We start from the raw sequence: 72089 nt of genomic DNA, 5'->3' as shown, positions 1-72089 counted from the left end.
GGCTTCTTCCTTCTGGACCACCTTTCTTCAGTGCTTCAGTCACGTCTTGATGACTGGATTCCATTAAAAGGTATTTTTTAATCAAGTAACAGTGCAATATAGAAAGAAAATCTTACAATTATAATAGCAATTGGGAACAAGTTGAACTGAGCTACCCCTCAAGACCAGTGCAAGGGGCACTGGGCTACTTCTGAGCTGAATATGCTCAAAATGCAGTTCTTCTCAGTTGGTTTGACCCCTCTAGTTCTAACAGATAACTTCTCTTCACCCTGGATGCAGGTGGTAGAGCGTAAGCTGGCTTCATACGAGCTCTCTCCACTATTCTTAACATCATCAGGTTATGACCAAGCTACATAATTAATCATTCAAAGAATAAGGGGCATGGAGTTCCAGATTGAAGTTAACAGGCTGCCCCAACATGATAGAATTTGCATAAATAGGATAGGAACCAGCTAGTTATTTGCTAAATCTAACTTTCCCTAAGCTGCACTTCTTCAAGGCAGGTATAGTAAATAGCTGAGTGTATCTGCCCATGTCTTCAGCAAAGGATCGTTACCTTGTCGTGGTGCTGGAGCTTGAGCACCTCAATGATGCCATGAGCTAAACCGTGAAGGGCCACCCAAGACGGGAAGGTCATGACAGAGAGGTCAGACTAAATGCGATCCCTGGGGAAGGTAATGGCAACCCACCCCAGTATTCTTGTCGTGAAAACTAAATGGATCAGTACAACCAGAGATATATCGGTATACCATCGGAAGATGAGACCCCCAGGTCGGAAGATGGTCAAAATGCTACTGGGGAGGAACAGAGGATGAGCTCAACTAGCCCCAGACGTGATGACGCAGCTAGCTCAAAGCCGAAAGGACGGCTAGCGGCCGACGGTGCTGGTGGTGAACGGCGAATCCGATGTTCTAAGGATCAACACGCCATTGGAACCTGGAATGTAAGATCTATGAGCCAGGGCAAATTGGATGTGGTTATTGGTGAGATGTCAAGGTTAAAGATAGACATTCTGGGCGTCAGTGAACTGAAATGGACTGGAATGGGCCACTTCACATCAAATGACCACCAGATCTACTACTGTGGACAAGAGGACCACAGAAGAAATGGAGTAGCCTTCATAATTAATAGTAAAGTGGCTAAAGCAGTCCTTGGATACAATCCAAAAAATGACAGAATGATCTCAATTCGAATTCAGGGCAAGCCATCTAACATCACAGTGATCCAAATATACGCCTCAACCACAAATGCTGAAGAAGCTGAAGTAGAGCAGTTCTATGAGGATCTGCAGCACCTACTGGACAACACGCCTAAAAGAGATGTTATTTTCATCACAGGAGACTGGAATGCTAAGGTGGGCAGTCAAATGACACCTCGAATTACAGGTAAGTATGGCCTGGGAGAACAAAATGAAGTAGGACATAGGCTGATAGAACTTTGCCAAGACAATTCACTCTGCATAACAAACACTCTCTTCCAACAACCTAAGAGACGGCTTTATACATGGACTTCACCAGATGGACAACACCGAAATCAGATTGATTACATCCTTTGCAGCCAAAGGTGGCAGACATCTGTACAGTCGGTAAAAACAAGGCCTGGAGCTGACTGTAGTTCAGATCACGAACTTCTTCTTGCACAATTTAGGATCAGACTAAAGAGATTAGGGAAGACCCACAGATCAGCTAGATATGAGCTCACTCATATTCCTAAGGAATATGCAGTGGAGGTGAAGAATAGATTTAAGGGACTGGATTTAGTAGATAGGGTCCCGGAAGAACTCTGGACAGAAGTTGGCAGCATTGTTCAGGAGGCAGCAACAAAATACATCCCAAAGAAAGAGAAAACCAGAAGGCAAAATGGCTGTCTGCTGAGACACTAGAAGTAGCCCAAGAAAGAAGGAAAGCAAAAGGCAACAGTGATAGGGGGAGATATGCCCAATTAAATGCAAAATTCCAGAGGTTAGCCAGAAGAGATGAGGAATTATTTTTAGACAAGCAATGTGCGGAAGTGGAAGAAGACAATAGAATAGGAAGGACAAGAGACCTCTTCCAGAAAATTAGAAACATTGGAGGTAAATTCCAGGCAAAAATGGGCATGATCAAAAACAAAGATGGCAAGGACCTAACAGAAGAAGAAGAGATCAAGAAAAGGTGGCAAGAATATGCAGAAGACCTGTATAGGAAGGATAACAATATCGGGGATAGCTTTGACGGTGTGGTCAGTGAGCTAGAGCCAGACATCCTGAAGAGTGAGGTTGAGTGGGCCTTAAGAAGCATTGCTAATAACAAGGCAGCAGGAGACGACGGCATCCCAGCTGAACTGTTCAAAATCTTGCAAGATGATGCTGTCAAGGTAATGCATGCTATATGCCAGCAAATTTGGAAAACACAAGAATGGCCATCAGATTGGAAAAAATCAACTTATATCCCCATACCAAAAAAGGGAAACACTAAAGACTGTTCAAACTATCGAACAGTGGCACTCATTTCACATGCCAGTAAGGTAATGCTCAAGATCCTGCAAGGTAGACTTCAGCAGTTCATGGAGCGAGAATTGCCAGATGTACAAGCTGGGTTTAGAAAAGGCAGAGGAACTAGAGACCAAATTGCCAATATCCGCTGGATAATGGAAAAAGCCAGGGAGTTTCAGAAAAACATCTATTTCTGTTTTATTGACTATTCTAAAGCCTTTGACTGTGTGGACCATAACAAATTGTGGCAAGTTCTTAGTGGTATGGGGATACCAAGTCATCTTGTCTGCCTCCTGAGGAATCTGTATAACGACCAAGTAGCAACAGTAAGAACAGACCACGGAACAACGGACTGGTTTAAGATTGGGAAAGGAGTACGGCAGGGCTGGATACTCTCACCCTACCTATTCAACTTGTACGCAGAACACATCATGCAACAAGCTGGCCTTGAGGAATCCAAGGCTGGAGTTAAAATCTCTGGAAGAAACATTAACAATCTCAGATATGCAGATGATACCACTCTGATGGCTGAAAGCGAAGAGGAACTGAGGAGCCTTATGATGAAGGTGAAAGAAGAAAGTGCAAAAGCTGGTTTGCAGCTAAACCTCAAAAAAACCAAGATTATGGCAACCAGCTTGATTGATGACTGGCAAATAGAGGGAGAAAATGTAGAAGCAGTGAAAGACTTTGTATTTCTAGGTGCGAAGATTACTGCAGATGCTGACTGCAGTCAGGAAATCAGAAGGCACTTCATCCTTGGGAGAAGAGCAATGACCAATCTCGATAAAATAGTTAACAGCAGAGACATCACACTGACAACAAAGGTCCGCATAGTTAAAGCAATGGTGTTCCCCGTAGTAACATATGGCTGCGAGAGCTGGACCATAGGGAAGGCTGAGAGAAGGAAGATCGATGCTTTTGAACTGTGGTGTTGGAGGAAAATTCTGAGAGTGCCTTGGACTGCAAGAAGATCAAACCAGTCCATCCTCCAGGAAATAAAGCCAGACTGCTCACTTGAGGGAACGATATTAAAGGCAAAACTGAAATACTTTGGCCACATAATGAGAAGACAGGACACCCTGGAGAAGATGCTGATGCTAGGGAGAGTGGAGGGCAAAAGGAAGAGGGGCCGACCAAGGGCAAGGTGGATGGATGATATTCTAGAGGTGACGGACTCGTCCCTGGGGGAGCTGGGGGTGTCGACAACCGACAGGAAGCTCTGGCGTGGGCTGGTCCATGAAGTCACGAAGCGTCGGAAGCGACTAAACGAATAAACAACAACAACATCTGCCCATGTGGTGATGAGGAAGTTGAAACCATCTCACACATACTATGACGCTGTAATTTTTATAGGGACATCAGGTCAATCTACATTTTGCCCCAATAGATAAATTCCCTGGGAGTCCAGATAATTTTTATGTGAACCATCCTTTCAGGATCTAAAACCACACATTATACGTGCACCAGCTAAATTTTGTGTTGCCGCAGTGAAAGTAAGACAAACCCAGTTAAAGCAGTAATCACTTTTGTTTTAAATATTACTTTTAAATTGATATATCTTAATTAATAAATTGTATGGGGATATACTGTATATTTTTTATTTTATACTTATTAATGTTTTAGATTTACATTACCTGGGTAGCACATGTGTCAATATAGTAATAGAGGAGTGAATGCTATATTATTATGTGATTTATTTTGTTAGTCAATGGTATATTATTCTATTTGTTTCACTCTCAGACCTCAAGGGATTTGGCCTGAAATCCCAATTCAATTTTGACAGTGAGGATAGGGCAATCAGCACTCACCATGTTAGAGTTGTGCCCGGATTGTACCACCTGCCCTGCAGCGCCGGTTAAGACAGGTGGAAATCGTTTCCCGCCAACTGTTCCAAAGCGTCTAATTCGTCTCCCGGGGTGTAGATATCGTCACCCACAGTAGCCAGTGCCCCCATCAACCGACGAGGAGGGTTGATCGGCTTCTTGGTTGTCTTTTGAGGCACTTTTGCGGAACGATCCGGTGCCTTAGCTTTGGGGCAGTCGACAGCGTGGTGACCTGGTTTTCCACAGGTGATGCATTGCCCCCGGACAAAGCGGCGTTGCTTCTCTGCATCCCATCTAGAGGTCGACGGAAGAACCGGAGCTCGGGTAGTGGTGATAGGCTTGTCTTCTTTGGTGGCCATCATAAAAGTGCGCTGGGCATGTTCTGCTTTACCAGCGAGGCAAATCCAATCATGCAAAGAGTTGGGATCATCCCGCCCAAGTGCCCAGCGCAAGACCTCGCGATTGAGGCCATCCTTAAAGCGATCAATCAAGGTGGCTTCAGACCATTCGGGAACTTTACCCGCCAAAACTTTGAATTCAAGCGCAGAGTCAGCCACAGGCTTCTGCCCCTGAACCAGTTCTTTAAGCGCATCCTTAGCTCTTTCTTTAGCCAAGGGATCTTCAAAGTAGCGCTTCAGTGCAGCCAAAAAGGCATCGAATGTGGCCAGGGCTGGCGCCCCAATTTCCGACAGTTGGACATACCAGTTGGACCCCTGCCTTTTAATTTTGTGGCCACCGCAGCTATCTTCTCTTCTTCCGAAGGGAAGAGGTGGCCATGCCATCTCATGAAACTGGTGGCATTGGTGAGAAAGAAGGACAGGTTAGCGGGGTCACCATCAAACTTCACCGGGAAGTCCCGGGGGGTTCCCCCAACCTGCTGGACCCCACCTGATTGCTGTCTCAGAGCCACCCCTATGGGAGTGGATCCACGCAGACCCGCTGGAAAGTCCCATGGTGGGGTTCTCCCTCCAGTAGCCTGTGAGGGGGAAGGTGGGAGGCTAGGCGGCCTCATTGCCCCGGGACCTCGGACAATTCTTACTAGGTCCCCAAAGGCAGCCGACATGGAGTGTAAGACGTGTTCCATGGATTCGATCTTGAATTCCAGGACCCTAATTCTGTCAGGTGTGGCGGAGTCCTCCAGCGCTGGTCCCTCCGGCGGTGGGCTCCCTGACATATCTGGGTGCAACCCAACCGGAGTGTCGGGCCAGCGGAGCTTCCATGTGGAGCAGGACGGGACGGGACAGGGGTCCACCAGGGCATCCCATAAAAATTGTTCCTGTCCCGCCACGTCATCCGGCGGGGATTTCTTCGATCCCGCGGTAGAGTAGGAGTCCCCCGACTGAGGTGTTGCTTAGGTGGGGACAGGGCTTGGGTCCCTGCTCGGGAACGCCGACTCTGGGATTTGTTCCGTCTGTTCCTCGAACTCCGTAGGATCCTTTCCCCCTTCAGCCATCACTAATTCCCCTTTCACAAGAAAATTTTCCGGTAAAGAGTAGCGAGGTTGGTTTGAAAAATGATTCTCAGCTTTATGTGATGATTGCCTTAATTCAAATAAAACTCTCAGACTCAAAATGGCAATTCAGGGTCTGGGTTTATTTAGAAAAGAGTGCAAACAGGTAAAAAGCTGAGAATGAGAAAAGCGCGCCTAAACTCAAACTAAATAGCGTCTTTGCAAACAGCAGCCCAGCCCCTCCCTCACATACAGTTCACCCCACATTCCCAGGTGCCCCTAACGAGCTCTGCTGATCAACGGGCAGAGACCTTGACATTTCAGAGATAGCCTAAACACATTCCTCCTGGCACAGATCAGCACGTCTTTAGTACAAGGCTCGCAGCAGCACCCTCCCAGCCAGGACATGTATCAGCACCTTGGCAAGTGAACCGTTACGATGTAGAAACACCGGAACGGTGAACGTGACAGCTGACTATGTAGCTGTTAAGTCAGTTGGACCATCAATGTACAGCCAAGGACCTACCTTGACTGATCTCAAAAAGTCAAATAGGGTCAGGCATAGTTAGTAGATAGATGGGAGATGGGAGAGCACCAGAAGGAAGTAGCAATTATTTATTTATTGTTGCTAAGAAAACACCAGCAACAACTTGAAAGAAGCTGGGAAGGAAGAACTGCATCACACTGTTAGTTCATATTCAGCTTGTGATCCAGCAAGACACAAAGATCCTCTTCATACGTACTGCTACCTGGTATGGTCCCCATTCTTACGCTACACTCACGCATTTGATTTCCCTACCCAAATGCAGAAAGGCAAAGAATAAAGACTTAGCCTTGCAAGGGAATCTACAAGCAAGAGAAAGGGCTATGTCAACCTCAACAATGACCTTTCCTGAACTGGTGAGATCTGGTGACAGATATCCATGCCTTGGTTCTAACCAATCTTGATTACTATTCTATGTGCTATGTGGCTTCCCTTGAAACATGTCCAGGAATTGGAAGTGGTGCAAAATACAGTGCCCAACTTTTTAACTGGAACAAGATGGAGTGACAACATGATACCTATACTCAAAGGATTGCACTGGCTGCCAGTTGCCCACTGTGCATAATTTAAGGGGCAATTGTTGACTTTTAAGGGCTTACAGCCTGACTGTTGAGGGATTGTTGTAACTCCTACAATGATCCTGCCCAGTTACACACTGGGGAAGGAGGCCCTTCTGAAGATGCCCTTGCTCCCCAGTGTTTGGTGCTCAGGCCAAGAGTGCTCTCCCCAAGGAAGAAAAGGGCAAAACCACATTTCTTTCATCAAACATTGAACTTTAATTGAGGTTTATTTTTATGGTCTGGTTTTATATTTCAATTGTTGTAATCTAAAAAGGTAAAGGTTTCCCTTGACATTAAGTCCAGTCGTGTCCAACTCTAGGGGGTGGTGCTCATCTCCATTTCAAAGCCGAAGAGCCAGCATTTGTCCATAGACACTTCCGTGGTCATGTGGCCGGCATGACTACATGGAATGCCGTTACCTGCCTGCCAAAGCGGTACCTATTAATCTACTCACATTTGCATGTTTTCGAACTGCTAGGTTGGCAGGAGCTGGGACTAGCAACAGGAGCTCACCCCATCACGCGGATTCGAACCGCCAACCTTCCAATTGGCAAGCTCAGAGGTTTAATCCGCAGCGCCACCGCGTCCCCTTTGTAACCTACCTTTTCATAAATTATAGTTTAATGCTATACTTTCCTTAAGAATAGTATTAAGATACTCTTGTATTCCTGAATATCTTCTGGAAGAAGTATTCAATAATTTATTATGATTATGATTTTTCTTAATATCACTGCACATATTTTACAATACTGTGCATCTTAATTTATTTGATTTAGACACCCCATGATTCCAATCAACTCTGGGCAGTGCACATAAAATCAACAACATAAAAGAGCATACAGTAATTACAAGAGAATAAAAGACTACGCAACAAAAACTGATGGTGGATCCAGCAATCACATCCAGGCACAATCCAGCAGGGGCCCCATCTGCCCTAGCTCAAGGCCTGGAAGGAAAGCCAGGTCTCTGAGACTTTCCAGAAGGCTGCCGGGACGGGAGCCATGCAGATATCAGGGGGCGTCTCATTCCAGAGGACAGATGCCACATCCTGGTTCCCGACAGAGGCCATTGTTTAATTGAAGTTTGTCTAATAACGAATATTATGGTCTAAATTCATGATTCTATTTTAGAATATTATCATCCTGCCTGCAGGAAGTAATGGCTTTAAAACAAGGATTAAGCAAAGCAAATAGCTATTTAAGTAACTATTCTGAATTACATTTCTCCAGAATGTGTAAACTAGACAATAGAAAATATTTTTTTTTGGTGTGCTGTTTCCTCTTATATTAGTAATGGGAATTTACAAAATACTGAGTTATCTTACTCATGATAAAACTGTCGTTAATGACTCATTACTCATAAAAGTGAAAGTTGCTAATGGGAATAAGTGGGCTTAAAGATTGGTTATTTTTTATTCCTATTTCCTTCCTTCTCTGTGGCTTATATGAAGGCTGTGAGTTACTTTCAGGTGCTCACAAAGCAGAGACCCTTTCAGAAAATGTAAGTACCCTGCAATGCTCTTTTTTTAGGGTTTATGTTTTTGCCTATTTCTAGGCAGGTCAGTGATTTTGTCAGTAATGAGTAAAAAAAAGTGACTCTCCATTCTTAGAGGTCTTTAAATATGTCTCTATATTTATCACAATCCTGTACTATATAATTACTTATAATTTTCTCCTTTCTGTTAAATTACACTTAAATTTACATGTTATAAATTGTATTCTAGAAAGAACTATTCACTGGGAGCTAGCTGCATACTTTTAAGCTTGGTGATTTCAGTGTCTGATATCCAAAATGAATAATATCCAGGAACAAAGGATTTCATTCTTCATCTTTCACAAATATACTGTAGAAGCAAACACATTCATGAATATAATTAGTGCCATAAATTACAACTTGAGGTATTTTATAATATACAATATGATGTGATATATAATAATAATCTGAAAAAAATGACAAGATTACATTGCCTGTATTAGCTTTTCCCTGATGGTGGGTTTTGCAGCTGGGGAATTCTAAGGTAACGTGTCAGGTTCTCATAGATTAGATGCTCTTATTTATGATGGAATTGTAATACAAGAAAAAAACATTGGAAGATTTGAGATGGAAATCAAAAGTTCGGTTGCTTCTAGAACAAATAGGTCTTTTTGATCATTTAGAGCTTAAAAATTACTTTCAACAAACTAAGTAACCTCTACAAAACAATCACAAAGAAAATAAACTGGAGATCCCTGTCAGTTTTTCTATATAAATGAACAAAAGTTTGCTTTAATAAAATAATTCATATCAAACATATATCTTTTTGATAGTAATGACAGACTTCAAAATATATAGCATCACAGAATTTTAATTAATTTTGTTTTATTTAATCAATATACAGCATATGGCTGCCCAACCTACAATTTGTGACTCTGTGCAGCTTGCAAAGTAGTGCTGTCACATCAGCATAGTACAGAGTGTCCATAACTACCTGTGCCACAACATTCTGGGTCAGTTGCAGCTTCCTAATTGTCTTCAAGGGCTACCCATGTAGACCACGGTGTACTATACCAAACAAGAAGTCACTAAGGCAGGAGCAACCATGACTGGGGCATCCCAACCCAGGAACAGGTGCAATTGGCACCCAAATGGACTCATGCAAAGGCTCTCCTGCTATGGCTGCCACCTGTTCTTCAGACAAGAGCCATGAATCCAAGAGGACCTCCCAATTGCATACCAGTTCTGTCTGGAGAAGTTCACCCACCCAGAACTAAAGATGGAAGGTCAGCAGATCCGGGATGCCTAAAACCCACTGCCACCTGGGTTAAGCTGAAGCTTGTTCTTCCCCTTCCAGGCACTTCCCCATGGACTGCAGACACCTTGGCTACATCACTGGGCGGGCCGGTAGTTGAGAGGCACTGTCAGCATCCTGCTGTGAGCCAGCAGTCAAAGCTAAATGGGAGCAGAGCTAGTGTGGAATCCAAGGAACCCCTTAAAGCAGGGCTCTGGCATTAGGCCTCTCTCCCCACTGTCCCACAGGAGCTGACCCTGGAGGAGGGAAGAGAACCCCTGCAACACTGTGCCCCCACTACCCCCACCCCAGACCCACCAATGGTCATCTGCAAGCACAGTCAGTGCTGCATGATAGTCTGAAACAGGATCCATCTCTGGGCTCCCAGCGCAGTGGCCGCAGGCTCCCCCATTTTCCTCACAGATGGCTCCTTTTCCTTCCTCCCCTCCCACTGATGCTTTTTCCTTTTCCTCTCAATTGCTGTTTCTTTAACTGGTTCCTTTTCTTCTTATGCACGTGATGGCCAGGTGATGTGCGAGATGTGCTGGGAAGGTAAAAATATCTGGAGGGGGTCAGTTTTTCTAATACAACAGTTCAATAAAATATTTTTATGGAATGGGTATCTTCATTAGAGCAGTGATCCATAGAATGCACAGCATCACGGAATGTCCGATTTGTTTTTCTGAAGGAGGGAATGGCCACTGCCCTGCATTTCTGTGGGGTTTACAAGTGTAAAAGGCAGAATAGGAGAGGCAGTTAGGAGCAGAGGGTGGCCAGCCCAGCAAGCCAAGATGAATAAGCCCCATTCATTTCCACAAGGGAGATGAAATGACAAATACCATGGTGGACACTGAATTCTCTCAATTTAAAAACCCTGAGGAGGTGAAACGGGAAGAGCCCCATTGGGTGCCTCACGAACTGCTTTCCTCTCCTTTTCCTTTGTGGGGGGCTGCTTTGGATACCCCATTCTGACCCACAAGGGACAAGGGCAAAGTGTCGTTTGAATGCCACTTCTCTGAGTGAGGGCACCTGTTAATATCTTTCTCCCCTGCTAAGCAAGTGAGTTATAGCCCTATTTTTTTTCTGAACCTCCTGGTTGAGAAGTTCAATCTATAAGTCTTTAGCAGTTATTCTTGTTTTAACATGTTTAATAAAGCATCAATCAACATTAATACAGCCAGTTATTCTATTGAAGCAGAGTCATTCAACCGCCCAGAGTCCCTCCTTAGGGGGGAGATGGGAGGTGGTAAAATTTGACCAACCAACCAACCAACAACCTGGATTCCTGCACTGAGCAGGGGGTTGGGCTCATTGGCTTAAATGGCCCACTGCCACCCAGTATTTGATGTTTGGGTGACCCCAGGCAAGATGGCACTTGGTTCATATGCCGTTTGAGATGCTAAAATATGGCCACCTTAAATTAGGCCTGGTAGCTACCCAAGAGATGTTACACAACATGATCCCCTGTAGCCCCCACTGAAAACTCAGGCACCTACATTCTAGATTGTCTTCAAGGTAGCACCACACAGAACACACACAATAATTTGAAGACCTGGCTCTGCCACTGGGCTTGGGGCAGGGAGGAGAATAGTGATACTTGGGGTTTGCTAGTGCCTTGAAGTGCCCCTCCTACGGAATGACTAAATGAAACCACAGCCATCTGGATTTTCTTATATTGGGTAGCTCTGTGAAATTGTTTTATAGTGTGTTTTATATTGAAATTTTATTATATATTTATTGTTTTATACTGTAAACCGCCCAGAGTCCCTCTGGTCGGAGGAGATGGGCAGTGACAAATTTGATAAATAAATAAATAAATAATCAAATCAATGAAGATGAGAGCATGGATCGTGGAGTCTAGGCTAGACCAGGGCAGGAAGCACCAGCCAAAACTGGGTATCAAGTTCTCTTAGCACTGAGGTCGCCCGAGTTGCTTATGACAGTTTTGAATAATGGTGAGAAAGTTATTGCAGGGCTCTTTCCGTCTTCAACCCTCTGTGCTAATCCATTCTCTCAGGTTCAAGAGTATTCACAGAGGTTTGGTGAAGTCTATGAGACACGGGGTAGGATTGGATGCTGGTTTGGAGAATGGTGAATTATCATTCTGCCGTTATCACGACTGGCTCTGTAGTCATTCCTGTCCGATTGCATTGTGACTTTAGTGCCACTCAGTGGTAGCAACGGGCTAATTAACAGATTTAATAGTTCTGTTTATTATTATCCCCTGCCATAGCATGGGAATAACACTAGGAAGAAGTTCTGTTTATTATTTATTGGTTTTTGAATGAGCACTCTAATTTTATTAATATGAAGTAAGCCACCTAGAATTGGAAAAGTAGATGGCATTTAAATTTTGGCAAATAAAAAACTAAATAAAATTGATCCCTCAATCTTACTCCTACACCTATTATTATAGAATTTTGCAAGCATCTGCTCATTTTCATGCAAATTGCATGCACTCTCCCCTGCCCCCCAAACTTATTAATATCTAAAACCTTGTGATTAGAATTTTTAAAAAATCCTTGGGTGTCCAGATTGGTTTCTGACGCCATCTTTTTTCCCCCAGCCAATCTGTTTTTGTTTTGGGGGGAGTTTGAGCCCCAAAAGATCTGCACCTGTTATAGATTCATGAAGCTTGCACACGTTTTGTTTGAACTTTGTTTGAACAATGCAAGAGGTTTTTTAAAAATATCCCGGAGAAAGCAGAGCCCTTCCCTTTGGAAACCCTGAAGGCACACCTTCTACAATTCTCCAGCTGCAGCTCCCAGAGTTTTTCTGAAGGTTTGCTGGTTTCTTTACTGCAGCTTTCTCTGTTTCTATGACTAACTGCTCACAGAAGTCATTAGAAGGTACAGATGTATTTTTAAAGAACCCACCCAACATATAAGTACTGCTTTTACACAACCCTTCGCAAACCTATTAGTCTGAAACTTTACAGGTATGATTCTGTAAGAATTGACAGCCTTGCTGGCAAATTTAATCAGATCTCAAAATCACAGGAATCACAGCCTTTCCTTTAGTTGTTACCTTATGTTTAGTAAATATATCATATTATTTATTATTCCTGAACCCTTTGCCCACTTGTATTAAATAGAATACTTACAGCTGTTTCCATAAGGAAGGCTGAGCGAAGGAAGATCGATGCTTTGGAACTGGGGTGTTGGAGGAAAATTCTGAGAGTGCCTTGGACTGCAAGAAGATCAAACCAGTCCATCCTCCAGGAAATAAAGCCAGACTGCTCACTGGAGGGAATGATATTAAAGGCAAAACTGAAATACTTTGGCCACATAATGAGAAGACAGGACACCCTGGAGAAGATGCTGATGCTAGGGAGAGTGGGGGGCAAAAGGAAGAGGGGCCGACCAAGGGCAAGGTGGATGGATGATATTCTAGAGGGGACGGACCCGTCCCTGGGGGAGCTGGGGGTGGCAACGACCAACAGGAAGCTCTGGCGTGGGCTGGTCCATGAAGTCACGAAGAGTCGGAAGCGACTGAACAAATAAACAACAACAGCTGTTTACAATAATATTTATAAGTATTACTATTCTAATAGTAACAAACAGCGAGAGAGAAGCCCTGAATCAGTCCAAGGCAAGTGGGGCAGAATCCAGACTTGTGGTTTGTTGATCCTCACCGAGGCTGTGGGCCAAAGGGCCTCTCTGTGCAGGCTGAGGGAGAGACAGCTAACTTGGATGCAGGCGCCTGTCTTTATCAATAGCAAGGCTCCAGGCCTTTGCTTTGGACCAAACTGGCAAATCCAGAATACACCTCAGTAATCTGATCAGGCTATAGAGACTGATAAGCGATGAAGACAGTATTTGTATTTTGTCCAGCTTAATAAGTTTGGAACACATTAATGCCATAACTTTCTTGACCTGGCTTTTCCCAAGCCTCTGCTTAGTTAGAGCTCAAAAGCAAAATGGGGATTTAGAATCCTGATATTTCAAAAGGCAGGCTTTGCAGTATCTGCTGTTAGAAGTACTCCAAAAATACTGATTCTCTGAATTGACAAGAGAAGGGGTGCATGATTTCTCTGCATAACATTATTTTACACTAATAAAAGTTCTCTGCCAAAGCCCTTATAAGAATTACTGATAGCCAGAATGGGTGGAATGATCCTGATTTCAAAACTGCCTTGATCTTCGAAGTGGACTCTGTGAATGTAGCAGATTATTTCCATTTTCTCTAAACTGAAAGCCAAAAGCTAATAACTTTCCAAAATTTTTCATCCCTTGATGCTGATCATATCAGTGGTAATATTTTTGTGGGGTGGGGGATGTTAGCTGTTTATGAGCAGACTCGAAGAATACACTTATATTGCTACTTAATTTTAAGGAAATTCAATTAAAATGCTTTCCATGTCATCAACAGATAACAAAATGGACGCAGTGAAGACTAAACAGGAGAGAACAGAAGAGAAAGATAGCCCTGCAGTAAGGATGAAAGTGGCAAGTGTACTTTTTCTTTGTTTTGAAATCTTTAAACAATAGACTTGATTTGGAAACAGAGAATTGCATCAACTGTTATGTGATTTAAGCTCAAATATTTTGCAATGGGCTGACCACAGAGCAGTTAGAGTTTTAAGTATCACTTAAAGGGGCACTGCAGTGATGTAACTTCTTCTGTCCTGCCAATAAAGTTAGCTAAGACTGGAAGCCAGCGGAGCTGGGAAACTAATGCCTGAGAAAACATTTAACAACTGCTGCCATTACAGTTGGCTGGATCAGCCCAATAGCTCTGAGCCAGAATTTGCAACGCCTGAATCCCACAGCTGAATTCCAGTTTATTCCGGCTCACTGTCACCTCTGATTTCCTGGGTTTGTGTTTTCCTTAGCATACTACTGTTTGGGGATCTTAACTTAGCTCGTTAGCAAGTAATTATATTTTATTAATAGGCTATTGTTATTCCTTTTCTATATTATTTTATTCTCTTTTTGTATCTTACAGACTGCACTTAAACTCTTTTTATGCACTTTACCTTTTCCTTTGGTTCTTAATTTCCTTGGCAGTTTTTAATTTTAGATTTGTGTAAAGCATTGATCAATGACCATAAGAAACTTCAAGTTCAGCTTGATCACTTTTAGCTGACGTGCCAACTTCCACTTTCTTGACCAACCCGTCCCACCCAGTCTGGCAGGGAAGGCATGTTATGGACCCCGTCTGCTGAAGAATTTTGGCTGGCAGGGCTGAAGAGGAGAGCCTTTCCTGCCATTGCCCCCGCCCTGTGGAACATCTTGCCCCCGGAGGTGAGGTTGGTTCCAGAGGAGCGTCAAGACCTGGCTCTGCCAACTAGCTTCGGGGTCCAAGAGTGGTACACAGCCCTGGGGGTGGTTGGTGGCTTAAGGACGCTCTCTCCACCTTTTAGTTTCCCTCTTTTATTGTCTATCTTTTGTATTTTTTGTATTCTTATAATGGTTTTTTATGCCTTTTTAATTTGTAAGCTGCCCAGAGTCACTTTTATAGTGAGTTGGGTAGTGTACCAATTTAATAAATAAACAAAGCCTTCCCTATTTCTTTGTATCAAGTCCAGGTTAGCTGAATTTCCCTTCACCCTCTGAAGAGGAAATTGCCAGCAAGAGAAGTCAGGCATTTCCCAGGAGCATCATGTTTGGCTGAGACACGATGTCCCTCCTACCAGGCGCCTCTTTGAGAGAACTGCCATCGTCCGCGCCCTCGTGCTTCCCACCACTGCTCTCCTCCGCTGGCCGGCCAGGCGTCTTGGGAGCCTTGCTGCTTCTGTCAGTTCCTGCTCCATCCGTTGAGCCCTAAGCCCAATTCTCTCTCAGCAGGCAAAGTGGCCACTTGCGACTCCAATCTGACCTTTTCCTGAAGCACCACCACAAGCCTGCACTTGTTTCAAGCACATAGTTCATTTTCAGACAGGATTCCCTTTCCGTTCCGTTTCTTCCTGTTCTTTTCATGCTTTCAGACTAGCTGACTTGGAGAGAATATATATAAAGGATTCCTCTGCTTTCACTTGATCCCTCCGTGGAATCTGGCCGCCTTAACATTCCTCCTACACTCTATGCTTACTGGGCAGGAAGCAGTCTGAACTGACAAGAAACATCTGTCGGCAGAGGGGGCAGACAGTCCCTTACCACCCACAGCTTTTCTGGTTACTCCTCTCTTCCTTGCCTTATCTTCCTGCTGAATTCCACTAGCAAGCTCTAGCTAATTCTCCCTGTTCAATGGAAGCAAGCCTTGCTCTCAGGAGCCTCACTTTATATATACATACGTTGACCCCCATTTGCCATTAATGCCACTCTTATTGCATGGAGGTATCCCGGTAGAAGGATTCGCTGCCCCATTTTTATATGACACTTCCTAAATAATTTGGTTTTGTCAGCAAACTCGCCTACCTTACAGTCCACTTCCGGTGTCAGATCCTTGACGCGGCGCAGCTCCTACCCCCCCCCCCCCACCCCGTGTGCCAGGAGCACAGAGAGGCCCCTGGCCGAATTTATGTCGGAGGTGGAAGGCGAGGGAAGCACTTTCCCTTGTAAAAATGCACCGGGCATCGCTAGGTAGCAGGAGTGGGATTTTGAACTTACACCCCAGTTTTGGGGAGTCTGAAGAACAAGCGGCAGTTGGAAGCTCTTATGGTCTCACTTTAAACTGGGGGATTTTGGATCACTGAGCAGCGATGGAGAAGCCGCGTGCAAACACCTTCTCACGCTGGAGCAGGACAAGGCTCCGCTGGGGCGGCGGCGGCAGCCCCGAGCTTGCCTTTTCTCGGCTCCGCGCCGATGGGCCCTCGGCGACCGCGCCGGCTCCCCGGGAGCGGAGGCCCGCGTCCTCCGCCTGGGCTCCGAGCCGCGCTCCTTCTTGTAGCCGGCGGCGGCTGGCTCCGGGCTCCACCTTTACGGCGCCCCGCCCGCGCGCCGGGGGAACAGGTAGCGGGGCCGGCGGCCGCGGGCGCCCACGCGCGCAGTCCGAGGCCGGAGGACTCCGTCGAACATGGCCAACCTGGTGCCCCTCATCGCAGCGCGGGGCCGGCGGGGGAGACGCGTGAGTAGCGCCGCGCGGCCCGCGGGGAAGAGGGCCATCTTGCTCGGCGCTCCACGTGGCTCGGCTGCAGCCGCGCAACCTCTTCCTCGGAAGTAACCCCTCCAGGGCTCGCTCCCAGGGGAGCGGCGCCCGACGGCGATCGCCTTTCCGTAGGAAGGCAGCCGGGAGCCCCGCGCCCGCTGCGGCGACGCCGTGGGAGCCTCCGGTGCAGGTGCGCCGCGGCCCCCCTCCCCCGCTGACCCGCGGGCTCCCGCCTTCCCCTGCGAGAGGCCGGGGTCTCTGCAGCGCCGGGAGGGAGGGGAGCGCGCTCGGGTCCGGGGCGTCCGCTTTCCCGCCCTTTCGGGAACGGCGGGGTTGATCCCGGGGACGACGGGGAGGCCCCCCGATCTGGCCGCCCCGCGGCGAGCCCGCAGCAGCCTTGGGCAGAGTCCGCGGAGCGCCCCTCTTGCGCGCGGGAGGGGGGCTTCCCGCTGGCCGGCGCTCAGAGCCAGCCGGGCTTCTTCTGTCCAGGCAGAAAGCGGGTGGGGGGGGCGTTAGAGAAGGAGCAGAGAGCCGCTCCCTCCATTTTAAGAGAACTTTGGCACAGCAGCGGTTGGCTTCGGAGCTAAAAATACTGCTCAGCCGAAAGTATTGGCGATCTCCAGGGAAATGAGGGGGGTTATTCTTAGGCGGATGGAAAGGAGGAGAATGCCGCCCCGCTGGCGATCCTGCCTTGGAGTATTCTGTCTGCATTTTTCAGGGCACCAGTTGAAGCCCGGGGCTTTCGTCCCCGCCTGAATGGCAGCCCGCCCCTGGCACTTCATGAGAATGCAACTGGTCCGCCTCACCCGCCCGACCCCCTTCTGAAGCCGGGCAGCCCCTTTCCCGCGCCAGCTTCACCTTCTGCAGCTCTGCCCTGCCCTGGCTTCGCTCGCTCGCCCGCTCCCTCGGAGGCAGGGTCGTTGCAGGGCAGGGAGGGCTGCTGGGGAGGGGAGGGGAAGGGGAGGGAGCTGGCCGGGCTTGATCATTCTTGAGCGGCATGGGGGTGCATGCATGCATGCGTTGCCAGCCCTGAAAGCAGCCGGTCTCTATGCTCTGCAAAAGCCACCACAGATCCTGCTCGCCCACAAACACCATTGGGGGCCTGAAGGAAACTCCAATTCTCTTCGCTGAATTTTCAGTTCTACATAAAAACGAAGCTCTATCAAGAAAGCCATTGGGGTGTTCTGTCCTTTTTCTCAATAGACTTCTTCCTGCTCAGTTTTTTGTGCAGCAGTTGCTAAGGAAGTGAGGCCCGAGAAATCCCAGGTTCAGAAAGGCTGCTTTTAAAGCAGAGCCAAGCCACATCGTCCACCTGAGCTGTATCTTTCCTTTTCTCATTATCTTCCAACTCTGGTCGTTTTTCTTGCGGGATGCGGGGGGGGGGCAGGGTCTCCAGGCTTAGCAGGATATGTGTAGTAATGCAAAGGTGGAAGATCAGAAAGGGCTAGAAAGTTTTGAGTAGAAAGTGTTTCCCAGGTCTGGAAGGCTACCGTTGCTATTTTGTATCATTTGGACGCAAAAGGTTCAGCGGGATTTGGGCGCTGCAGAAATGGGCTGGGGGAAGGACAAGTGGCCCCAGCATCCCTACTTCCTCACGACAGATTCTCCCCAGGCTCCTTCAGTCAGTCTAAATTTGGAATTCAGGAGCTTCGGTCACAGGTGCAATGCAAGGCTGGCTGAGCTCAGAGAGACCTGGTTCAGCGCTAAACGTGGCCTCTGCTTAACTGTCTCCAGAAGAGGAGGGCCCAAGAAGGCCTTTTGTGCCACTTCTGGGAGGCTTTTCTGGCCAGGAACTTTCCCTTCTGGCTTTGCTGAGATCAGCAGTTCCTGCTCCATCAAAATGCAGCCCTCCAGTGTCAGAAGGTCATGGGCTGAGTGAGGCCGTATGATTTAAATTAGGTAAGAGACTACCGTAGCACATGTAGACTACTGTGAGATTGCACAGAACGAATCATGTCATCGCTACAAGGATTTTTCATATTTTCTTTTTTTTCAACATACAATCTTTGCCAAAATGACGTTCAGTATTATTTATTACATGTAAGAATTTTTGCCCAGGCCTGTTGACTAAAAGATGGAATAACCCTAAGGATACTTTCCAGACCTGCATAAGCGTGCCAGGTACGCACTCTACCCAAAGCGTAATGACATTGGAGACTGAGCTGTGGCCCAGGGAATCTCTGATTCAGACTTTATGCTACAGGCATCTGCGGCTTGTTTTAAGAAAGCAGTGCTTCCTTCCCAGAACCCCCAACTACCATTAGGAGAGAATACCCTACCTTCTGTTTGTTTGATTGCCCAATGCTGGTGAAGTGCTTGCTTAATAATCACCTGATGTCAATGACAACTTCAAGCTTAGCATATACAGAATGGCAATTCATTATTTTTTTGTAATTTTGTATTTTTTTGTAATTATAAATATTACGTTTGGCCAGTTTTGGAACTCTGTTCTGTCCTCATTTTAATGAGACCCAACAGAGTTCTATAATTGCTCTAGATTTTGACTATGCTGGGAGAGAGAGAAACTTGTTCCTGCTTGTGAGGGGATTTGTCTATCAGCACACCTGTGGGCATCAGGTTGTGGGGAGGCCGGCCAAAGCGATTAGAAAAATTGTTGCAGGTTGGTACACTTGCTGGAAACTGAACCTTTTTTCCTTAAGAATTTTTTAAAAATAGGAAAAATGTTCTATGGAGATAGTTAGGAACGATGTTATGGAGAATTCACTCATGAAATGAATCGACACCACATTTCAGGAATTCTGACCCTGGCCCATATTCCAGCCTTTCCCATCTCTTGCCCTCCAAGTACAGCTCCAAGAATTTCCAGCAGCCCAGCATGGACAACATCTGAGTTCAAATTTTGGGGAATTGTAGTCCCAGATAATCAGCATAGTCTCAAGCTGGAGAAGGCTGGAGTAAGAAGACCGGAATAGACAGGTTGCTGGACTTCTTAGCTACATCCTAAGAGAATGTTGTATTTTATTAAGTTCCCTAATTAAATACATTTTCATGTAAATTCCTGATGAAAGACAATTTCTCTCTGATTTTGGTTTAGCAGGATATGATTTTCCAATTTGTATTTCTGCATATACTGTTTAAAAGGTATTTGTACTTAAAGTAACTTTGGCCTTTTAAGGAACTTTTGTTATAAAAGCTATTAAGAATATTTAAATTAGAAGCTCTGGTTGAATTAAAGTTGCTCTGATTTAACACTATTTCCTTTTCATTTCAGGACTGGTCTCTTAGTCTTATAACAGCATCTTTAGCTGGAGCCTTTGGATCCTCCTTCCTCTATGGTTATAATCTCTCTGTGGTGAATGCACCGACAGTGGTGAGTGGATGATTTTTAAAGTCTAAAATCAGTTTGGCTCAGTGATGGGCTGTAGCAAGAGAAGGTTTGTGCAGCATTGGGAAACAGGTCTATGCTTGTTCTGTGTTCCTTGTTTCCTTGTCCAGCTCCGAATTGGCTTTCTCAGCAGAGAAGCAAGGAAGATGGTTTCAGGCAACCTGATCAAATTCCCTGGAGTTGTTCATAATTATATATTTTCAGAAAGAGCGTTTAGTAATTGTTCATGTTTATCTACACTCAATATATTGCATTGGTAGTCATTATCTTTTTAAGTGAGTTCATTTTTTAAAAAATCCCATTCAGTTGTGTCCGATTCTCAGAGACCGCCTGGACAAGTCAGCAAGGTCTTTCAGAAGGGGTTTGCCCTTGCCTTCTTCTTCCTGGGGCTGAGAGAGAGTGACTGGCCCAAGGTCACCCAGCTGGCTTCGTGCCTCAGGTGGGACTAGAACTCACCGTCTCCCAGTTTCTAGCCTGGGGCCTTAACCCATTCTTTAAAGCTGAACCCCCAAAGTGCTTTAATACTGGTTGACTGGATTTCTTAGGCATTTCTAATTTAGGGAAATGCTGAGAAATATCAGGTACAAAGGTTATCTGGTACTCAAATCAATCTGTAAAATTAACTAGTTGAAATTTCCTTGGACAGGCTGTAACTATAGGAACTCTTGTCCAAAGAGGTTAATGTAGCGTCTCTGATCATGGCTCATTCTGACTCGTAGCAGTTCCATTATCATTTGGGAATGCAAACAGATATAAAAGAAGAGCTGACACAGGTCTTACTCTTGGCGTTATTAACAAAGCAATATTACTTACATTACTGTATGTATGCTACTGTGTCCTCAGTTTGGCAATAAATCAGGACTTAGATTTGAGGTATCTGAGCAAATTTAGTGATGCTTCTGGTGCTCATAACTTTTTACAAAGGACCTATTAGACCAGTGTTTCTTAAAGTGTGGTCCAGCACCCTCTCAGGGGTCCAGGAAATCAAAATTATTTGCCAGATATTGAAGATATTTGCAAAAATTTAAAACAACATCACTCTTCTCATTATTATTTTTTCTTTGTTAAAAATACAGGATTTTTTATTTATGTTACTATCTAATGGGGTTATAATATTTTTATTTTACATGATTCAATAAAATATCCTATGAACAATCTTAATATAGTAAATATCAATAAATATAACCCATACAAACAAAAGTTCTTTTGGGGCCCTCCATCATTTTTAAAAGTGGGAAGGGGTCCTGAGAGCAAAAAAGTTTAAGGAACACTCTTAGACTGAAAGGAAATACGAAGAGGTCACTAAACCTCAGACCTCTAAGGAGAGAAATTCTGATACTTGTCAGTGTCATCGTTACAGTTTCTACAAGTGGACCCACCGCAACCCCATTCTGCAGAGCACTTGCAAAGTTGCCGTGCTGAGACCAGCTGCAAGGGGAGAGTGCCTGCAAGCAGAATAGGGTGGCTTGAGCCTAGAAAAATATGAGACCGCACAGCAACCACATAACAAGGAAAAGTGGATACTTGTCCCACAGTTGCTCCAGTGAGTTGTTATTAGGTGACATTTAAAGCTCTCGTTGGCAGTAAGCAACAAGCAGCATGGTGTGATTCCGCATTAGAAAAAGCATACCTGTTTTTAATGGCCAGGGCCACAAATATGAAAGAGGAAATATCCCTAGAAATAATTGGACAGATTGCATACATCCTTACAAATTCGTAAGTCATGAATTGCTATGTGGAAATACTGGTGCGTGACATTTAGAAGTAAACGAATAAGAAAGACTTGTGACAGGACAGTCAGCATGGCAATGCGTTATCATAGAAACATCGTTGGTGGTCGTTCCTGATACTCGAAGTACGGATGGTTGTTTTTCTCTGGAACGCTGAAATTAGTCTTGGCGGAATTGTGTTTATCTCGCACCTTTGACCCCATTACTTGCACTTTGCTCACTGATGAAATCCATTACATGCTTCAGCGATCGATCTAGTAAATACTGACAGGACATTTTATTCCGGGTGACTTCAGAGGTGACTACTTAGAAGGAAAAGCCCTGGTGTGTGTTGCATTTGGCACTTACAGCTTAGTATAAACCGGACCCTGGACCTGTTTGTGTATGTCAGTTATCTTTTTCCCTCGAATAACAAAGAGGTGGTTGGGTGAGTGCTGATTAAATTTGGAAATGAGCTGTTTAAGTGTGCAAAACCCATGCACTGCAAATGAAAAGAGAGCATCTGAAGAATCTACCATTACCAAGAGACGTTAAATGTTGAGCTTTCAGTGAGGTAACAAGCAGAAGTTGGAGAGGAGAAGGGGAGGAAATCTTTTTGTGCTCCAGGTGGTTTACCCTGGGGACTTCTGGAAGTGTCAGACTTGTAATTCCTAGCCGGGGCAGGCTGTGTATGCCGTGGCACACTGAAAAAGGAGAGTCGGGGTGGGAATGAGGATGTTGGAAGGACCCTCCCTCCCTGTCCTCCTCCTACCGGTTTCTTAGGAATTCTGCTTTTCTGGAACAAGAGGGAGGTCAACTTCTTTTTCTGTTACTCAGAACTTGGGGGGGAATTTCATTTATAAAATTAATCCCACTTTTTTTTTACACCTAAAGCACTCAACATGGATTTTTTTATTTGTTTAGAAGGGATTCTTTTAAAGCACCTTTAGAAGCACACAGAGGAATCTGTGATGTTTGTACCCAGATTGATCACCCCTAGTGGAGCAAGCAAATGAGTGCTGAAGGCAGAGGAAATGCATCAGTTCCACTCCTGTCCAAAACTGCTGCTTTGTTCATTCACTCCGGTCTTTCCCTGTAGGCTTTGAGGTATTCTTTCGTTGTGTTCAGCTTGGCTGAACCAATTAAGTACCTCTGTCTCTTACCTCTCTGTTCTCCCACTGCTGAACACCATCTCATCTGGATGAAGCTTGTGGCAAACTCAGTTCCTTCCTTGAAGAATTACCTTGGGCTCTGGGTTTTAGGAAGCTTTGGTATATCTGCTTATCCCCCACTCTTAGTCCTGTTTTGGCTGCTTGGATGTGCTCCAGTGAAGCACATGCAGATCTTGCCTGGTGCTGTCTGGAGCCTCTCTGGAGCTGGTCTTGGGGTGACACCTGTGGCAGAGAATGGCTTGCTCTGTTTATTCCAGGCCTCTGCCAAGCTAAATTCAGGTCTGGCAATCATGCAGCAGTAAACAATTTTGTAATTTGATTTTCTTAAACATGTTTTTGGTAATGAGAGATTCACTACACTCCAGCCGGAACCTGAATATAACTAATGCCAAAGTGTTTGCATGCTTACCTGTATTATTTCTGGAGCACTTTTGGAGGGCAGTTAATGTTGTCCAGGAGGAGGACCACAGCTGAGCCCAGCTCTCAGACTGAATGTTCTGGGAACGGTTCCAGACCCCTGGAGATGGAGGGCCTCAGGGGAACCCACAGCACTGAAGAGATCCTGTTGGCCCAAGGCTCATTTCATCTTTGTCATCATCATGTCCCACCTCTCTTTTGTTCAGCTCAAGGCAGTGTACGTAATGCTCCTGCCGCTGTTTCCCCCACAACAGTGGCCGTGAGAAAACTGGCCACAGAGGGCGCAGGTGCTGCTCAGGGTCCGTTGCAGACTTTCTCTTTGTCTGTAGCCTCTACCAGCGTTAACATGATCACACAGGTGAAGGACAGAGCCTGCCGCCCCCTCCCCGTCCCCACTACCCACGGAGGGGGGGCAGGTTTGCCTCTCTTCACCAACCAATCCCCAAATGCAGAGGGATGAATAGCTACCCTTAAACTTTCAAAAAGGGGACCTACTGGGTTTCCCATTCCACACACTGCGTAAAGGTCAATATCAGGAGGTAAGTTTGTGTGAAATGCAGGTCTCATTTTTTAAAAAGAGGACTCTTTATAACAGAATTTTTAAATGGTCCAGTTAAAATAATTTGGTTTCATTTTAAAAAAATATTTTAATTAGTAATTTCCCTACACTGATAAGTATTTTTTTGGGGTTGCTTGTAGTTTATTAAGAAGTTTTACAATGAAAGCTGGGAAAGAAGATACAACCAGTCAATCACTGAAGAGTCACTTACCTTGCTATGGACTTTATCTGTATCTATTTTTGCTATTGGTGGACTTGTGGGTGCATTAATCGTTACTCCAGCTGTCAAGTATTTTGGTCGGTAAGCATTACACCGAAAGCTTTCTGCTATACAATATTTTTTCTGGTTAATGTGTGATATACAAAAAAGTGCTCCTCTAGCTGACAATATTATGGCATCTGCATTTAAAGTTCTAAATAAGATGCTTCCTATGATAAAAACAGTTGTGATTAATAGCAAGTAATAATGTGTGCAACATAACTTTGTATAAATTGGGTGGGGGTTTTTGAAAAGAAAAGCCTTGTCCTGCTTTTAAAAATAGCATTTAGGAGGTTAAAGTAGCAGACAGACTGTGGGACTGAGCTATCTCCCTTTTGACATCTCTTTGCTGCCATCTAGTGGTCATTCAGAGTTTGGCAGCCCAGGTGGCAAGGGCAAGAGTACGCCACTTCTGGGAAAATGCAAGCAGTCATACTACCAGTCTTAGCCAGTCACTAATACACTTCACTCCTCACACTTTCTCCAACTAAATCGTTTTAGAGAGGCCACCATGGAAGATGTCAAACAAGAAGTTGCTATTTAGAGTGAAGTTGTATTCCTAAGCATGTCCCTCCTCATAGCTTTATTCTTTAGCCATGTACTGCCTATGCTCACAATGGCAACCATGGAAAACGGCACATTGAGCAAATCTAGGTTTGCCATCAGTCCATGTCTCCACATCAGTGCTGGAAGATCACAGGCCATGGTATCAAAGAGGTACTTTAGCCTCCCCCAGCTTTGTATTTGATTCAGATGGGGGGTCAGAATAAAATTTCATGCAATTGATTCAAGAGAGAGTTGTGCATGAGTTGGCCAGGTTCACTCTCCATGTTCTACCTTCTTGCAGCTCAGGACCTTCTTGTAGGCCACTGAAATCCACAGCTCTGCAGCAGTAGCAGCTCCACTAAGTTAGGCAAACCTCTTATTCAGAGGAGGCAGAAAGGATTGCTTTGGGAGTATTGCTGGGACCGAGAAATAGAGCAGTCCATCCCCCAATAAAATAATGCCCCCACTGCTGCTCCATGTTTCCTGGAAGAGTCAGTGCAAGATTTCCCCTTAAATATTGGGTATGGTAGCTGCTGTTGTCCAACTGACCATGGAGCCCATTCCCACCTCCTGCATCCATTTGCATGTGTGGCATGCAAGAATGACAGATTACTTTGTGGTAACAGTTGCAGGAATGCAGTCTTGTGGAGCAGTTGATGTTCCTGAAACCTTCTAATCCATTGCTTTTGCGTCCAAAAGACCTCAAAGGGAGCATCAGCTACCAGTCAGCTTTGCTTTACGCTTCCTCTGTTTTTGTTTTGTTTTTCTTTTTGCTTTACTTTGGATTAGTATTATTTGCTTTGGATTTCTATTCCACCTTGCATTTATTATGTGTAGTATTTCAAGCTGTCTAACACTGTCCTGCTTCCTTTGGCTCTCAAGTCATTTTGAGCCTCCAACACTCTTGAACACCTTTGTGAATATAGGATTTTGCTTCTTCCTAATGGTAAGACATTCTGGTCCAAACTTAGACACTTTTTAAAAAATGAACATCTAAAGGATTGAAATATCCTGCACCAATTAATGTGACATTTGGCTTTCTTCTTTTATTCATAAAACTAAAAATCACAAAGAGATAATTATGGAAAAACAAAAAAAAGTTACACCCATTCTATGCATTTGTGGGAGAACTGAACATCAATTTTGTTGAATCCCACTCATGGTCCTAGCACTGAACAGGGTTAGAGACCTTCCAGAGTGATCTGTACTTGACTGGACCATTGCTAAAGATCCAGATTGATAGAGACAAAAAGGAAGCAAATCACCTTGTCGTTTAATGAGTCATTTGAAAACAGTCTGTATTCAAACAGTGTTCAAACCTGCACAGCTCTGGGGCTACAGGTTGTCCAACCTAATTTAAGACAAAGCGTGAAGAGACTCCCTGGCAAGAGGGTTACAGACAGAGATTCCTTTTGATCTACAGTATTTTTATCCTGTGATTTTGAAATATCTTTGTCCTGTCTGTCTCTGGGGCTGGGGGGTGGGTAATATACAGGAATGGTTTGCCATTGCCTTCTCCTGTGCAGTCTGAAGGATATTTGTATACCCTTAATTTTGGCATTATGAACATTTTTTTAATCCATTCAATTGTGTCCGATTCTTGGAGACTGCCTGGACAAGTCCCTGCAGTTTCTTGGCAAGGTTTTTCAGAAGTGGTTTGCCCTTGCCTCCTTCCTAGGGCTGAGAGAGAGTGACTGGGCCAAGGTCACCCAGCTGGCTTTCTGCCTAAGGCAGGACTGGACCTCCCGGTCTCAAGCCTGATGACTTAACCACTATGCCAGACTGCTGTACTGACAAAATACCTTTAACTTACTCTAGCTGTAGTGATAACCTTTAATTACACTGCTTTATCAAAAGCTGTTTATCTGGCACTGTAAGGATGTAATGAATTTTTTTTTTCTTTTCAGAAAGCAAACACTGCTGCTAAATAATGTGTTTGCCATTGTGGCTGCATTGTTGATGGCCTTCTCACAGCTGGCAGGAATCTTGGAAATGATTATTTTGGGCCGATTCATAATGGGCATTGATGGAGGTATGATTTAATTTGTGCTAGATACAGATATGTACTGAATGTTCTGCAATCCTTGCTCTCTGGCCTTTTGACATCTCAGCTGACTAGCTGAACCTGAAAAATAGACTGACTTCTTACAAATAAGAAATAGTAAGAGTCAAGCTTTTTGATGCGTTATCTTTAATACGTTAAGTCTTTAATTTTTACAAGATTAGAAACCCTTTTGCAATCTTATTATTCTACCTAATATGAAATGCAGTCAATAATTATTTACTTGTTAATTAATCCTAATTAATTAATCCCATACATCCCAACTGTTGCATTAAACTATATACTACAATAAAATAGCACAGTCACAGTTCATTAAAATAACACTATATGGCAATGTACAGCAGCATATAGCAGTGGGAATCTGGTCCCTTCAGCAACTACCAAACAAAAGACAGAACATGACAGACCATTCCGGTTCCTGAGGCCCCTTGAAATAGATGTGCTTTAATGGGGTCCCTAAAAAACAGCAGAATGGAGACCATCTGGATATCCGGGGAGTACTATTCCATAAGGGCAGTGGGGGGTGGGGGGCATTAAGATTTCTTCTTGCTTCAGTGATTTCTGAAAATGGCGTTGAGCGAAGGAGCCCATCTTGCTAGACATTCCTAGGTGGGCAGAAAGAATAGGGAGAAGGCAGTCCTGCCGGTACCCAGGTCCTCACAGGGGACTGCTGATACCTTGAATTACACCTGGAAGTCAACTAGCAACCAGTGCAGCTGTCAAAGTAGTGGTGTTATGTGGCAAATTGGGCGATGCTGGTAACTACTGAAGCTGTAGGGTCCTGTGCCATTTAATGCAAAACAAAAAAGTTGTCATTTCACAAACTTCCTCATAGCTGTAGATGGGCAAAAAAGGATAATGGTGCTCAAATTCCATATCCATCAAAGATTAATATCTAAAAGACATAGTTAGAAGTTGACTTGACCATAAAATGATGAATTTGCTAAATTACAGTGATGGGAACTTGATTGTGTTATAAGGGAAAAGAGGGAGACCTGTTTACATGTGGAATAGGTAGTTATAATCCCAATTGAAGAAAAGATCCTACCAGAGGTATGGGCTTTGTATTTCAGTTGGATCTATTGCACAGTGTGGGATGTCAGTGGGTCGCTAGGTGACCATGTGGATCAGTGCAATTCTTGGTTGCCAGTTAATTGCTTCAGTGGCCTCTAATAAGGCTCTGGTTGAAGAAATGATTCCTGACAAGTGTACCAATTGTTATACCAAAATAGCTGGCCAAGCTGTTTTCCTGTAATTAACAAATGGGAATTTATTCAGAGAGCTGTAGGTTGGGTATAGGAAAATACATATTGTGTGTGTGTGTGTGTGTGTGTGAGAGAGAGAGAGAGAGAGAAATGAGTCCCCAAGAACTAGTAACCATGAATACTATAAGATTGGGTAAAGAATAGTGGGATTATTAGGTTTTAGGAAGGACAGAAACAGCTTGATTGCCAGATTTTATTTTATCTTGCCTTCAAATATGTGAACAGTACTACAACTAAGACAATATTTATGTTATTCAGCGGATACAGCTGCCCATCTCTGGACTGCTATCAATGATTAAAAACAAGATAAAATATTATAACAAGCCAATCAAGAACATATACAGCAGCTGAGATAAAAGACCAGCCAACAGAACATTTAACATACCCACAATATGGGCTCAACCACACACCCAAACTCAGGTCTTCAAGGCCTTGCAAAAGGCCAGCAGGGTCAGAGCCAATCTGATCTCTGGGGGGATGTTTCAGAGGGTGGGGGCCACCACAAGAAAGGCTCTCCAGGGACTGCCAGATGACCCTTCCTGATGGACATGACCTGGAGCAGGCCTCTCCTGCCAGTTCTAACAGGATGGAAGATACAGCTGGGGAGGAAAGGCCCACAAGCAACCCGGCCCCAAGCCATGAAGGGCTTTATAGGTCACTAGCAGCACCGTGAACTGAACCCAGAAGCACGCTAGCAACCAGTGCAGCTCACAGAGCAGAGGTGTCACACACGCCAAACGAGGAATGCACATAACTGCTCACATCGCCACATTTTGCACCAGCTGAAGCTTTTGAATGCTCTTCAAGGGCAGCCCCATGTAGTGCACATTCAGTATCATGAAATTTTGGAGACAGTTTAGTAGATTCTACATAAAAAATATTCTGTGAGAATAGAATAGATGCTGTTTGGAGCAGAAATGAGGGTGTGGAATGCCCACTACATAAGATTTTTAGAAACATACAAAATCAGTTCTGCAGAAGATTACTGGAGATTCCTCCCCATCTTCTAAGAGTGTGAGTGGGCTTACCCTCGATTAAAACTTGTACTGAGAACGTCCTTCTTGACTTCTGTATATCTGTCTCTCACAAAGAGTCCAAATTTCTAGTTAGGAAATGCTTGGATTTGTTAATCCAACAGACTGGCTGGAAATCCGTTTTGTATGCATACTTGCTCTCAGTTCCAACTGTTCCTTTGGAAATAGACATTATTGGATTGGCTGGACCAGGAAAAACTCTTAGCTGATGAGCAAGAAGGAATTAAGGAGGAGCTGGTCCACAGTTTCTGAAAGAGAAATTCACAGATAGGCAACACTATCCCTTATAGGTTGCCTTCGCTGTCTTAAAATTAGGAAGCTGTCCCTCACATTGATTGCTCAACAGGTACTCTGATTTGGATGCTGAAGGAAAATACAGTCACTCAGATGTGATAGAGCTGGCTGCTTTACTGCAAATCTCCTAATCCACTGAGGAGTGAAGCAGGATTGTATTCTAGTTCCCCAATGTTTAATATCTATGTGATCGATGTCTTAATCAGAAAGAAAATCTACCTTCCTAAACTCAGCAACAGGTGTTGGCAATATTGCTATACGCCAAGGATGCAGCAGTTCATTCCTTTACACAGGTGGGCCTCAGGAGAAGTCTGCCGGCCTCAGCAGAATTCCATAAGGAAGAAGGGCACTCTTAAGACCCAAATTATGGCTTTCTCAGGAAGACTCAGTTGCCACAAATATCAATGGCAAATTGGAAATCATAAAATTGAGCAAGTTCCAGCTTTTAAATATCTTGGCATAATTTTTTCAAGCCTCTGGAGCTTGGTGGGAACAAATTAGAACACTTTCTGCCAAAGCAACAATATTGCCAAGGCAATTTTGGTTTTTTTCCACTCCAAAAGCAGTAGATGCATGCCTGTTGCCGTCAGGCCTTTTAAAGATTAAACTATATTGCAAATGCTGTAGGTGCACAAGTATGCACCTCCAGTGCTCTTTTACTCTTGCACTGCAATGTTTATGTGGAGACAGACTTTTATCCAGCACGTCCTAACAAAAGCTGCATCTGGTATGAGGGAGAGGTGGTTAGTCGCCTACTCACAGGCCGGAATCCTACAGTCACTGATGGAGTTGATAAGTTTCTATCTGCAGCGATTTCCATAAAAAGGCATAAGATGTCAAAATCTTGGTGTGGTGACATTGTGAAGTCTTTCTTTTTCTTTTCATTATTCTATTTGTTTTATGTTTTATTGTATCTTATTCATTTTTCCCTTTTTCTGTTTTTAAGTCTTAACTTTTAAGTTTTATACTATCGTTACACTATTTATGTTGTATTCGGTTGTTGCTTCTTATTTTTACCTTGATAGTCTTGATTGTAATTAAATGCATTTTTCAGTGGAATGAAAGGCATTGTGTCCTAACAGCCAGGAACCACGCTGAGACGAGGAGTAGGTCTCTAGTGTTTATTACTGCTACATTAGACAGAAAACCCTAACGAACTGAAGAAGCGTGGGAAGAACCCAGACAGATAAACCCCAAAAGTCAAGGCGGGCCCGATCTGTGTCTCTTTGAACAGCTGCTTAATTCCTCAGTACTACGCATGCGTTTTCCCCCCTGGATAGGGGCTCCCTCCTGCTCGCCACCAGTACTCATGACACGTTGTGATAGTTGTTTTATAATTTGGATGCTAGGAGAGATAGGAACCTTATGGTGACAGCTTGGTTCTTGCATTTACTTGTATTTTATTTACTTGTATTTTATTTCTTGTATTTACTATAGTTACTGTAATCTTCAACAAAGTCTGACAATGCAAGTTACAGCTTCAGCAGTGTTTAAGGGTAGATATCAGCAAATTCCTATTGTCAAAAGGCCTTTGTAGTCATCCTCAGATTAAGGATTTATTGCATCACATTTTATGTTGCCCATCATACTTATCAGTCCGTAAAAGTACATTTAAAAAAATAGACAAGCTTTCAGTTCAGTTTGAATGAAGAAAATACATTTTTCTTTTGTGAAAGGACGTCACAGATTGTAGCCCTATTTGCACTAAAAAGTTAAATCACATTGTGGAAAAATCCTACCCACTTATAAGGAACAGAAGCAACTAGAAATCTGCAGTGGTTCGCATTCAGAGAATAGAGCAAACGCTGGGCCCTCAGTCAAGAGGTGCCTCGAGCAATCTTCACACAGGATTGCATAAGAAAGGAACGGAGGATACATAAAGTCACGAGTAATGAATTAGACTACTGCTAGATAAGGTAGCCTTTAACTTGAAGGGCCGGGTGCATTGAGGCTGCCTGTGAGGTTTTTACTTTAAGGAAGGCCTAATCTCAGAAACTCCAGCACAAGCCACAATGGATATGCGAAGTTCTTCATTAGGTCCTTCCCTCAGACTGTCAAAGCCACAACTGGCTCCACTCCCTCCCGCCTCCGTCCTTTGTCTTCCTGCCTTGTCTTTGTCCCGCCCCTTCCTCTGCGTTGACGGCTTGCGTGATGGTGGCCGCTCGGTCTCTCAGTTGTGAACGGGGTTGCTGCCATCTGCCCTCTTCTTATCCCTTGCCCCTCCGTTGCTTGTAGTCTCTCCTCTATCCTTCCTTCCCTTTGATGTGTAAGGTTAGAGCACCCAGGTGCAATGAACCATTGCCCCTGGGTTCTCCATCCTTACACTGCCCCAGGGTGAGCCTTCCTTCCCACATCAGGGTATCCCAGCATAAACAATCAGCATCTGACTGTCTTGCAGGAGAATTGCTTTCTTCACCAGCTCTCCCAGGAAAAGCAGGTCTGGGTTCTGCCATCAGTCTTCTTTAGCCATTGGCACAGGGTCCCTGATCTGCAGCAGTGACCTTTCTGCAATGAGCCATGTACTGTATGGTGATCACATGATCCCTCTAGGAATTTGCCTTAAGGAAAATCCTTGCCTACTGCGCTGGAACTGCGTGCTGCGCAAACCATAGGCCACAAATTCCCCTACAGTATGGATATTACATGTAAATAGACGTTGGACCATTATTGAATTACGATTTCCCATTTTAATTTTATTTTAATGTTTTGTAACATGTGAGAGGGTTAGGATTAAGTTATGGTAAAAACCACAGACCAGGAGGCTGAATGCTTTTCTTTTGATATGTACACAAGCTTGTTTTATTATAGAAGAGATACACTTCTAATGTATAAAAACCTAATATATACAACTAATCTGTACCTAATAATATATTTATAAGTGACAGTGACAGTTGTTAACCAAGTTACAACTTTCCCTTCTGCCCTGGGTTCTTAGCTTTCCTAATTGTAAAGGCAGAATGGCCATGGTGCTTTCCCAGCCCTCCTCTTTAAGGACTGGGAATTTGGTTCCTTTTTCACAGGGCTTAATGTCCTTTTCCCTTACACATAGCCCTATACAGGCAGTACTCAGGTTACAATGGCAACTGGGACCAGACTTTCTGTTACTAAGCGTTGCAGTCATAAAGCACGATGTCACGTGACCATGCTGCTTACCAACAGCAATCCTGGCAGTTCTGGTTGCTGTCGTAACCAGGACCACGCGGGTTGTTAGGCGGGAAGAGGTGGGAGTCCTAGGCAAGCCAGCTGGAAGATGTGTGGGTGCTGCAGAGGGTTGGGGGTGCTGCGGGCAGGAAATAATGGAGTGCGGGTAGGTGAAAAAGTGGCAGGAGCGACTTCTGACCGGCTTCCCCGTTGACTTAGCTTGTGGGAAGCTGGCAGGAAATGTCAGAAATTGCAATCGCATGACCACAGCTGACTGTGACTTTTAATTGCGAGCAGTCCCCCTTGTTCAGCGCCATCATAACTTTGAACCGTTGCTGGACAAGTGGTCATAACTCGAGGACTACCTATATTATCCTCCACCTTCCAGCCTCTGTATTTCAGTAGGTCCTGAAGGAGGTTGAAGTAGCCTGGTTATTGCTCCCTTACACTGAGTTGCTTCTCTGTCTCTCAGTCCTTGTCAGCTTGGAGGAGAGAAAAAACAATTACTTGTTGCTGGCTATAGCCAGTCTGCGTCTTTCGAAGCCTTGTGAGGCTTTAAAGCTTTAAAGCTCTGCTACTCCTTTCTCAGCTGTAGTAGCCTCTTGAATCTCATTGCTCACTCCACCACTGCTTTAGTTTTACCTCCTCCACACACAGCTGGCTACTTTAGTTCTCCAACAGTCTATCTCACACCCACACCCTGTGCCTTCTGGGTTTCTCTTTATCTCTCTGCAGTACAGGTGTGGTCCTTTGCTCTCTTAAAGTCCCAGGGACCACAAAGGAAGGAAAACTCTCATCAGCAGCCTTGAGATTTTGCTTCCCTTAGTGGGAAGCAACGCCTATATTTAATAATAAACTTGGAAGTAAGACATCCTAGTATGGATCTTCTAACTGATGTTCATGTTCATATAGCCTTTCTCATAGCACAAGATCAAGATACTTGGAAAAAGTACAAACTATATGTGTAGAAGCTCCAGATGTAGTTGAAGGATGATTCCAGGGCATGTTGGAATAACAAAATTTCATTTGTTTGAAGTGGAACAGACAGGTGTAACCCAAGTTGAAGCCCTCCGTGGAATTCCAGTCCCCAGCCGGTTTTCTGCTGTTAGGCCATTGCAGCAGCTGCACCAGAAAATGGAAAAAAAGGGAAAAGATTAGATTCAACTTCTGGCAGATCAGTCAAGTTACATGATTCTCAGTTGCCCAGATGCACTTCCTAAGGAAGCCAAGCCAATCTTGGAAGATACCCCACTTTGTTCTACCTCATTGTTGCTTAGTCCCCATCAGGATATACAAGGTTTTTTTTGTGAACTATCTTAGCTGGCTAACTGACCTAAAACAGATTTAGTTTATGGAAAATAGCAGTGAGTTGATCTTTTACAGTTCTGCCTTAATTCCTAATAATCATGTTTTACCACATTTTAAAAAATGACATCTTTTAGTATGTTTTCTAAAATGTATATGTTGTTTGAAAAAAAAAGATTAATAAATGAAGAAATAGAAACAAAAGCAGGAAAAAACATACTACAACAGCCAGTTTCTTCAAAAATGTTTAAATATTAATGGGCTAAGAACTTTGGACATAGCATATTGATGGGACAATGGGAAAATATGTGGTTAAAAGGATTTAAGTTCACATTATTTTATAACTTAAAAGTATTTTTATGATGTATTGTTGGTATATGATTGCAGAAACATTGTCTAGAATGTATAAAGGTAATTCAAATTTATGTTGGAAATGTGGGCAAGATGAAGGGTCATTTTATCATGCCTGGTGGACTTGTAAAAAAGCCAGAAAATTTTGGGTTCAAATACATATAAGGATACAAAGAATTTTAAAGATCAACATTCAACTGAAACCAGAACTTTTCTTGCTGGGGTTAATGGATGGTCAGTTAGAAAAGAGCCATGGAAGACTGTTCTTATATATGATTACTGCTGCAAGACAGTAGTATGCGCAAAAAATGGAAAGACTGAAATGTCCACATTGGAGGATTGGTTGGTGAAGATGACAGAACTAGCAGGGGTGGCAAAATTAACTTGTATGAGTAGAGAAAGATCAACAAATACATTTATCAGTGATTTTTTTGCTGAAAAATGAGAAAAACGAACATGTGATTTATGGATTTGAAGATTAGAAAGGGTAGATTATGGAAAGAAGGAAATTATTATGTAACCTAAGAGAGAGGGTAAAATGTAAATGTATCTATAACCACTGTCAAGATCAGAAGCTGCTGCTTTAGAATCTTCCTTTTCTTTTTTTTTCTATTTCTTTTTTTACTTTTTACTTTTTTAAATTCTTCTTTGATTCAAAATTTGTGCTGTTTTTAATTCTGTTGAAAAACTTCAATAAAAATTATTTCTTAAAGTTTAAACCTTGACCACATGAAATAATATACTTCAGTTCTTCTGTTGTGTCAGTTCTGTGCCATTCATAAATGGAAAGTCAGAACATACTTGTAACTCAAGATTGTAATCTAGAATAACTCTGTCCTTGGAATATTGAATAATTATCTTCTTTGCTGCCCCCCTTCCATGCATGATAATTCATAATTCTTTGTATAATAATAAATTCCAGATTTTTGTATATAATTTACATCTTTAAAAAACAACATTGCACTTAGCTGTTTTGTTCCATCCCTCATCATAATTTGAAGCAGTAATATTGTAATCTTTCAGTGTTCCCATTTGGAATCTAATTTATCTAGTTCAAACTTTGCTCAAGATGGTTCAGGAATAAATAGGGATCTGACTGACTGTCAATTTTTCCTTTTATTAAACAACTTTTCCTTGTTCTTTGCCACTTTTACTTTTTCACAGGGATATCTCTGAGTGCACTCCCAATATATTTGAGTGAAATTTCCCCCAAGCAGATCCGTGGGTCATTAGGACAAATTACAGCAATCTTCATCTGTGTTGGTGTTTTCAGTGGACAGGTTTTGGGGCTACCTGAGATATTTGGAAAGGTCTGTAATCTAAATTATTTACTCACTTTTGCACTTAATGTAAATGGAGAGTGAAAGCCCGTTAATTATAAACACACAAATCATGCCAGATATTCTTTGTTATATTTTCAAAAGAGGTACCATCCAGTACGTATGGTATCTGTGGTACCTGTGCAATCTCATCTAAATGAGTAGAAGCTGTACAACTCCTGTTCAGTTTTGCTAGAGAATTTTTGATGTTTTATAAAAATTTTAAATACGAGTTTTTGAAGTTTTAAAAGGTTATCTCCCTTTTACTCTCAATTTTGAAGAGAGAATGTAAGGATACAAAACAGATACATCTGCATTCCTTACCGTACACTTACTCACATCCCCGATCTTAGTATGGCGTAACCAGTATATGTGGTGGTGGTGGTGGTGACAGTCCCGACTAAAAGTACTTCATTGTCAGGTTCCATAATGGGCATACTTCTGCCTGTAGAGCGTCTGTTCTGTCAATGAACTGAATTGCCCATGTTTTTAGTATTGCCTTTTTATATGAAGTCCAGCAATGTTAACTTTATTGACTGATTACAGGAGTCCCTGTGGCCTTATCTGTTTGTAATGATTATTGTCCCATCAACTCTTCAACTCGGAGTCCTGCCTTTTCTTCCAGAAAGTCCTCGCTTCCTCTTACTTGAAAAACATGACACAAAAGCAGCAGAAAAAGGTATTGTAATGTTTATGTTTCACCTTGATTGATGTTCTTGTCTACCTGGTTTAACAGCAAAGGTCACAAATGCAAATGCCAATATCGCTGTGGGTGGCAGTCTTTGTTCTTTAACAGTGAGGGTTCAGAACAGTCAAGAGCGCCACATTGCTTATATCTGGCATGTGGAGTGGTTCTTCATACCTTTTAGGGCTGATAACAACAACAACAGCAACATGCTTAAAAATTAGTCTTGGTTTGCATAAAGGAAAAGGAGGGGAATCATTGCATCACAGCATTTTTGCATATTCTCTCTTGCTGGAGACAGCCACTTACCTTGTAAAGTCTAAAGTAAAGCTAGAATGGCTGAAATCCTTTGCCATGTAATGAAACAATATTGTTTTTTTTTAATAATAACTTTATTAAATTTTAAAACAAAGATAAAATCTAATAGAAAATAATAAAGAAAAAGAAAACAGAAATAGAAGAAGGAATAACTCCTGATTCCTTTTACAACAGATATAAGTAAGACTTACATTAAACTCTTGCTCTAAGGTTACAACATAACATCCATTTTTTCTATTGTCAACTAATATTAATAATCAAATCCACATATCATAATTTCATTCTTTTCTGTTGCATGCAAGAAGCCCAAAAGGAGCTTCCAGTTCACCATAAAATTAGTCAATGTCTTTTCTCTAATCAAAGCTGTCACTTTCGCCATCTCAGCCAACTCCATCAACTTTGCCATCTATTCTTCCATTGTAGGTAATATCGAGTCTTTCCACCTTTGAGCATATAAAAGTCTTGCTGCAGATATCATATATAAAAACAAAGTTCCATATGATTTTTCCAATTGTTTATCCATCAGTCCCAAAAGAAATATCTCTGGTTTTGATTGTATATTAATCTTTAAAATCTTCTGGATTAATATATGTATTTGAGTCCAACTTCTTTTAGCTTTTTTACACGTCCACCAAAAATGATAAAAAGTCCCTTCTGTTATTTATATTTCCAACAAATATTTGAAGTCCCATTATACATTTTTGACAATCTTTCCGGTGATAAATACCATTGATACATCATTTTATAAAAATTCTCTTTAGATCATAATATAATGTAAATTTCAGCCCTTTCGTCTGCCTGTTTTTCCATTGTTCCATTTGTACATTATACCCAACATTTTTAGCCTACTTTGTCATACAGTCTTTAACTTGTCCATCCTCAGTTTCAAGTCTCAACAAAAGCTTACACATTTTAGCAGTAAGATGTTCATCATTAGTACATAAATCGATTTCAAATTCAGTTTTATGAAATAATATTGTTTTAATGAGAATACGTTGTCGTAATTGGAATAAATATAGGTATTCTTACTGGATGTATGAACAGTAAGCAAGTCTAGTCAGAAATAAATGCCTTTAACTTCATTCCAAGAGAAGTAAGTATAAGGTTGCAGTTTAGATTTCATTGTGCTCATAAATAACTATTTACAAGGGACCATCCTGACTATTATCTGCCTGATTTTGCCAACAAATGAAGATATAAAACCATGTTATATTGTTGCATAATAGTGAAAAGGAGATGTGAATAAGTGTATAGTTAGAAATGCAAATGAATCTCTTTTGTATCCTTCTCTCTTCAAACTGGAATGAAAGTTGGAGATAGGATACATAACATAGTGGATACAGCATGTTGTTATTTTAAATTCATGAACAAGAGCAGTGAGACAAAATACAGACTTAGAATCTACAATATCGCAGTGTGTTGGTCCTGAAATGAAACTTTTGAATATTTGTGGAGGAATGAATAATAAGGGGAATCAATACCATGAGTCTTGTTTGCTATTTACTTGGGTAAACCCAAATATTACTGATGAAGCTGACATATTTTGTTGAAGTGTCTATTTGTGATACCCAGAAAGAGAGAAATGTTTGGTGTGAATAATACCAGTTCTGTATAAATCATATGAACTGTGGGCTTGCAGCATTTCAGAAATTCCTTGGAAAATCTGATGTGTCACATGAAATAGAAGAAGTTTTGGAAGAGAGTCGAATGCAGAGAAACATTCAAGTAGCATCTGTATTTCAACTTTTGCGTGACAACACTAAACGGTGGCAGATTCTCACTGTAGTTGTAACCATGGCTTGCTATCAACTTTGTGGCCTTAATGCTGTAAGTAATCATATAAATGTATATGTTTTAATTATTGTCTTTATAGCCCACCTTTCTTCTAGGATCTCAAGAAATTTAAAATAGTGCTCCCCACAACAACAAAACCCAGGAGATCAGTTGGCCAAGAGATACGTGACCTGCCCCTTCCTGCTTTTGTTCCAACTCTATAGCCACTGCATGATACTGCACGAATGCACAATTTCTCACTTGTTTCTGCTTACGTTTTTCCTCTGTCCCCCTCTCCCTCCTGAAAATACATCAGCTGCAGCTCTGCAATTAAACCTATGATTCTTAGTTCTCCTCAAATTTAGCAATTAGACTTCTGTAGTATGAATTGGTTAATAGGACTGTGCGTGTTTCAAAAACCATTCAAAAGATGCAGTTTGCAACCTGTGGGAGCATGAGCATAGGGCAGTTAAAAGCAGTTGTGCCTTTAATATGACTCCTTAAAGCAGCCATGTCTTTTTTCAGACTCATGCAGAAACCTGCTAAGAGACAGCAGCTGTTGGGCTCATGCTTCCGTGAGTTCCAAAGTATCTTTTCCAAATTGTTTTTGAAGCATGTACAGCAGGCACTACTGGCTAGCACCATACTTGGAGCAGAGCTAACTGTGGAGGGGCTGACCTGCATGAATAGTTCCCCTTCCCTTCCCTTCCCCAGAAAGGGAATCCCCAGTCAGGGGTTGTTGCAAATGCAGTCCAGCCATCACTGTGGCCAAAGTGAAGATGGGGATTGAAATCCAGAAAGGGGTTTCTTAAAACAGCTTAATTTTTGCCTTCTGCACTGAAGGCTGCAGTGCAGAAGAACCTTACAATTTACCCTACTTTACCCTGTTTTCCTCTGTGTGCGGTTGTTCAGCTAAATGAAGATAAGTGTGACAGAGGCTTCCCCCACACTCCACAAAAAAAAGTCCTTTATCATGTATGAAGAGGAGCATTCACAGCTGCCTATTCTGGTCCTCCTCTCTGCTTTTTGGGGCAAGAAAACATTAACACACAGGCACTGGAAAATGGGCAAAAACAAAAACTCAAGCTGACCTCTCAGGGTGGATAGTAAACTGCAAACCCATAATTCTTCTACGTTGCCTTCCACATGCCCAGACCTAAATGTTTTCAGCATTGTGATGTCCATAGGCTTGGCATCTGGCGCTTGCGGAGAACTACTTTGGCTGATCGTTGGTCAGTCCAGTAGCTGAACGGAAAGAATCAGATCCCATTCTTTCTGTTCAAGCTTGCTTAGAGCATCTTATCAATTGGCACATAACCCTTCTTCACAAAGAGAAGGAAGTGAGTTTCTAGCACCGCCTCTCTCCCCCAACATAGTGGCCATGTGTTTTGAACAAACACATATTTGTATATATTTGTCCGGTGGTTGGCGAAATATTCCTCCAAGGAGGCTGGTCTGGGGGCAATTACAAGTAAAAAATTATTTTTGGAACTCAGTTGATAATGCTGAGAAGCCTCAGAAGCTTCTGCTGCTCCCAAGGGGAGAGAAGCCTGATGCTGCATTGCAGCCCAGGACTTTCCCCTTGCTGGGCTGCTGGGCTGGAGCAGGAGGGCTGGGAGCGTGGCAGGCAGCTCCTCCAGAAGGAAAGGCACAGAGAGAAGAAACGCAAAGAAGGGCAGTGAGGAGTATGAGAGTTAGAAATTTGTATCACATCAGCACTAGTTTGTTTATTCTGCCCATCTCATTGTCATGATTAACAGTCAAAAACACAACATAACAATAATGTGAATGTATCATCAGCAGTCCAGATAAACCACAAACCGTAAAACCAGCTCATGGGCTCTATGTTCTGACCCCCAGGCAACAAAGCCGTGTCTTCAAGGCCCTGCGAAAGGCCAGGAGGGTTGGGCTTATCTGGTCTCCAGAAGGGTGATGTTCCAAAGGGTGGGCACCATGGCAGAAAAGGTTCTCCCCTGGGCCCCTGATGACATTCTCTAACAGATAGGACCCAGAGCGTGACTGTCTGGCCGGATCCAATAGGATGAGTAGGCACAATCAGGGAGGGGCGGTCCCTCAAGTGATCTGGCCCCGTGCTATGAAGGGCTTTACAGGTAGTTACCTACCAGCACCTTGAATTGAACCCAAAAACACAGTGGCACAATGGCTGTTCTTCAAAGGCATCCCCATGTAAAGCATGTTGCTGTAGTCCATTCAGGAGATGACTAGGGCATGAGTGACCATGAGCAGTGTCTCCCTGTTCAGTAAGGAGCACAATTGGCACACAACGTAAATTTGTGCAAAAACTCCTCCTGGCCACGTCTGCCACCTGCTCTTCAAACAGGAGTTGTGAGTCCACCAATTCTGTTTGGGGTAGTGCAACCCTATCCAGAACCCCATTTTTCAAAGATGGAAAAGAACTTAGAACCTGTTTGAAGACAACATGTGGGGGTGCCTGCAGGCCAAGACGTGGGGAAAATATACTAGGTATGTTCAGGCTAAGATTCATAGCTTCTGTAGCACATTATTTCTGCATTTATAAAATTCCTTTATCAATAAGTTCCTTAAACCAGATAATAGGCTATGCAGAGATCCACATTAAAAGGACAAAATATGATTAGGAGTGTATGTTGGCATACATGAAACTTCTGTTGAGAACACCTTAAAATAACTGTGTTTTGTTTGTTTATTTGATTTCTATCCTTTGCTTCAGGAGCTCAAAACAGCATAATAGTGTTCCCTCTTCCCATTTTTCCACACAACAACAACCCTGTGTGGTAGATTGGGCTGAGAGAGCTTTTATAGCTGAGAGTGAATTTGAACCTGGGTCTCCTCCACTCTATCCAAAATTCTTCACGCTGACTCTCAACCACTTGTTTTATCCTGGGCTTGCAGACTTGCCATCGATTTGGCTTCAGGTGTTCGCAACAGATACTACGTGGTGTGCACCCTGAATATCATGTAGTCTTTCAGATCTGGAACTCTTCACAGCCCTAATTGCTTACAAATGATTCGGTAGTGGAATAAAGCAAGAAACAATACTAGCAATTTTGCCAAGCATGGCCTTTTCAGGAATTTCCTAACTGGTTTCTGCTGATAATGTTATTCTTCAGAAAGAACAAGGCACAGGGAGTCAGCTTTAAAATATCTATTAAAGAGCAGAGATTCCTGCATTTTATAGCAGGTAGATGTGATCTTTAGCACTATACAGGCATCCTCCTCAAGTTCTCATTAGATTCGTTAAATAATTTGTACTAAAAGTCAGGATTTTAACTAGTATCTTTCTGTATTAAACACTTGGGTGTTTTTAAGGTGAATTATTGACAGCCTTACTAGCACTTAGAGGTCCAACAATTGTTGAATTGTTGAGATCGGGGGGGGGTGTGAACTGTGGAGTGGACTGAGGTGCAGTTGTTGTTCAAAACATAGTTTACATTCCCTATCCAGTCCATCATTAAATGTATGTATGTAGGACTTAGAAGTCGATTAGGGCTGAATGACTTTTTTGAACCCAATAACTGGAAGACGGCTTCTTGTTCCAGATTTGGTTCTACACAAATGACATTTTCAGGGGAGCTGGCCTAAGTCCTGAAATGATTCCATACGTCACCTTAAGCACAGGAGCTGTGGAGATTTTGGCTGCTGTTTTCTCAGTAAGTGTGCGATGGTTGGATAATCTATAAGAATGTATAATGAGCACACAATCCAGAATGAAATCTTTTTCAGTTTCCTTCCTATTCAGTTTTGATCTGGTAATAAGGAAATAGAAGGATTGCATCTTATAAAAACTTTGAACATTACTTGAAAATTCTGAATGAAATAGCTGGTCTAGAAAAATAATATGCTAATATTGTGCATAAATGTAATATAGCCTCATAAGTGTGCATGACACTTTGGAGTGAATAACTGGCATAGTTCCCCATCTCAAAGATTTTACTTTTTTGAAAATCTAAAGGGAAAGTCAGATAAACAACTGTGATTGTGGCTAATGTTTAGTTGCAAGCTTAGGAGTTCTTTCATCTTGCTTTCAAATAGACCAATACTTACCTAATTAACTTATGGAACTATAAGTGGCAGGAGGAAAAGAACTCCATAATCCAGCAATGGAAAAAAAAATAGATGGAAGTTACTAATAACTGGTTTATCTTTAAAATATGTAGAACTAAAGTTAAGTGTGTAAGAAGTCTTGGCTTTAATTGAAGTGAAGTACGTTGGTAATTTTCTTGTTGAAATCATTGGAATGGCTATTCTAAGAATACTGGAACTTCCAAGAAAGCATACTTAGGATTACCCTTGAAATTTTGGTTAGATAAATCTGTAACCTGTCCCATTGGAAGATTTTGTGGTCAAACCTGCCATTCAACTATATTTTCCTTAAAGACAAGCGTATATGGAGATTCAGACTTTTTCTGTTACTGATGGGGAACTGCCTGAAAAAGCCACGTTTTGGAAACAAGTGGCTGAAGCCTTCATTTTCTGCACTGAAGCTATTGGAAGGAAGAAACATACATGGTACTTCATATGAAGCTGCGATTTGCGGAATGTCAAGAATGCCATGTATGTCTTTGCATGTAGAGTGGCTGGCCCTGGCAACTAAAGTCCTTAGCATTCTGACTGATGCTATGAGACATCATTGGAATAAATCTACTTAAGCACCTCTCTTACAAAATATGTGTATGTGTTGTTACTAATACATTGTTGTTCTAGTAATGTATTAATATACACTGGAATAGGTGTTAACATAGCTGAAGATGGAATGTGAGGTTATGAGTATAAAAGCAAGAAGAAATTTTAAAAGCTCATAGTATTTTTTAAAGGTTTGTAATAGGAATAGTTGTTCAGGTCTCCTGCTGACTGTAAACTCCCTAGTTTTAGCCACTGCAAGCATGCAAACCAAATTCCAGTTCAGATTTGTGATCTGATTCAGTACATTTGAATCTGAGACTTGTTGGGTTGAATTCAAATATCAAATCAGTTCTATTCACAAATCTGATTCTTTTTGATAAAGTGTGAAAGTGTAAAAGCCCATTAAATTACTGAGTAATGTATCCAGTTAGATTTGACGTATCACACTGACTAAGTTATTTAGTTATTCAGACTTGCTTCAAAGAAGAGGTTTGATCAAATTGACTCTGAATCAAAGTTTTGCACAATCTTACTAGGCATTACCCCCTTTGGTTTATCCCCCAACCCCCACAGCATGCAATTGGTGATGTTCTGCAGTACAGAACAGTAGAAGTTTGGCTATGAAAATGTATACCTAGTTGTTGGCACTCTGACACACTGAACTAGAAATGATGAGAAGCTCAAAGCAGATCCTAATTTTGAACCAGGTGCATAATGCCATAGTCCCCTCCCCATTGAATGAGAGCTTTTTGCCAGAAGGATCTTATATTTATCTGCTTATAATGATAGAGGGACGCGGTGGCGCTGCGGGTTAAACCGCTGAGCTGTCGATCGGAAGGTCGGCGGTTCGAAACCGCGCGGCGGGGTGAGCTCCCGTTGCTCGTCCCAGCTTCTGCACACCAAGCAGTTCGAAAACATGCAAATGTGAGTAGATTAATTGGTACCGCTTCGGCGGGAAGGTAACGGCGTTCCGTGAGTCATGCTGGCCACATGACCCGGAAGTGTCCTATGGACAACGCCGGCTCCAAGGCTTTGAAACGGAGATGAGCACCGCCCCCTAGAGTCGGACACGACTGGACTTTACGTCAAGGGAAACCTTTACCTTTACCTATAATGATAGACTGTATCGTAATTTATGGTTTATGGTTTTAATTTGTTTATTTTGTTGTAAATAGCCCGGAGTCCCCCTTTGGGGGAGATGGGCAGTGACAGACATTTGAAATATAAATAAATAATGAACCTCTTCGCTTTAGGAGTCAGGTTCAGCTCAAGGAGGAATGTACTGCACAATAAAAGGACAGAGTAGGACACTAATATGGCGGTAAGAACATAAAGTATCCTATAAAGTTAGAAGACAGGCAGTTTATACATTTAACTGAGAGCAGTTAAGTGTTCAGTGATCACTGTATGTATGGGAATTGCCCTTGATTTGCCTTGCAAAAAGCATGGCTCTGTGGTTGGAAAGAGCTGCCTAAGGATGGTCCCGTCCCACTAGGGTCTTAGGGTGAATCCATCCACCGGTTCTCTGAGCTAATTAACCATCTATTTTTTCTTCAGGGTTTAGTGATTGAACGACTTGGACGCAGACCTCTTCTGATCGGGGGCTTTGCTTTGATGGCTTTCTTCTTCATCATGCTTACTGTGTGTATGACTCTACAGGTGTGTACAGGTCAACTGATCCGCTTACTGTTAACTGTGTTAAGCGTGTATTCTTTTTAATCATTCTTATCTGCAGCAAATTTAAGATCTTTCGTGTGTAACGTTGAAATAGAGCAATGGACAAATACTAATTGCCTTTTGTCAATGATTTAATAAGCCGGCTCAAACTTTACATTGAAAACATTATGGTGGTTTGCAAGATTTGTAGTGTGACAGATTGAGGCCTAACAATGAAGTGTTTTACCTGATACCTATCTGTATTCATTGTTTTTGCAATAATACCTTCCCAGTTTTGTTATAGCAGACTGAAAAACATAGAAATGTTTCAGAACCATTGTGACAAACCATGGTTCTAAACTATATCTTCACCAGCCCTGATTTCCAGTTTTAAATACAATCTCCTTTCACGAAGGTTAAAGCATAATCCCAGGATCACAACAGTGAAGGCAGAGAAAGTTGCTTTGAGGCATGAGTGTTTGCTCCTCTTTTCCAAAGATCTGGGACTGCTTTGCATAGCTGTCTGCCTAAGAGCCTTTTGGCCTGGTGGTACAGATCCTGAACGTGCATGTGAGGTGCTCTATTAGTGAGTTGTGGCCCTTCCTACTTGTGGTTATTGGTTTTATCGTATTCTTATTTTATGACATTTAAGCATCAGAGCACTTCCCGAATGCTGCTCAGTCTTGAAAAGAATAACAAGGAGAAAAAAGGCATCAGATAGTACATATCTACCTATAATAGAATTAAAACTTTGGCTCAGGAATCCGTTCTTTATAGCAAAGCTTAATTAATTCTTAATTCACAATCTTGGCACGTTCCTAGGATGGGTGTCCTGCACAGGACTGAAGCAAAGGATGACCAGAGAACCAAAGGATTAGGGGCAAGAGCAGGCAGGTGGCTGGGTGGTCAGGGACTGGGTTAGGTATGGCCTTGGCTGATTCAGACAGCTACCCTCTCAGGCTTAGCTGCCTGGCAGGGGGGAGAGCTTGGACTGGCACTGGACCAGAGAGCTGTCCCACTGGTGCAGACACAGAGCAAGTGCCTATCCTCTCTCCCTTCGGAAGCCTTCCACTGATGGATTAGTGTCAACCTATACAGAGTGTTTTTGTTACTGTTCCCTTAAGCTCAGTAATAGATTTGGGTTTATGTGCTAGCTGTGATACAGTCTATTAATTATTGGAGTATGTTATTCTAAGATGGGATTAGATGGCATACCAACTTCAAAAGCCAGGGAATCAGCAAATTGGACTTTGTATCTCTCTGTGAATGTTGCTGTCACTGTCTGTAAGAAGTCTGGGGATCTCTTTGTATTTGATTTATGATGATTAGTGTCATTTTTTTTTTAACTGCCCAATAGCCAAAGCTCTCTGGGTGGTTTAAAATGAATCACAATAAAAAAGTACAATTTGAATAAAAAATACAATAAAATGCAAAATAAAAGCACCATATAAATTAGGTTTACATAAAAATAATGCATTTTTAATGTTACCATATATTTTTCAGGATCAAGCAATCTGGTTTCGGTATCTCAGTATAGTCTGCATTCTTGCAATAATTGCCTCATTTTGCATCGGACCAGGTAATGATCCACTTTTCAAAGATGCTCCGACTGAAAGAGCTGCGTTGGTTTTTCTGATACAATTAAATGGCTACATACTGATGACTACAGCCTGTAAAGGTGGATCAGGGTGGGATAAGGGATAAAACAGGAAATAAAAAATCTCTGTGACAGTATAACTTAGTATGTTACCCAGGTGATAATAGATATATTGGGGTGGTTGAGAAGGAAATGCTTCTCAACCATTAGATGACATGTGCCTATGAATGATATGCTGTGCGGCATTATTAAATATAAGAATGCTGTATCTTGTATTATAATTATTATGATTTGGTTATTATGTGCTGTTGAGTCAATGTCAACTTGTGGTGATCACATAGATAGACCTTCTCTAGGATGATCAGTCTTTCAGGCCTCCCAGTGCTGCACCCCTTGCCATTGTAACTGAGCCTATTATATCATGTATTGTACATTACAAAGCTTTTTATACTAGAGTACCAAAGAGTTCTGAACAGCAATTCAGTTTCCAAAAAAGCTGAGACTGGAGAGAGCTAAAGACTGGAAACTTGTAATGACATACTTACAAAAAGTGCTAGAACGATATTGACCGAGAAGCTGACCCACAGATTTAAAAATTATATTCATCTACATTTTGGTGGATCTCCCCAGAATGTGAAAAAATATTAAGGCTAAAATAAATGTATGACAACATCTGATTATTATTCTGAAGATTTCCTTCAATGACCAAGAATCTCAGGTAAACACTGAATTTGGAGAACTGGAATGGTTCAAAATAGAAATGGAAGTGAGACAAAGATTTATAATTACAAGAATGATAGGATTGGAAGAGATGATAGCGGGGATCAAAATTGGAGGTCAAAACAGAATTTAAGATAGGCAGATCATACCACCTGCTTAGCTAAAAGTAAAGAAGACTTAGAAGTGGTCATTATAAAAATAGAAAGTGAAAAAATCCAGGTTAATGTTAAATATCAGGAAGATGAAGGTAATTTCAATCTGCATTCTTGGGGGATTTATAGTTGATGGAGAATGAGTAAAGGTTGTAGATTGTTTTGTTTCATTGGGCTCAAATAATAAAACTGGACAATGTGGAGAAGAAGTTAAGAGGAAATTCATCCTTGGGAGCAAAACTATGACAACTTTAGACAAGAAAATGAATGAGAAGGAATTTTCAGTGATAACCAACCAGAATTAAACCAGTGATCTTTCTATTGGTAATTTATAACTATGCATACACTAAGAAAATCAAGAAGCTAAAACATCTTCAGTTAGGGATTTTAAGAGCACCATAGATTGCAAGAAGAGTAAGTCATTCTGTCCTGGATCAAATTAAAACTAACTGCTCCCAAAATTTTTTAGCTTTTTTACATATCCACCAAAGATGATAAAAAGTCCCTTCTTGGTTAATCTACATTAACCTTAACTTTAGTAAGGTAAAGGTAAAGGTTTCCCTTGACATTAAGTCCAGTCGTGTCCGACTCTAGGGGGCGGTGCTCATCTCCGTTTCAAAGCCAAAGAGCCGGCGTTTGTCTGTAGACACTTCCGTGGTCAAGTGGCCGGCATGACTAAACGGAACGCCATTACCTGCCCGCTGAAGCAGTACCTATTAATCGACTCACATTTGCATGTTTTTGAACTGCTAGGTTGGCAGGAGCTGGGACTAGCAACGGGAGCTCATCCCGTCACGCGGATTTGAACCGCCGATCTTCCGATCGGCAAGCTCAGCAGCTCAGCGGTTTAATGCGCAGCGCCACCACGTCCCCAACCTTAACTTTATCATACCATAAGTAGCCGTGCCACCCAAATCTCAAATCGTGGTCTTCTAAGTCCAATAACCTTCTATTTCTCAGCATCACACACTCTTTCATCCAAACCAAATAGCAAGCAGCAAAATACAGTTTCAAATTGGGTAAAGCTAAACCTCTTCTTTCTTTAGCATCTTGAAACACCTTGTGTTTAACTCATGGTTTTTTACCTTGCCAAATAAATTTAGATATGTCTGTCTGCCATTGGGTAAAGGTAAATCTCTTTTCAAAATAGATATTGTCTGAAACAAAAATAACATTCTATGTAAAACATTAATTTTTATCACAGAAATTCTTCCCAGCAATGACAGATATAATTTCTCCCATCTTACCATGTTTTTTTTTAATTTTAACATTTTAACATAATTATTTTGAAACAACATAGAATTCATATTTGTCAGACTAACACCTAAATATTTTACTTTTTTCTCAATTTAAAACCTGTTTTGTTCATCAGTTCTGTTTGATCTGATATCTTCATATTTTTTGTTAACGTCTTTGTCTTTTGTTCATTAATCTTAAAACCAGCTATGCACCAAATTCTTTTAATTTTCTCATTAGTAATTCTATCCCTTTCAGTGGATTCTCCAACACCAACACAAGGTCGTCTGCAAAGACTCTCAATTTATAGCCTCTTTTTAATTTTTACACCAATTATCCCTTCATTTTGCCTTACATCTCTGTTCAAAACTTCCAAAACCAATATAACCAAAAGCGGGGATAATGGACAACCTTTTGAGTCTCATATGGAGTTTTAATCTCCATTAACGATGATTTGTGCTTTCTGTAGTGTCTATATCGATTTTACCCATTTTATAAAATTCTCTCCAAAGTCCATATTCTCTAAAACTTTGAACAAAAAGGGCCAGTTAAGATTGTCAAAAGCTTTCTCTGCATCCAAAAGAATTAATGCCACTTCTGTTTTACATTTTGAAATCAAAATGCAGATTGATTGAAGTGACTCTATATTCACTCTCATCTCCTTTGCTGGAATAAATGCGAAGACCCCCGCATAACCCACTTCAATTCTGTAGCGAAAAGATGGGCTATAAATGCAATGGGGGGAATTAATTATGTTATATTGGCTGATGGGACAGGCAAGGTGACATGAGCCAAGAGCTCTCAAATTCCATCTGCAGCCCTGTCTTGGGTCTAGCAGGAGACTTTGGTGGGCTGGACGTCTAGGTGCCTTTGTCATCTGAGATTGGCCGGTTCGCCTGGACAGAGCAGCGGATAACCTGCAGCATAACAACTGTAGTAGTCTGAGTGATGTCTGCTGTAAAGCAGTGAACTTTGGTTGCCTTTGTGTGCTGATTGAAGGTCTTGGTATTTGCAGATTGACTACAGTGCTTGCTTATGCAGCTTTTCTTGTTCTGATGTAGCTGTAAATCAACATACAGTAGTACATTGGGCATGTTTTAAAGGTTAAAACACCATTATCTGAGAAAGCGCTGCTTTTATCACCCAAGTGCTGCCATTGTTCCTCCTGCAAAAGTGAAGGATGCCCAGAAAATCCTACAACTTCCTGTGCTTCTCCTTAGAAATGAAGAGAAAGCTTCTCTGTTTTTAACATCCAAAGACAAAGTGCCCTATTGGGAAAAGGGGTTGCAGCAGCTGTAATGCCCAGAGGCTGCCCAGTGGAGCTGGCTTTTCTGCCGGGACCATAGAGGCTGCAAAGCTGCTTCAGAGGCCCACCAGGAAGGAAAATGTTGCTGGCGGAAGGCTGCAACCTCAAACAGACTTTTTGCCATCTGAGTCAATGTATGATCCTGCCCAAGGAAAGGGTGGTAGTGGGTACAGAGTGCCCCCAGATGATGGAGAGGAAGAGGGTGCTTAAATAATGCCGAAGAGCAACGTCTAGTATAGGTGTCAGAACATAGTCACACTCTTTGACTGCTTTACAATATTAGCTAGGAAGCTGCTGCAGGAAGCGGGTGGCTTTGTGGGTTGCTTGAAACCACCACCAAGGGAAGAGGAGGGCCCCTGCAGAGGGCTGTGAAGCCCGCTTCCCTGAGTGTCCTTGAGCAATAGGTCCGTGGCATGAATAAGCTTCGGGCCTCCGTTTCTCTTACCAGGAACAGGTTTATGGAACAGCTCACCTTGGTCTCTCCCATGCAGGTGGGATCCCGTTCATCCTCACCGCAGAGTTCTTCCCGCAGTCTCAGAGGCCAGCAGCGTTTATGATTGCTGGTATCACCAACTGGCTCTGCAACTTTGTGGTTGGACTCCTTTTCCCTTTCATTCAGGTATGGGCTCTGAATTCCAGAAGGCACCAAAAAATTTTTAAAAGGGCAAAATAAGGTTTGTGGTGGGATGCACATGAACCTCTCTTGATCTGTTTAGAGTATCTTTTTTTTAGTCTTTAAAAACATTTGATTGTTTTAAAAAACTGAAAATGATTTTTTTATATATATGAAGTATATAAAATCAAGAAGACTTCCCCTGGTATGACATTTGGTATAGAGAAATAAACTGGAGAGAAATAACAGAAGATTACATTTTGAATTACAGACATTCCAGTATTTATGACCTTCATGTGCCCAAAACACCATTTTTGCTTTTGTTACTTAAGATAATATAAAACTTATGCATACATGCCCTTGATACTATTTCCTTTCAGGATAAGCAGTATTATGCAAACAACAAATTTTCTCTTCAGGATACTGGAAAATGTTCCTCAAATGGGGGAAGGGGGTCTATGCTTAATGTAAAAATGCCATTCTGGGGAGGGGAAAGGGGCAACTGATAGTCCTGCCCTCAAATCTTACCTTTATTGCTTGCCCCTTTTCCTTTCTCAGCATAGTCTTCCAATCTTATTTTTCTAAAATATAATATTTAAAAAATAAGTTTAATCTATATTATCCTTCCCACTGCTATTTGATTATTATTACTAGTTTTGAGCACTATTCTATTTTTTGGGTCACTTGAATTTCTGGTTTTAATTCATAATTTAAAGGAGACTTTAATAAGGAGACTGAAAATTCTATTCCCGCCTTAGGCCTGAAAGCCAGCTGGGTGATCTTGGGCCTGTCATTCTCTCTCATCCCAACCCACCTCACAGGGTTGTTGTTGTGGGGGAAGTTCTGATGTAGCTGGAGAGGGAAGGAGTACTAGGGATGTTCCTCACCTTGAGTTATTTATAAAAAAATTAAAGACGGGATAAAAATAAAATCAAATAAATAAATAAATTTGTATATATAATCATAGAGCAGGGCTGAGCCTGTTGGATGAAAGGTTGGAGACCTGAACCATTCTTCATTGCCAGTCCTCTGGGGTTGTATACTTAGTTCTACCTCCTACCTTTACCTGGCATCTTCCTGGCTTGTGAGTTGGGGATCCTTCATCCTGTGTGTCTTACTGCCAAGTAAAAAAAGGGGCGGGACAATAAAAAGGAAATAAATTCATAGGACCACCTCTTGGCCCTATAGTGTTGAACTGTGTGGCTAGGGAAATTAGTCCCTCCTGGAGATAGACCAGTCTCATAAGAGATACAGTAAATAGAATAAAATTTAATTTTAAATTGTTTTAATTTTTTTTTATTTAAAAAGAGATTGTAAAAATTATTTTTAACTTTTAAGTCATTACATGCAAAACATCAGTGGTGGAGGACATAAAAATAAAACTATAGGGCAACTTAAAAAAACAACCACTTAGAAGAGTTAATTGAAAAATATATGGGAAAAGATAAGGTTCTGAGCAGATACAGAGCATGTTGGTCTGTTCCTGTTTTGAGGCAACTTGATGTAAAAAAGTGCCAATTTGCATAAAACACTCAAGGACTGAGCCTCCTCCTAAAACATCCAAAAAGTGAGAACCCACAAGCTTCGTAGGAAGCTTGTGCAGATCTTGCCCTCAGGAAGCTTTTCCTTACATTTAAATTAAGCTTAGGTAACTCCAACTTGCACCCCTTATTTCTCAGCCTAGTTTCTGCAACCATGGACAATAGTTCTGGCCAACTTTCCTATGGCACCCTTTTTTGTACCTGAACACTAATATGTACCCCCTCAGTCTTTTCTCATCTAGGGTGAATATCCTGTTTTGTTTTGTTTTTTATAAATTTATTTATTTTATAAAGGCCACCCAACTTATAGCAACTCTTGGTAGTGCAGAAGATAAAAACAATCCGATACAGAATTCTTCAGATTTAGAATTCTTTGTCATCTTTGCTATCCTCCTCTGAAGCTGTTAGAACCTATCAATATCATTATGGAAATGTGCCCAGAATCATATAGGTCTCATGAATGCAGAGTAGAGGGGGAAACAGGCTTCATATTGATACAGTGCTTTTTCTGCAGCAGCCCAGAATTGTGTGACTATGGTTTAAACTCTAAAGGTAGGTCATTGGTGACTTCACATAGCCACTAGATGACAGCCAGAATTAGGGTGGCTGTTAATGAGGTTGAATTTGCATTATTGATTAATGTAAACTCATTGTGAAAAGCATTCTGGATCTGAGTAAGAATGTTGCCTACTTCCGTGCCATCTGGGCTTGAATATATGCCAGAAGATCACAGCCATTTCCACTAGAGCATCAAGTGCAAAACCTTCCATCAGAGAAGTACCAGATGATTCAGGACCTGGGGATAAAGTGAGATACAAATATCTGCTGTTGGAATTAACAAAAGATAAGCATTCATGAGTGGGCCAAGCCATGGGATTTTGGTGTACAGGGCCCACTGGCCAGGCATCACTGCGATATTATATTACAGTTGGTGCTGATCAACTTCTTCTTGGAGCCACTGAAATTCTTGGCTCCAGGTCAGGTCATGCCATGCTCCAGCAACTCCAAGGACTGATGAACTCAGAGGAATTCTGCAGCATCCTCCAGTCAGACAAGAGGTTGACAGGAACCTTTAAATCTTGGAACCCTCATGCTATAATTTTGGCCATCACACACAAGCTTGGAGTGAAGAGCAGTGCCCAGTGCCAGCATAAGGTAGTACACTATGCGGAGGCCAAAGGTATGGGGGCACCGAACAGGAGATAGGGATTGATGTAGTTCTCTGACAGCAACCAAGGAGATTGGGCTGGTGAGCCAGATCTTTGTGGGACTGCTTGGGGACAGAGTCAGCAACCCAATATTGCACACATGTTCATGATTGCGTTTTCATGAAACACTGAAACCGAAACTAATCAACTCAGTGTATTGTTATCAACTCAAGCAATGTTGTTAGTTTACAGTCCAGAACATGGGTTAATTTAATACATTAAATTACAGAGATAAGAGTAGCATGCAAACAGCCATATTTTTACCATAAACTGAAGATTTTTAATTCTTGAATTGGCATGGTTTATTTTTTAAAAATAAAGATATTGATATAAGCAAACAATGCAACTAAGATTGGACCCTTTAAAATGGACCTGCTAGCAATTCTATACGCATTTGGGAAAGAGCTCTTCTAGTTTCTGCCAAGGCAGGCAGACATCCCACTAGAACAGCTTCCCCAGTCAATGTGAGTTGAGAGTCATCTTTTGCTCCTCTGCCCAGCAGATGCAAAAGGGCACAATGACCAATTTAGCTGCATAGTACGCTCCTGCAGATCATTGCCCAGTTCTCCCAGCTTTCCATCCTAATTGGCTATCCCTACTAGATATCCCTTCTATCAGAACTTGCATTCTTCTGAAAGAGCTCCTCTGAATACATCTCCTCTAAGGGAACCACCTGGGAGGGAGAACAAAAGTCAGTAAGAGAAAGTGGTTGTTACTTGGGGAAATAATTACATATCTGCCTACCCAGTTACCCTTTCTTACTGGCATGATGTGGAAAATTTGGCCCATTGGCCATACTTGCCAGAGCAACGGCAGTGCAGATGAGACTTGTGCACTTCCTTTGACCAGTTTCCTGTACTGCAAGAGAGAAGATCTACCACCTCCCTTGCCTCTACTCTCTCTTCCCCCTCGTATGACTGGGACAGGAGTCTTCTTTGGTTTGCATATGGCTGTGTGCAGGAGAAGGAGGAAGGGAAAAACTTTACGGTTGATCACCTTTCCTCACCAGTGGGTGGTTTTTCTCTCCAAATAAAAGTACCATGTGTTAAATTTTACTGGTGCCCAAAACATTTTGAATTTGAATTGTTTCAGGCTCCAAACGCCTAATTTCTGAGTTTGAAATAGCCTGTTCCAACGTTACCTAAAGTGTTCCAACTATTCAGGAAGTGTTCCAATCTGTGTTTCGTTCAAAGCAGGTCATGATGAGATTGGAACACCACCAGACTGGTGGTACTGATGTGAGAAGACTTCCAGCAAGTTTGGAACTGCAAACACTTTTACTGACCTTCTTGATCCTGGCAGAGAGATGGCCTTAGTTGCCCTGATAAAGGAGGGCAGCGTGACCTGGTTGATAGTCTAGATCCCTTAAGGGATGGCCCATCTTTCCACCCATGTTAAAAGAGTGTCAGCTGGTTCTCTGAGCCCAATCCAACGTGCTCACTTGGGTGTCAAAAGCCTTTCAGGTGAAACAGAGAAACTTCCTCCTAAAAGAGTTTCAGATGGAAAGGGGTTAAAGGAAGACCTATGGTTGATCTGTCTATCACTCTCAAACGGTTGAACTAGGTAGTGGGGAGAGACCATCAGAATCTGGGAACATACAGGTTCCTCAGTTGGGTTTCCGTGTCAGGTGAATGGGGTGGCTCCATCATCACCACCACCACCTTTCATGTCAGGAACGGGGGCATCTATTTCAGGCTGGCTCAAAGCCAAGCAAGCAGAGCTGCAAACCAGAGGAATAATGCTGCAGTCTACGGACTGGTGGAAGTTAGATATAATTATCTGTTAGATATAATAGCCTATTATAATTATTATATTATTATTATAATATAATTATAATAAATATATATAAAATAAATATAATAATAAAGAAAAAGAAAAACAAATAGATAATATAAGATATAATAAAATATCTATTAGATATAATAATTGACCATGTTATCCTTTTGGGGTGGCTCAGGGGGTTAGGGGTGGGCTGTGTAGTTTTGTGCTGGTTCACCTCCTTCCTCCAGGGCCGTTCCCAATCGGTGGTGATAGGAGAGGAGAGATCCGGTCCTCGGCCCCTCCACTGTGGGGTGCCGCAGGGTTTGGTACTCTCTCCTCTCCTATTTAACATCTACATGAAACCACTGGGCGAGATCATCCGTCACCACAGGATGAGGTACCATCAGTATGCTGATGATACTCAGTTATATATCTCCATCCTGGGTGAAGTAAGTGATGTGGTCTCCACCCTTTCCAAGTGCCTGGGGGCTGTGGGGGTCTGGATGGGGAACAACAGGCTTCAACTGAACCCTGATAAGACAGAGTGGCTGTGGATTGATGGCCCCTCGGGTTCCAGGAAGTTGTCATCTTTGGTTCTGGATGGGTTGGCACTGGGGGTCCTCCTGGACTCGCGACTCCTTGAAGAGCAGCTGGCAGTCGCAGCCAGGAGGGCCTTTGCACATCTTCAGGTGGTGCGCCAGCTACGCCCATTCCTGGACCGAGATGCCCTCCGAACAGTCACTCATGCCCTTGTCATCTCCCATATAGACGATTGCAATGCGCTCTACATGGGGCTACCCTTGAAGAGTATTCGGAAGCTTCAGCTGGTCCAGAATGCGGCTGTGCGACAGTTACCGGTGCTGTAAAATCAGCCCATGTGACACCACTATTATGCGACACCACTGCATTAGGTACCAGTTTGCTTCCGGGTCCAATTCAAGGTGTTGGTTATGACCTTTAAAGCCCTACATGGCATGGGACCAGGGTATCTGAGGGACTGTCTCATCCTCATAACATCAACCCGCCCCACCTGGTCAGGCAGGGAGGGCATGCTACAGACCCCATCAGTGAAGGAATTTCATCTAGCGGGGTCCAGGAGGTGAGCCTTCTGTGCAGTGGCGCCCACCCTTTGGAATATCCTGCCCCTGGAGGTGAGACGGGTCTCCTCGCTCTCGGACTTCCAGAAGAAACTGAAGACCTGGTTCTGCCGCCTTGCTTGGGAAGGGGAGAGCGATAGCTCCACCTGGGGATGGCTAGTGCCATAGCACCTCTTAGTGATTGTGTTCCATCTCCACTTGGATTTTTCATTTATTTTATTTATATCTTAATGGTAATTTAGATGGCTATGTTTTTAGTGTTATTCTACTGTAAACCGCCCAGAGTCCCCCATTGGGGGAGATGGGCAGTGACATAAATTTAATACTAAATAAATAAAATAATTAGGATTTTGATTTTTTTCCCCATGGAAAATTATTTGAACTGTGACTTCATTATCTTTTGTTCTAATATGTAATTTATTATTTGTAAGATTTCTACACCCTTGATGTGCAAATAATATAGAGTACATAGTAAATATATTAAAATATTATATATATAATATTAAAATATATAATAAGTACAATAATGAACAGTAAAAGGCAAATGATAGGTTCAACGAATTCCCAGGTGTTATATTGCATTCAGAGCAAAATCAGTTTCCAAAGGTTTTCTGGAAAAGCCATGTCTTAACAGGTTTCTTGAAGGCTCCCTCCTCCAAAGCATTGCTGTATATAGGTGGGGACCTTCAGCAGGTGGGCAGAATCTAACTCTAACTGCCTATTCAGTTTTTCCTTTTTATTTCTTAGTTCTTTTATTTTGGGGTACAGCTTACAGGGGATTTATTTGGCTTATTTTAGGTATAAATTAGGATTAGTTAACTCCCTCCGCTTGATGCCCTTACCAGTCAGCAAAAGGAGGACAACTGATGAATGGGAAGGCGGGGTTTGGAGGATGTTCAGAACATCAAGTTAAGATTTCAGGTGATGGTTCTAAACAATTAAAATTAATGGAAATATCAATTTTATGAAGCCAGTTTGATGTGGTGTAGATGCTGGCCTAGAGACCAGGAGACGGAGAGTTCTAGTCCTGTCTTAGGCACGAAAGCTGGCTGGGTGATTTTGGGCCAGTCCCTCCCTCTCAGCCCAGCCCACCTCACGGGGTGGCTGTAGTGGGGAAAACTGGCGGCAGGAGAATTAGGGATGTTTGCCACCTTGAGGTATATATTAAAAAGGCAGGAATAATAATAATAATTATTATTATTTTAAAAATGCCAAATGCAGTCTAAATATCTGGCTGACTGTGCGATCAACTGTAATAATAATAACAGAATATGGTGTGAACCATAGGCTAAGAATGAGTACAAATAGTCCAAAATAGCTCTAGCTGGATGATTTTCTACAGGTTTTGTTGTTCGTAACATGGGGAGTTCAAAATGCAGTGCTCAGCTTCAAAGTGTTATGAAATGCTGGCAGTGGCAAGTGTCTGCTTGATCAAAGGAAGGCGTTCTTGGCCTAATGCTTGTATATTCTTAGTCAGAGATCAGCTTGATACCTTGATACGTGGTACAGATCATAATAATGCAGGTTTTATTTTGCTTTGTGTTTTCAGAAAGGTTTGCAGACATACTGTTTCCTGGTTTTTGCTGTCATCTGTCTTGCTGGAGCCACTTTCCTTTTTTTTGTCCTACCTGAAACAAAAAAGAAAACACTTGCTGAAATCAACCAGGCATTTGCCAAGAAGAAGATGCCTCCAGAAATCCAGGAAATGGGTCATTTTGACCCCAAGGGAAAATCAAGTGAAGAACAAGAACCCAACCTTTCTAATACACTGGGAAATGGGAAAAACAAAAGTGAAATGGCCTAAATTCCATTTTTTACATGGGATTTTTTTGCATTTTAACCAAGATATTTATTAACTTGCTTGTGGTTGGAGAGGAAATAGTTGTAACTAGAGTTGGTATGTAGTCAAAAAAGGAGCTGGATTATCTGAGCGAGGTCACTGATTCATTTCACTATGCAAATTCAGATCTGAGCGCTGATTGAGGCATGAAGTGTTAAGCAGTTAGCATGTCCAAAGGACCTGAGGGGTGCAGTGACTTTTCCTCTTACAATACAGGTCTGTTTTCATGGCAGCCCTCTTAGTGCAGGGTTTGCTTCTTCAGGCAAATGGCTTGCCAGTTCTGGAGTAAAAAGCTGCTCGGCAAGGTTTCCAAAGTGCCCTCTAAACCTCTAGTCATAAAATTAGAGGAGGTGCTGTATCACAGATTGGACTGGAGGAAGACTCCGAATTACCTTCCCTATGCAAAACAGTCACCGAAGAACGTTTCTATCCTGGAAAAGTTAACTTCCAGCTTCCCCACTTTGTGGCGATGCTGCGCAATCTCTTCAACAGTAGCTTGCTTTCATGGGATTTTGACAAGTTTTTTCATGGAAGAACAATTAGTCCCACATGGACAACTTCTTATACTCTTAGGGCAATTCTGTCTGTGAGGAAATACTTAAATCTCAGGTCTTAACTATCTTTTGTTCTGCCACTTTTAAATAAAATCAGGGCCTTAATGTTATGTTCATGGGGTATTTTTATTTTACATCTCTGAGTGGCAGCTACTTTGTAAATAAAATTCAGTGAAATTTTATTTGAATATTGCAGCTAGAGCTATGCCATCTAGTGCTGATCTTTACCCCAAGCCAGTCCAGTCGCAGTGATGTAAACATGTCTTGCTTTGTGGCTTTATAGATACAGTTTTAGTTTAATACATTTTTATAATAAAAGTCACAAGATGTAACAAAGTTGATGCTCAAGAATATTGGTAGCTCATTGCTACCTTGGATACAAATTTTGTTCCCTGCCTTAAATACCACTGCACCCCCCCCCATTTATGTATCTTTACATAGTGCATGTTTATTGTACTTTATTAGTTTCAGAGGCCACCCAACTCTCAGACAACTGGGAAGCTCACATTTTAACTGTGAGAAACAGTAAAATGAAGAGGAAAAAAAACATGACTGGAAAAAAAATTAACCTAAGAGAGGGGTTCTTTTGCATCAGATTTGCAGCACATTTTTGTGACTTATTCATGGAGAACAAAAAAAATATAGAAGGATGGTTTTGGAAACTAGTGCCTGGAGTTGCAATTACTTACCTTTTCCATTTTCCATCTTTTCAAAATGTTTCATTGCTGTTTGTCCACATGTAAATCATGGGACATTTATTTACGGGTAGGGAAGTTGTGGGACTGGGTTTTGATCTTGAATAGGAATGGGGATTGTTATAGTCTATTTAATTTAAAGCCATTGTAAGAATTATTGTACTCTTATTGTAAGAAGCTTCAGAATGGCAAATGCAGCGGAAATATTGGGGTATAATGAAGCCTTGATTAAAATACATATGTTGCCATTTTTTCAGCTTCACAAAGGCACTGAGAGAAATGAAGGTCACTTTCAAGTTCCACCCTCACATTCACACACACACTCAAACTGCAAGGAAGTTTTGGGCATGATTTGGCTCCCAGAACATCCTCCTTGTAGACCTGCTCAAAACGAACTGGGAGACTGGCAATCACCCAGTATTAACTCCAGAATATGGTGAGAGGAAGTCTCGGTAAGGTTAAAAGTGTTGTAAAAAATGTCTCCTCTATTTTTTCCCCTTCCACTCTCTCTACGAGTTGGGAAAAACACTACAACTTTATAGAGTTCCACAAGGCAGTATTTTCATGCAAGATCTCATTTAACATTTGTTCTTTGGTCAGCAGAAAGAGGCTGTAGTTAGAAGAGATGGATGAACAAAAAACATGACTTCTTGTTTCTGAATATTTGTTTTGCACAAAGGGAGAATGATTACTTGATTACTAGCATTTTCAGGTGTTTAAAATATTTTAACCCAGACGTGCTTTTGGGAACAACTATTACTCGTACTGTTCCTCCACTATTTATTTCTATAATCTTGGTGGTGCTGTGGAGCTTCACTTTAGAACAGGCTGCAACTCAACACTGAATTCTCAGATCATCTTAGAAGATACCTACTATCTTCAAATTCAAGCAGAGGGTATTGATGCAGTGTTAGGATATAAGAGACATACATTTATGAAGTTCAGAATATCCTGGTTCACATACAGTATAACTACAAATCCATAATGTGGTTAGGTAAATACGCCCCAAGAAAACCTGGGTTTATTTTTGTAAAAAGAAACACAATTTGAAACTCTGGTGGGTTATGATTGCTGGTTGTTTTAGCCATGGCTTCTTGGGGCAAATCCAGAATCCTAATTTATTTCTGGATTTTTTTATAGGAATAAACATTGTAGGAAAAGAAATTGAGAAAATGTGGAAATCGAACAACTTTATGATTACTCTACATCTGAGTAGGACTTACTAGCTCATTCTTAGCTTTTTAGCAAATCATGGTTAACGCACATCCTGTCTGAGCATTTATGTAAATGTGATCATGTGGTATTCCTATGGAATTCATAACCTATAATTTTACTATTGCCATTCTCTTGCTGCTATATTTTCCTAAGAAGAGAGTGGTATTCTGATTAACTGTGATTAAAGGACCAATGAATGTTTTTTGTTAGGTTATATTTTAGCAAGTTCTAATTCTTTGCTAAAATTCATATAACGGTTTAGCAAACTTTTGGACTAGTGGGTATTTGGAATCTTGTCCATGAGCGATGACCGTCTCACAAGGGGACAGTCAGAGGTGAGTCAGCTTGCTATGCCTGGCAGGGGAATCACAGCACTGCCGCTGACCAGGAAGAGAGCAGGTGAGGTTGCTGCCCATCTCTTCCTCTGCCACCTTGTCTTTTTTTCCCTTGTTCCTGGATGCAACCGCTGGGCTGCAACCAACTTCCACCACTTTTTGTAAAATGCCAGTAGGGTTAGTGTGGGGCCAAGGCATTCTCATGAATAAAAATGACAAGTTTCAACGTAAAGGGATCTTTAAAAAGAACGTGGGGCAGGTGGGACTCTAGAATAACCTCAGTCTAATTTTTCATTTACTTGTTCAGTTATTTCTAGGCTGCTTATGAGCCAGCTAAAACAGTAGCTCTTACGCATAACTACTGTATGATGAGGTCAATGGATACGTATGTCAGTGTGAATGTAATCTGGAACTGAATAAAGTATAACTCCTTTGCTTGCAAGAGTTCTTTTCTTTTTCTTTTTTTCATGGTTCACAGCATGCCTAAAGATGTTAAACTTCAGAATTTAAGCTAAAAATGTTAATTTACAAAAATAGCTTCTCATAAAACTAGAAAGTCTTCCATCCCTCTCATCATTATTGCAAGGAATGCCATTCGGTATTTGGGACTTGATAGGAACACCTTTTTCAAAAGAACAGGCATATGAGAGGTAGTATATCTGGTTTGTGCTGATTCTATGGAGATGACAGTAGCTCGGTCTTCTCCAAGAATCCAGGCTGAGTTCAATTTGGTTACTCCTGAGGGAGTGGATAGGGTCCTTGTTGTTGAGTTCTGCTACCTGTGTGTTAGATCCATGTGTGATGACTAGAACACTCAACTTCCCATTAAATCCAACTTATAAGCATTTACTTAGAATTCTCTTTAATGGTGTGCAGCATTCAGTACAAAGGAAAAAGTTGCAAATGGAAAAGCCTGTGCTTTTCCCCCATTAAACATCTTCAGTGAATTCAAATTCCCCCCCCTACTCCCTATCTCAGTATGTACCCCTCCTTCTTGTGCCTGTTAGTGTAAGAATCTGCAGCTGTCTTCAACAGCTCCTCTCAAATGACCTTGGCATTACAAGATAGTCCAAGGAAAATGATTTCACACTCCAATGATGTTCCCCCTCCCATGCCTCCGACTCGCAAGACTAAAACGTGTGTGTTGAAACATGCATGCGAGTCCAATCAATTGTTCTGAGAACATTTGATCCAGGAGCATGACATACTGCCCACCTGAAAAAAATTAAAAACTAGAAAAATTATTAGTAAAGCAGAGAGGAGAATAACACAACATACTTCATGAAGGCAATTGTTACATGTGAAGAGTATAAAGGGGAGAAAGGGCAAAGGAGCAGGTTTGTCAGGGTATTTAGCAGGGAATTTACAGATTAAGGCAGGAGCATTAACGTGATGGCTGTAGGCCCATTCATGATCAGGAAAATGTTTCCACCTGATCAGGTATTGCAAGGATCCACAGTGTCTGCGAACATCAAGGATTTCTTGAAGTTCAAAGTGGTGTTCTCCCTGCACCATGATGGGAGGTGGAGGAGGCAAAACAGGGTGCCAATGAAGTGATTCATGAGCAGGTGTCAGTAAGCTACAATGAAAAACGGTGAATTCTTTTTAGATTGTGTGGAAGTTGCAGTTGAACTGAGAATTAATGATTTTGACAATAGAAAATAATTTAGGTCCCAATTTCTTTGAGAGCTGATGAGAGTGAAGAAATTTGGTAGACAAGTAAACTTTATCTCCAAACTTCATAGACCACTCTGGGTTGCACTTACGATCAGCGAATTTCTTATAGGCTTGTTGGGCATCACTTAAGTCTTGTTTCATGATGGGCTGAAGTGACTTTTTTACTCCAATCTGCTGTGGAACAAGTGTCGGGTGGAGTGAGGGGCAATTCAGGAATGGGAACAAACTCTTGACCAGAGACCACTTGAAAAGGGCTGAGCCCCGTGCTTTGATAAACAGAGTTATTATAGGCAACTTCAGCAAAAGGAAGGAGATCCACCCAATCGTCTTGTTGAAAATTAATGTAACAGTGCAGGAATTGCTCTAGAGTGGACTGGACCCGTTCAGTCGCTCTATCCATCTGGGGATGGTTCAACGAGCTCAAAGATTGCTTGGTACCAATGAGTTTCAAAAAGGATCTCCAAAATTTAGATGTAAGTTGTATGCCATGGTCAGAAATGACACATTCAGGACACCTGTGCAAATGATGCACGTGTTGTAAAAATAGTTTAGACAATTGAGCAGTGGGTATTTTGTAACAAGGTACAAAGTGAGCTTGTTTGGAAAACAAGTCAATGACTCTCCAGATTACTGTTTTATTTTTGCTCTCAGGGAGATCTACAATAAAGTCGATGGCAATTTCCTTCCAAGGTTGAGAAGGCTCAGCCACTGGTTGGAGGAGGCCCTGAGATTTGCCTTCTTTTTGTTTTGCTAGTGCACAAGTGGGACAGGTTGAGACATATTCTTTTACATCAGCCCGTAAGGTTGGCCACCAAAATTGCCATCTCACTAAATGGAGTGTTTTTACGAAGCCAAAGTGCCCAGCTGACTTATCATCGGAGCATTGCAAAATTTTTGCATGCAAAGTCTTGGGAATATACAGTATAGTTTGTTGTTACAGTACCAGAATCCTTTCCATTCTGTTAAGGAGGCTTTGTTACTTTGAAGCCAAGGATTGGCGGCAAGCGCTTGCAGCAACTCTTGTGACAAATCAGATTGGACTTTGACTTTCTGGGCTGCCGCTTGTTTGCATGTTACAACTGCCATTCCTAGCTGCTTAGCCAAAAAAATAGTATCTACAACCTCCTCTCATGGACTGTTGTGCTGAGGGAGAAGGGACAAGGCATCAGCCAAGAAATTCCTCTTCCCAGGGAAGTAATGCAAAGTGAAATTGAAATGGCTAAAAAACTGAGCTCACTGCAATTGTTTAGCATTAAGTTTACAGGTCACGTGGAGCGCTTGCAAGTTTTTATGATCAGTCCACACTTTGAAAGGGTGTAAGGCTCCCTCCAGCAGGTGTCGCCAAGCCAGTAAGGCCGTTCGAACTGCAAAAGCTTCTTTCTCCCATACGTGCCTCCACTCCGTGTCTGTGAACTTACGGGACAAATAAGTGCAGGGACGAAGCACCCCTTGGGGATCTTTTTGCAACAACACAGCTCCCATAGTTTGGTCAGAGGCATCTGTCTGAATTATGAAGGGGTGCTCAGGGTTGGGATGTTTTAATATTGGTTCAGCTGTGAAAGGTGTTTTTAGGTTCTCAAAAGCGGACTGACACTCAGCAGTCTAAATGTGCACCTGGTGTAGAAACTGAGCGTTTTGCCCTCTCTTTTTTTTAATCAGTCAACGGTAGTGAAATTTGAGCAAAATTTGGGATAAACTGGCGATAGAAATTGGTGAATCCCAGGAAGCTTTGGAGTTGGTGTCTGGTGCGTGGTGGTTCCCACGCCACAATATCTTTGATTTTGGTGGGATCCATTTTGATCCCTCTGGTGGAAATTCTGTAGCTGAGATAGGCTAGTTCTTTTTTATGGAACTCACATTTAGACAGTTTGGCATGCAGGTGAGCATCACTCAGTTTCTGCAAAACTTTTTTAACTAACTTGACATGCTCCTTTTCTGTCAATGTGTAAATTAAGATATCGAGATACACTAAGACCCCTTTGTACGGATGTTCACCTAAGACCTCATTTGTGTACTGCATGAAGACTCCTGGAGCCCCAGCCAATCCGACTGGTAACACTTAATATTGGTAGGACCCTAGCAGGCAATGAATGCAGTCTTCCACTCATCCCCCTCCCAGATGCAGATTCTAAAATATGCCTCAGATCCAACTTGGTGAAAATGGCCCCTTTCAACAAGTGAGCAAGCATGGTGACTCTGCTGCTGTAGCCACGATGCCATTGCTCTGGACCCGAGTCAGTTAAGCCTGCCTCTGACTCAGAAAGCGAAATCCATTCTGAGTCAGAGGAGGAAATAGAAACTTACCGGCTGAAACTGGGAAAATGAAACTCCAAGAGGAGCCAGCAACGCAGGAACAGTCCAAGGTGCTGATTGGCCAGGATTCGGGGGAGGATTTGAATCCTCCAATCAGCATGCACCAACGACGGGCAGAAAAGTGCACGAAGGAGAAGGCAGCCTGATTTGGCTGCAGAAGGGTCCAGGCATGCGAAGGATCAGGATAAAAGGCAGACGCATCAAGAGCAAGCTGCCAGAGACAACCAATCCTACAAGCCAGTGTTCACCCTGTGAGTGTTCCAGGCACACTTCTAGTCTTGCTCCAAGTTTCCAGCCTTGTCCAAAGTCTCCAGTGCAGCTTCGTTGTGCCTTCAATCTCCAGCCTTGTCTTGAATCTCCAGTTGTGCTTCTAACTTCCAGTTTTGTCCAGCATTTCCAGTACAGCTTTGTCATGCCTTTGACCTCCAGTCTTGTCCCAGAACTACAGCCCAGTTCCATAGTGTTTCCCACTTCCAGCCTTGCCCTGGAGTTCCAGCTCAGTTTCGTCATGCTTCAGATTCCAGCCTCGTCAGGAATCTCCAGCTGAGTTCAGCCTTGTCATGCCTTAAGTCTGCAGTTCCATCCCGAGTCTTTGGCGCAGCCTTGCAATGTTCCCAGATCACCGCTTAGCTCCAGTTCTCCTGTGTGGCTTCAGTTCATCCTCGATTCCCAGCCCCTCAGTGAATCTTTGGCCCAGTCTAATCGTGCTTCGAGTGCTCAACCTTGCTCTGGAGTTTCACACCTATCTTCTTGTGAACTCGTATCCCAGTCTAGTGCTTCGAGTCTCCAGTCTCGATCAAAGTCTCCAGTCCAGAGAATCCAGCCTAGTCAAGTTTTGCTCCAACTTTCCAGCTAAGCTCCAAGTCCCCAGTCCAGAGGAACCAGCCTGATCCAGGGCTTCCAGCCGAGTCTAGCTTTACTCTGAGTTTCCAGCCTTGTTCTAAGTCTCCAGTCCAGAGAATCCTGCCCAGTCCAAGGCTTCCAGCCTAGTCTAGCCTTGCTCCAAGTCTCTAGTTCAGCGAATCCAGCCCAGTCCAGGGCTTCCAGCCTAGTCCATTCTTGATCAGAGTCCCCAGCCTGCTCCAAGTCTTAGTCCAAAGAACCCAGCCTAGTCCAGAGTATCCAGCTGGGTCCATCCTTGTTCTGAGTTCCAGACTTGCTCCTAGTCTCCCACCTAGTCCAGAGTTTCCAGTCAAGTCCATCCTTGTTTCCAGTTCATAGTCTTGCTTTGAGATTCCAGTTACTGGCTTCCAGTTTGAAACCTGCATTCCCAGCTGTTGCAGCTCTTTGCACTCCAGTCTCCAGCCTCCCAGTTCCAGTTTGAAGTCCTGTACCGCTGCTGTGTTGTGGCCGTTGGGCTTGTTGGACCCAATTCTTCATATATCAAGGACTTAATTATTCTAAATAGTTATTCAATAAAGAGTATTTTCGATATTAATATGCCTGGTTGCTTAGTCTGAACAGGACAGTTACATCCCAAGTAATTAGTTTGGTATACATTTCTGTAGCACAGTCTGGTAGAGGTATGGAGATTCCACCTGCTCCTTTGGGCTCCAGATCTCCCAACTTGACTAATGCATTGGCCACCACCTCTGTCATTCTTGGGGAAGTTGTAGTTTCCTCAGCATCCCCTGACTGTGACGATTCGTCCAATGCCACTTTTGACATGTTGTAGAAATTTTCTTAGACTCTTGACTGGGTACACACATCTCCAGGTAGAGCCAAGTTTTGAAAGGGATTCACATATTTATGTGATGACTGGAACACTCAACTTCCCATTAAATCCAGCTCTTAAGCAATCTTAGAATTGTCTTTAATGGTGTGCAGCATTCAGTACAAAGGAAAAGGTTGCGAATGGAAAAGCCCGTGCTTTTCCCCCATTAAACATCTTCAGTGAATTCAAATTCCCCCCCCCACTCCCTATCTCAGTATGCACCACTCCCTCTCGTGCCAGTTAGTGTAAGAATCTGCAGTTGTCTTCAACAGCTCCTCTCAAATGACCTTGGCATTACAAGATAGTCCAAACAAAATGATTTCACACTTCAATGATGTACCCCCCTCCCATGCCTCCAACTTACAAGACTAAAACACGTGTCTGTTGAAACATGCATGCGAGTCCAGTCAACTGTTCTGAGAACGTTTAATCCAGGAACATGACACCATGTCCCTCCTGGTTGGTAAAGGCCTCCCAGGAGGTGACATGTAACTTCTGGGGGAAGCTTATTAAGAAAATGTAACCCTTCAAAGGACTCTGGAGGAATTGGATTATCTGGACCTGTTATATCAGGTTTCAGGTTGGGATATAGAACTGGAAGGGCATTGGTTGTGCTTGTGGCTGACCCCTGGTGGGCTCAGCTTGGGGATGGTCTCAGAGGTTTTGATACCACCTTCTGGAATGGCTGAAGGGCTTTGTCCAGGGTTCTCTGAGGTGGCAGTGAAACCACCTTCTCAATCACCTTCCATGGAAAGCAAAGATTCAACATGGGACAGATCCATCACCATGGGCAGTAATGGGTACACTCACATAATACTGCTGCTGCATGAGCTGTACTGGCTCCCAGTAGGCTCCCAGGTCCAACTCAAGTGCTGGTTGTCACCTTTAAAGACCTTATGTCAAAGGGCCAGGTTATTTGTGGAACCACCTCTCCCTGATGGTTTCTGCCCATCCCACCAGATCTGTCAGTCGGCATACTTTGGATCCCCTTGCGTAAACTGTGTTTCTGGTGGGGTTTCAGAAGTGTGCCTCCTCTGTCATGGCATCTGCCTTATAGAACAGCCTCCCAGTGAAGACCTGACTTCCCCCCACCCCCTGGTGCCGGGATGTCAGTGGGCTTGGCATGGTTGGTTTGATCTATGGATGTGAGTTTTATTGGGGCTGCAATGTTTTTTGTTTGTTTGTTTGTTTGTTTGATGGTTTTTGATAATTGTATCATTTTTTAATTCTTGTTCACTGCCCAGAGCTTGCTTGCTTGCTTGCATATATATATGAGAGAAAGAGGGAGATGAAAGATAATAAGATAATCTTCCCGGAATCCTGAAGCACAGATTCCTTTGTATCAACAGTAAGATGTTTCCAAGGCATCATGTTCTTTATCATCTGTGTTCTTAATGCTAAAGGACCATTTCTTTCAATCAGAGTTGACCTGTTCAGTACAAACAACTCAGGAAAAATTGCTGGTAATCTCCCACTACTCTACCTCAGCCCTTCAAGGTAGGTAAGGTCAGGAAACAGATTCTGTAAGGACTATTGGAACTTTATTGTTCCAATATTATACGGAGTATAACAACAGAATCTTGAAAGCCAGACACAGATTTCATTATAACAGAGTTGTTATAAGGGGCCCTTATAACAAAGATAGTCAAGGTGGGTCAGTCTTGATTTTCTTTCTCAATCGGTCCTCCCTTTCAGGGTTAAGCTGGTGTTCACCTAACTCAGAATTAGTATCAAATTTATGCTTTATTTACAATTAATATGTAATAAACAGTGCAAACAGGCAGATCCTGGGCTACTGTGTGATAACAAGGCAATGCTTGGAAATCGAGTCCTACTTGGTAGCAGGGCAAGACTTAACTGGGCCCCACTTGACAGCTAGGCAAGGCTTAGTAACAGAGTTCTTAACAACAGGGCAAGGCTTGTAGGCAGAGTTCCCGTGTGGCAGCAAGGCAAGGTTTAGTACCGGAGTACTCTTGACAGCAGGGCAAGGCTTGGATCAACGGTCCACTTGGCAGCAGGGCGAGACTCAGGCAGGCTCAGCCTTGGAGTTCCCTGGAGTGGCAGGGCAAGAGGCAGGCACCAGGACCGGCACGGAATCCCAAGCAGGCTCTGAGGCAGAGCTCCGCACAGCAGCAGGCTCGGATGCAGCGGCAGCAAGGCCCGAAGCAGCAGATGGCAGCGGTGGCAAGGCAAGCCCAGCAGCAGATTCGGAGGCAAGGCGGAACCCGGAAGCAAGCCCAGCAGCAGCGGTGGCGAGAGAAGACCCGGTGACAGGCTCGAAGGCAGCAGTGGCGAGACGCAGGTCAGCGGCAGGTTCTGGCACAGCGAGGGTCCGTCGTGGTTGCTGGGCAAGGCTTCAAGGGCAGTTCCAGCGGGTGGTCTGGAGGCGGTACTGGGAGCTTGGTAGAACGGTTGTCTCCAGCAACCTGCTTCTGTACCGGGCCCCCTTTTATTACTTGAATTTCCCACTGCCAGTGGGCGGGAGCCAATCGCTGCTCTTGCTGAGCAGCTCTTTTTGCTGCCCTCCTGGCTCGAGTGCTAATTGGTGGCGGGGAACTCTCCTGTCTGGCCACAATCAGCTGGTCATTTCCCACGCTTCCCCCAATGATCCCTATGTCCTCCTCCTCCTCCTCCAACTCAGCCTTCATCCTGACCCTACCCTGAAAGACCAAAACAGTCAAGGCTAGGAGATTCCTGTTCATGATGTCTCTGTGCTATGGAAGAGTTGACCATAAAAGTTAGACTTCCCCGACCCTGCTGGTCTTCTGAAAGCAAATTAAAATGGAGCTCTTACAATGTGCTCCAATTTTAAGATAATTATGATTATAGTTAAGTATAATAACAGAATTGCATGATTGTGATATACTGAACATCTAAATAAATACATAAAAAATCAACAGATCTCCCCACTACAGTGCTGGGATATTTTCCCTGAATTTTGACTATTTTTTGTTTGTGATCTTGACGTCCTACTATTATTGATCATCTGCAGTTACAGGCTGAAAAGAAGGCCCTTATATCTGACATGGGCACGTTTTCACCAGAAATTGCTCAGTAGAAGAAATATGAAATGCGGTGGGGAGAGGCTTGCTGTTCAACTGCTCTCCAGCTCAACATACCTCATAATCCACTTGAAAAGAAAGAAAGGGGAACACATGCAGACGGAACTGGTCTCTTGCAGCACACACAGTTTCAGGTTACAACCAATGGGTTCAGATATAAAATGCAACCAACAGCTATTAAGAGCTGAAGGACTACTGACAGAGACGAACAGAAGATAGAAGACAAACATACCCTGGCTCGGTAGGCAAGCCGTCTTGCACATTGAGTAAGGGAATTCACTGGTCCTGTGTGGAAGACTTACATCTGGTCTCCGTAAGATGTGACTTCTCCCTGAATATTCAGGTCCATTCCAGTCGAGAGCACTCGTACTCGGCTGAAAGGAGTCTGGGAAGGCTGACTCCTTATGGCACTTCACACAACTTGTGGGGAATAGCTGAAGCCCATAAAATTACATATTCCAATTCCACTGGGCAGAAAGTAAGAGGGGCTGCCTCTGGTTGGAGGGACTAACGTGTGCTCAGCTAAGAGAGGCTCCATCACAGGTCTGTTAGTTCACAGCGCCTGTTGGGCATACGGCCTGGACAGCTTCTCAGATGCAGGGAGCAAACAGACTTCCGGCCTCCTTTCCGCTAGTCCCAGTAACTCCATGCTACTCTGCTAGCACAGATGGTAGCGCTTTTCATTCCATATGGATGTCTGCAGTCATAACCTCTGACAAAACAAGCCAGCTGCACACGTGGAAAAGTATGGCAGCCTGTAGTCTCCATTTGGGTGGGCCAAACGGAACAGCACCAGCCCTGCTTTTGGCACAGAACTCCTGCTACGAAGGAATAATTCAGCCGTTGAACGTTAGAACCGCAGTTGCCATTCTCTTTATTAGTAATGTCATAGAAAATATAAAGAAACATGTGACAAGTACAGAATTAATGTAGTTTTTGCTATTTCTCATAGGTACACCTGTCTAGTGAAATGGTAACGTAACAGTGCTCTTCTGAATAACAAGCATTACATTGATGGTCTGCTCAGTACATACTTAGATTATGAATAAATACGTTCCAAAGTTTCACTGCTATATTTGGTTATTTCTCTCCTTTTGCAATCAAAGGCTTAAATGCTTAAACGCTATAATCCTGAACTCCCTCGCCTTTGCATATCAATGAAATCAACAACATTTCTGAATATTTATTAGTAGTAGTAATATTAGTATTGGCAAATAGTATTCTGCTAGAAACATGGCTGGGATACTGCTTGTGTTTTTCATTGTATGTTAGAGGTTCCTAAGAACTCTCGAAAACTGCAAGTTTTACACGGTGAACTTTTTTTTTCTCAAATGGTGACCTTCACGGAGTTAGCCGAAGAAGGATTCAGCAACGCTGTCGTTAATTTAGACTGCCATCTCAGACAGCCCCTTTGAACTCTGTGGGCCAACCCCTGAGACAGCCTGCGTTACAGAGATGCGCCCCGCTCTGGATCAGAGGGGAACAGGTAATTCAGAAAATGCGGAGGTGCTCGCCTGGCGCCTGTCAGCAGCAGCTTACGAGGACTGGGTCTTTTCCTGGACTTCTGCAGCAACACATTGGATTTATGGGGGGGTAACATGCATGTCCATGTAAGGGCCAAATCATCTCTTTCTCTTAAAATCTGCAGCTCTGCAGCTAACTGTGTATTAGCTATACAAAAGTATTAATGCTTTTAAGGAGATGCCTTAATGTTTGCTTAGATTTCCCAATGAGGGACTGAAGAGGTGTCAAATGATTTCATTCCAATGATCTTGGATCTTCTTTGGTCAAATACCTGATGGTGTATTTATCTTCCCAGCCTTTCATCCTTCCTTCCCGTTGTAATTTAAAAATTCATGTTTTGCAACTGACCTCAAAGAGGGAGGCTGCTGAATGCATCCGGTAGAAAATGGAAAAGGGCATTGCGAGATTCACCACAATGATCCAAGGTTCAAATCCAAAAACCATTTCTTCGAGGCCATTGTCATATTCAGGGCGGCAACCAAAAGCTTGTGGAATCCAAAGCTATAAAAAAGAACATTTTTTTTTTTAAAATAAATTTTTAGATGACATCATCCCTCTGGGAATATACTGGAAATATTTTTTAGCTTGAGTCATATAATTTAACTAAAAATTCAGTTGTAGAATTCTAAATTTTAGTTTGGATTGTGTGTTTGTTCACATTGTCATGGAATCCTTTTGTCCCAGTTCCAAAACATTTTTTTATACAATGAAAAACAATAGAACTTATATCAATTGGGCAAAATGAATAACAGTAATTCTAAAAATGGCTATGAGAGGCAAGGGGGAATGAAATAACGGTTAAAAGGGACTCATTGTGCTTCATAAGCCTGTGCAGGGTGTGAATTGACCTTGTCAGACTCAGCACCTGGCTTTCGACTGCTGCAACACACATGGAAAGTTTCCTGGACCAATCACTTCATCATCTCATAGGACTTTTTAAAAATATTTTTATTACTAAATTTATTTACAGCTCTGTTGTTTTTAACACTACATCTGTTTGGTCTACCAAGGTACTCATGCTGTTTTAACTGACTGGCCTGTGGTAAAATGTATTTTATCCAAGAGGTAAGTGAGCATTAGCTCTGCAGGAGGACCATGGGTAGGACATGCTCCTTGACCTTTCTCGTTCCAAAATGCTACAATCCAGCCACAGTAGAAATCATCCATCCCCATCTGGTGCTTTCCATAGGACCAGATTGCAAGGAATGAAAGAGACACCAAAAATCATCTTGTGCATCCATCACCTCAGGATCCCTCACATTTCTGGTGTCTCTTTCATGCTCGAATGAACAGGTGCTGACAGCCTGGTTCCACCACTCCCTGAGGGTGCTGGTAAACAGCTGTTGCTGTTCTTTGGAATGATGCTCAGCCTTTCATTCAGGAGCAAAAGGCGGCCAAGACAGAGCCCCCATTCCTATTTTTCCCTACAGTGACAACCCAGGGAGCTTC

The 72089-nt window shown here is 42.7% G+C and overlaps 2 protein-coding genes across 2 annotated transcripts in view; one reads left to right on the top strand and one right to left on the bottom strand.

Moving 5' to 3' along the window:
• Positions 1-16474: 16474 nt before the first annotated feature.
• SLC2A9 (solute carrier family 2 member 9) lies at positions 16475-60788 on the top strand. Its single transcript, XM_063310708.1, has 12 exons — positions 16475-16625; positions 19879-19977; positions 23990-24150; positions 26562-26686; positions 35271-35416; positions 35972-36104; positions 38068-38255; positions 41741-41851; positions 44382-44483; positions 45984-46059; positions 49983-50110; positions 57261-60788. Exons 1-12 carry the CDS (start codon positions 16575-16577, stop codon positions 57513-57515), a joined length of 1575 nt encoding a protein of 524 aa, XP_063166778.1. The 5' UTR covers positions 16475-16574; the 3' UTR covers positions 57516-60788.
• Positions 60789-70666: 9878 nt separating this feature from the next.
• OTOP1 (otopetrin 1) overlaps positions 70667-72089 on the bottom strand; it is a 14770-nt gene continuing 13347 nt past the window's right edge. Inside the window, exon 7 of the mRNA XM_063310456.1 lies at positions 70667-71141. Within this exon, the coding sequence (XP_063166526.1) occupies positions 70971-71141 (171 nt within the window). The 3' untranslated portion in view covers positions 70667-70970. The remainder of the gene's footprint in view (positions 71142-72089) is intronic.

This window comes from Candoia aspera, chromosome 8 (genome assembly GCF_035149785.1).
Source record: "Candoia aspera isolate rCanAsp1 chromosome 8, rCanAsp1.hap2, whole genome shotgun sequence".
Taxonomy (NCBI): domain Eukaryota; kingdom Metazoa; phylum Chordata; class Lepidosauria; order Squamata; family Boidae; genus Candoia; species Candoia aspera.
This window is presented reverse-complemented; position numbering and strand designations above follow the sequence as displayed.

What these genes read in the sequence shown, in the direction of transcription:
- SLC2A9 (XM_063310708.1), top strand. Translation starts at nt 16,575, where the DNA reads ATGGCCAACCTGGTGCCCCTCATCGCAGCGCGGGGCCGGCGGGGGAGA. An exon ending in AACTTTGTGGCCTTAATGCT is followed by an intron (nt 38,256 to 41,740) that starts GTAAGTAATCAT and finishes TTCTTGTTCCAG; the next exon opens with ATTTGGTTCTACACAAATGA. An exon ending in CTCATTTTGCATCGGACCAG is followed by an intron (nt 46,060 to 49,982) that starts GTAATGATCCAC and finishes TCTCCCATGCAG; the next exon opens with GTGGGATCCCGTTCATCCTC.